At 49.2% G+C, this 71,739-nt stretch overlaps 2 protein-coding genes, 1 long non-coding RNA gene and 1 pseudogene across 4 annotated transcripts in view; 2 read left to right on the forward strand and 2 right to left on the reverse strand.

Moving 5' to 3' along the window:
- Positions 1-19,139: 19,139 nt before the first annotated feature.
- LOC120702165 lies at positions 19,140-21,652 on the reverse strand (annotated as a pseudogene).
- A 3,770-nt stretch (positions 21,653-25,422) lies between these two features.
- LOC120704876 lies at positions 25,423-27,266 on the forward strand. The gene is made up of 2 exons (XR_005687719.1): positions 25,423-25,667; positions 26,568-27,266. It is a non-coding gene; the product is annotated as an uncharacterized LOC120704876 (long non-coding RNA).
- A 381-nt stretch (positions 27,267-27,647) lies between these two features.
- On the reverse strand, positions 27,648-52,158 carry LOC120702166 (protein TRACHEARY ELEMENT DIFFERENTIATION-RELATED 7A-like). The gene is made up of 4 exons (XM_039985914.1): positions 52,063-52,158; positions 49,231-49,537; positions 48,338-48,417; positions 27,648-27,935 (listed from the first exon to the last, which is right to left on the reverse strand). Exons 1-4 carry the CDS (start codon positions 52,156-52,158, stop codon positions 27,912-27,914), a joined length of 507 nt encoding a protein of 168 aa, XP_039841848.1. The 3' UTR covers positions 27,648-27,911.
- A 17,219-nt stretch (positions 52,159-69,377) lies between these two features.
- Positions 69,378-71,739, forward strand: part of LOC120704877 (serine/threonine protein phosphatase 2A 55 kDa regulatory subunit B alpha isoform) — a 7,533-nt gene continuing 5,171 nt past the window's right edge. Inside the window, exons 1-4 of one of the 2 annotated variants that reach the window (XM_039989414.1) lie at positions 69,378-69,704; positions 71,060-71,163; positions 71,231-71,329; positions 71,596-71,715. In XM_039989414.1, coding sequence (XP_039845348.1) covers positions 69,587-69,704; positions 71,060-71,163; positions 71,231-71,329; positions 71,596-71,715 — 441 coding nt within the window. In that variant the 5' untranslated portion in view covers positions 69,378-69,586. The remainder of the gene's footprint in view (positions 69,705-71,059; positions 71,164-71,230; positions 71,330-71,595; positions 71,716-71,739) is intronic. The other variant, XM_039989415.1, reaches the window with a different exon arrangement.

The raw sequence follows: 71,739 nt of genomic DNA on the forward strand, positions 1-71,739 counted from the left end.
CAGCGGGACGCTCTCCTCGCAAGCCTTCTTCTAGCGTCTCCTCCACCGAAGACCACGCAGGGGGTTAAGCTGGCGGACAGCGCCCTCCGCACCGTCTCCCCGAGAGCAACCTTGTCGCCGGGGGGGGGGGGGGGACGATGCGAGAAACAGCCGCCGGACCCGGCGCTAGCGCCACGGTCAGGCGTCACCATCCCCCTTCAGGCTAGGGGACATCGCAGGAGCAGGACCCCAAGGGCCCAATGCTCTTCTGCTGATCCCACTGAAGCTGAGGGATGGTGCGCACGCTCACTCCAGTCTTCCTCCACCGCTCGCAAGCTTTCTTCTAGCGCCAAAAGCTTGAAAAAAGCCAGGCCACCCCATCCGGGGGCCGGCCACAAAAGGGCAGAGAAAACATTACAAAATTAGGGCGATACTGGAAGAAAGAGCTGAGAGGTTGGAGAAGAAAGGGAACCCCACGACCCCTATTTATAGCTGCGCCGGGCACAAAGCTTCAAGCTTATCAAGGAGCGGAGGCTTGTATCACCCGTGACGAAGCGGCGCTCCACGAGCAAAGGACATCCTCGGTCCCCGCGCCGAGACACGACCAAACGAAATAAAGCGGAGCTGAGCCCCTGGATGCTAAGCGGGGCGGTGTTGGCTCTGGCCGGCTGCCCTCGAACGGCGCGCCGCAAAGCAACCAGGAACGTCGAGGCCAAGGCTCTACGTGCGTGACAGTGCGATGGGAGCACCAGCTGCCGAGCAGCGGGCGCCACCGTCGCCCTGGCCCCCCTTAGCGTGCGGACACGTCTTGTCCTTCAAACAAATAAAGAGGCGCGCGCCTCGAAGTACTCCCCCCGCGGGCGTACTACCCCGACCGGCGTGTTGTCACGTCCGCCGGAATGGCGCTCAGGCGCGTCTGGCGGATGCGCAGCATTGACTGATCACGTCAAAGGGGAAATCGCCGAATCACCCTTTGGTCGAATCCATTGACTCGACCAAAGCCTCGGGGGCTACTGTCGGGTACCACGATTAGGGGCACCCTAATCGGGGTACTAAGATCGCTTTAAAAACACAAGCACCTGTTAAGGCAACTGGGCCCACGAAGGCCCACGGCCTGCTTCCCATCCGGAAGAAAGGAAAGGACTCAAAGAAGCCCAGCATGCGGCCCATTCGCATCTCCCTCGAACCCGTGAAAACGATCTCCGCCGCGCTCGAGGGTCCCTCTCGGGCCCGCCGGACAATCTCCGCCTCGCTTGAGGGTAGCGAATCTACCCTCGAGCGGGTGACTCATTTTCCGCCTCGCTCGAGGGCCCCCCTCGGGACCCTCGACCGCGCAACACACCTCCGCCTCGCTCGAGGGTAGCGGATCTACCCTCGAGCGGGTGACTCATCTCCGCCTCGCTCGAGGCCATCTCTCGGCACAAGGGACAAACAACCCCGCCGCCCAACCGCTCGCCGTACGAAAGCATTGAAGGCCAGCCACTCCGCCACGGCACCAAGGGCGGGCGGCGTCATACTGCCACTTCCACAGTGGATGTGACCGGCGTCCCATCCGCTGACTCCGGTCACCATTCCGCCATCCCAGTTGCTATAGCAACACTGTGGGACCAGTGATACGGGACAAGACAGGCCCGGCACTGCTCCCGTACCATTCTGCTGACACCGACCACCCGGACTCACCTCCCCGCTGGGGAAGGGGTCCGGCGATGTCACGTGTCCTTCTGAGAGGGGCGCTCAGCACGCACGGGCGGGGCCCCGGACCCCCCCCTGTGGAATCCGGGACCTCCGCGCGTCCCCCGGACCTCCTAGTGTGCACGCCCGCACACCGACCAGGGGGGTCTAGGGCCGCCGCGCCCCCCGCTACCACTACCACTACCACTACCACTGGTGCATGCAGGACCCTAATCCGTAGGGCCCACCAAATGCCACCGCGCCGTATATCGGAGACCATACATCAGCGACGACCACGCCGCCTACAGGGACACTGCAGGACAACCGGCGCGTTCCTCGCAGAACTAAGGACGAAATCCAGGACGACAGCGCCGCGCGCCGCCTTCCTACAGTGTACTTCCTACAGTATCCAATCACTGTACCCCGCGATTCAGGGGAAAACGACAACTTCTATGCCCCCAGTCATGTACCCCGCCCCTCCTTGTGACTATAAAAGGAGGGGGCGGGCTTCCTTTAGCCAGGGGCGGCTGGCTGGTTAGTCTCTCTCTCTGGCTTCTCTTTTCCAAGAGGACGTTCAGGGACTACTGAGCACTCATCTGAGCCGACTCCACTTCTAGCAGAGACTTGGGGGCTTCCCTCCCTCTCTCGCCTTGTTTGTACCCCCTGCTACAAGCACTCCGGGTGCAAGATAATACAGTGCCCTCGCACACCCCCTTTGCTGGACGTACGGCCCCGCGGCCGGAACTAGGATAAACCGCGCGTTACTGTGTTGCCTCTTGCATCATCATCTGGGACGAGGAAGCACGCCGCATTTACTAGTTGGGATCCGGGCCCCCTGGTCGGGACACCGACACTGCCGTCCAAAAATATAAAAGCATCTCTAGCCGATTATCCATACCTTGTATTAAAAAATTGCTCCACATTTTGTGTTTCCGGCAATAGTTTTGGTAGCAGACTACCAAAATCCAATCACTAAGAATAGGGTAGAAGGATGAATCCCCTTTTATTTAGGTGAGATGGCGGTGTGTTTTGGTGATTATAAAAAACATTAGGTAATATGGATTGGATTATTAATCTGTTGGAGGCCTTTCAATTACTAAAATATCTAGTTTTTTAGTGTTGGGGAGAGGATGGAGTATTTTATTGAAGATGTTAACCAAGTACTGAAGTGCACGACGAAATTATTAATCTTTGATGATTGATTGTTAGTACTTAGGTAACATCTCTATATTTTTTTTGCGGGTAGGTAACATCTCTGTTACTAGCAAGCCCTACCGAGATACCTGCATCTTCCCTTTTCGTATCATTGACATACAACATAGTCATCATGGCACTATTGTCTTGTCAATATAGAAAATATATAGTCTTTGATTCATGGCATAGGCGCCACAAGCTTGGTTTTCAAACTGTTTTAGTTTGATATTGGATATCTAGATGGTTTTTTTGCAAGCTGAGAAGATTTGAAATTCCAAGATGAAAAAGTTGAAAATATAAGTCTGAAGTCTTGTTTCGTCAAGTTGAAGTGTGGTTATATGTCGAGAGCTCAAAACTACTAAAGATAGAAGACGAAAATCATGCTTCAAAGGATACCAAAACTTGTGCGTTACTTCTTGTAATAAAGAAAATTTGAAACTATTGTTCTTTTGAAGCGTACGTAATCTGTAATATTTAGAAATAACAAAAAAAATCATATTTATTCTGTAATAAGGAGTCATCAAAGTGTTTATTTCTCTTTTCTTTTTAACTTTTGTTTCTTTACATTTGGCTAGGCAATGTATGGTGCCCGCTTGCTGTTTCAATCAAGCTTTGTTCAAAGGGAAAAGATAGGAGAGCCAAACATTGCTTTCATGCCTTTTTGTCTTGTGTATTGTGCGTCAAGGATAAAGTGGTGATTGGATACACAAGCGAACTAATGCATTGCTTAAATGATCAAATATGGTTGCAAGAAAAGGTCACCCCTTCTCTGCACTTCCAGATGAGTTGACTGAGCATCTTTTTCTATACTTCTATTTTCTAAAAAAATGGAAGTTTTTTTGTGTGGTGGAGTTTTACCGTCTGATATTTTCAATGATGTGCTTTGATTCTGTCATAACGCATGGGCTAAATTTAGGTCCATGGAAATAAAATTAAATTAAATGCGAGAGATCATACTTTGATTATTATGACAATAATTTCATCGGCTCATTCTTGCTCAAGAAAAAAAGAGGCAGCTCATGGCTGACATATCAACTGTACACGCATGTTTGTGGACGTATTTTCAATCAGAATATTACAATTCAGATCAAGCAAATCTAATTAAAAACGATGAATATGTATAACTTGAATTTTAGGTTTCAAATAGTGACTTCAGAGGGATAAGCAATTGCTACAACTTTTTCTCGAAGACAAGTATTTCCCATAGTTTTGACTGAATAAACAACATTTGGCTAGCAACTTGGAGATAAGGAACATGAAACACGCATATGTCCCAGGCCACACAGTATTGTATTCTTCCTTTCCTTGAGGACGTCAGCAAGCTTCATGACGAGAATCACCGTCAACTCATTCTCGATTGGCATTTGACTCATCACTTGCATGATTATATTTATTTAATTTGTCACTTTATTAATCCAAACGCAGCTTTCTCATCATGAAGCTTACATCCAACAACGCTCTACCAAACTACCAGTACGCCCTAGAAATATTGGTTGCGTCTAGAAGAGTTTTGTCCTCTGTGGCGCTACATGTGCCGCCTGGTAACCCCGGCCGGTTGCTCAGGCGTCTCTATGCTGGTTGAATATTAGACTCGCAGGTTAACAGTTGACGTAGCTTTCATGCACCAGTGGCGTGTACATGGCGTCAGCGGAGAAGTTATTTTTCTGGTTTGGTGGCCTTTTGGCTCTTGATATTCAAATCTCTACAGCAAAAGGCCACTGGCCAGCAGATAGAATACTGTTCATTTATTATTATTTTTACAAAAAGTTAGAAAAAGATGAAGACAAATATTTAACTTTAGAGCTCTTTTACAATGATTGTAAAGTACCAAAGGGTAATTTAAGGTACTTATTCCCTTGAATTTTTCCTGACCGTTGATCTATGAAAATTAAATTAAATCAGTACTTAGTCCTACTATTTTTGGTACTTGGTTCCACATTTTGGAAGTACCAGGTACTTTACCCTAAGTACTTCTGGGTACTTCCTGCATTCACCACCGTAGGATTTTATCGGATGGACAGCTCCTATTTTTATAAACATTGTAAAATTTCTCTTAACTTTAAATAACGACTGCGAGGATAAATCATTTCCAACTTTTAGTAGCTTGTAGTACAGTATATACTAATCTTAGCTGTTATTTTTGCGATCTATACTACTCCTATTTGAAAATATGCATGCCGTTTTAGTTTTGTCTTAAACCAAACTCCTTTTAGCTCTGACAGAGTTTATAGAAGTCGTGATAGTGCATTTGTGTTTGGTAGTATATATGTTAGTATAAATTTGACAAAAATAGATAGATTTGACTTTAGGACAAAATTAAAATGGCTTACATTTTAAAACAGAGGTATTTCTAACAAATTAAGTAAAAAATATTAATTAGTCATTGATAAGTAGTGAGAGTTCAACCACACATGAATCATTAGCAATCGGGTGTGACAAATATAATGTGATCGAGCTACTGGATCGGAGTATACCAGTATATCTATATATAGCTCGCACTACTACAAAACACCATTTGGTCACGCTCATTTGTACCTGCTGCCATTGAATCCGGGACCGACGAAAGATTTAATTCAAGGTCCAACGGCTAACCTTGTGGGTGGAGGGTGCAAGTGCCTTTTGATCTCGGTTAGAGTCACCAACCCGAGACTAAAAGTCCCCCCTTTAGTCATGTCTTAACAGTCCGAATTGGGAAACCAGAACAATAGGTGTTTCCCAATCGAAACAAATCAAGGATTTTGCAGTATGTAGCGCTTGCCTCCACTATCGTTCTGGACAGAGGCATCCCTCTGATGAGGGATGAGAGAGGCATCCCCAAGGGATGGATGATATTCATTGGAATTCCTCCCTTAGTTTGGATACTTGAAAAATAATCTAGTGCCCAATCGATAGTGCCGCGCACATGCAGCCGCGATCGTGTGGCCAGCGGTGCCGGCCGCGATGTGTACATTCTGTTTCCTCATCAAATAATTAAAAGAACCTGCATGCGGCCCTCCTGCGCGCAGAGCACAGCCAGTTTCATTTATATTTTGTTCACTGTGCTGTGGCCGGTGACTAGTGCTGATTTGTTATGAAAGAAAAGTATTGCTAGCTGTCTGGTGGCTGGTGCTGATTTGGCGTGAGAGAAAAAAACTGTTGCCAGATTGCAGCCAGATCAGTTCGTGTCGTGTGGCGATCACCAGCGCGACGACGATGTGACTGCCGAATCCCGTGAGATCCACGCCGCAGATGCGTTTTGATTCTCATTACTGCCAGATCAAATAAAAAAGGATCATTTTGAGACCATGGATGACACACACGAGCATGCATGCATGTGACGCCCAGAGGCACGCACGGCGCGCACGCAGCGAGGGAGGACGAGAGGATGCGTATGGCGTTGCTTAGGCAAGGCACCGATGCAAGTTTTGTTTGGGGGCAACGAAAGGAATTCGATCGATCAGTTGGGAGGATCGGAATTGAAGGAAGGAAGGAAGGAAACCCTGCCCGGCCGGTGGTGCGTACGCGCATGCGCGCACCAGCTCGGCAAAAGACGACGTCCCCCGTTTCGTCGTCTACTCGTTTTGGTCCCGCTTGTTCGGAGGCGCTTTTCGTACGTGACGTAGCGTGGGTATGCTGCAGCGACGAGTGTGACATACTCTCCGTTCCAAATTATAGGCTGTTTATTTCAAATTTGATCACTTGTCTTGTTCAAAAATTTATATAAAATATCACTTTTTGCTATTTCTTGCTTTCTTACAAATTTTTCAAAAATAACTTAAATTTGACTATATCTACTACTACTTAAAAAGAACAAAGTGAGTCTACCTCTTCCGTGGTTTGTCTTCTCCGTGGTTCTGCCCACTGCTTAAAAAAAACGGCCTCCCCCGTCATCCTCCTTTCCTTGCTCCGTCCGCTACAGATCCGCTCGGCTCGGGACAGTTCCTCCCCACGCGCTCCTGCCGCTCGGCGTCCCCGCCCTGCCCAGGGGCGGCGCCAGGGGTATGCTCCTGTATGCCTAGGCATACCCAAAATTTAGAGAAAAATATTAACATGTATTCATATATGTATATACTCCATTGCACAAAAATTGTAGTTTTAGAAAATTTCAAACACATTACTCATTCAAAAAAATAACTTTGTTACCTATAATTACTTCTACCAATTGTGATTGAAAACTGTATTATTTATTTGGTTTTCTAGATCCTTAATGAATGCATACACATTGAAACTAGAAAAATAATATCTACTGAATATTTGGTTTGCTCTATATGTTCTTCTATGCAATGCTTTCTAGGTATAATTGGTATTGCTTTAATTAGATGAATCTCATTACAAGCTAAAACTACATTCTTTGTGGGATAAAATTTGGATGCCAAAAACTATACTTATTTTGACACGGAGAGAGTATCATATACAACTTATGGACCCAATTCAACAAAGCCTAGCAAGGAAGCCCCAAATGCAAAAGAATCATTCTCTCCGTCTCTGCTCACAGCTCGCCCTGAGCCCCCGTCCCCCCGGCTCCGCGTTCGCCCCAGTGCGCCTCCGGCCCTCGGCTTTGAGCCCTTCGCCTTCGGCCCTCGGCCCTCCGCCTATCCCATGGATCGGCGTTTGGTGGCACTCCAGCGACCGGCTCCGGCTCTCTCATCCTGATGACCTCCCCAACTCGGCAACGGCAACTCCGGCAGGGGCAGGCCGCAAACCCCTCGCCGTCCCAGTGCCAGCACCCCATCATCAGTACGAAGGAGGCCGCCACCGGTTATTATTCGCACCATTCAACAGCGCTTGGCTGTAGCTACCACGTGTTGAGGCAGCGCAAAATGGTGGTGGCAGCTGTAACAGCAGCCGAATGGTGCGATTATGGATTTGTTATGCAACTTATCGTCAACTATATTGCGTATTAGCTTCAATTTTTTTCTATATTCGGCATACCCAGCAGCAAATTTCTGGCTCCGCCACTGGCCCTGCCCCAGCCCGCCTCCTCTCCGTCGCGACACACCTGCCCTCTCGGCCGGGAGGCGGAGGTCCTCCGCGGCGAGCGCCTCGCCCCAGCCCGCATCCTCTCCGTCGCGACACACCTGCCCTCTCGGCCGGGAGGCGGAGGTCCTCCGCGGCGAGCGCCCCGCCCCAGCCCGCCTCCTCTCCGTCGCCTCACACCTGCCTCCCGGCCGGGAGGCGGAGGTCCTCCGCTGCGAGCGCCCCGCCCCAGTCCGCCTCCTCTCCGTCGCGACACACCTGCCCCGGTCATGTCGACTCGTGGCCGCGGTGGCTCCTGCACCCCTGGCCGGCGGCTCTCTTGCGCCTGCGCCCCTGGCCGGCGGCCCCCTAGCGCCTGCGCATCTATCGAGCCTGAGTGGGCCGCAACCACTTGCGTCAGATCTATCTCCTGATTCAAATCTCCTCCCTGTCAAGCTTCTTGTCCCGTGGTTTGAATCCATGTCTGCTTGTCCCTGCAGCACCATCTCGCCCTTTTCCCTGCAGCGAAGAGGAGGTTGGCCGCACTAGAGCAGATGACGTCATCTTCGACCTGAAGACTTCCCTGTTTACCAATAACTGATGTAGTGCAGAGGTGCCGCACAACATCTCTCCCTCCTCTCTGTATTCTGCTCCTTCTTTTCCCCTTAACGGAAGCTGAAGTTTGTATCAGGTATTCTTCCTCCTATCTGTATTGTTCATCTTGATCTTCTGTTGTTTAGTTGACCAATTATGCTCATTCACGTTATGGAGTACGATTTACCATTGCTCTGTAGTTTCTTACAATCCAAATAGTACATCATTCCAAGTAAAAAGTAAAAACTGATAAACATAAAAGGCCAAGCAAACCTACTGATTTTTAGTTTAAGCAAAGCTACTGGTGCTAGACAAATGAATTGAGTTTTGACTGGAGAATATACAATAGATTGTTTTTTTCCTAGCTGCTGAGCATACCGGTTTTAGATCGAGTTTGACTGCTAGATAAAGTTATACATAGAACATACCAGTTTCTTATTGAGTTTTAAGGCTTGTTAATATAACACTATCACTGATATATTTGTTAACATAGGTGACTTGTTTTAGTATGATCATGTACATATCTTTTCATGTGAGAGTTCCATACCTTAAACATTGTAGAGGTGTGCATTTATATGTGAGTTTGTTAATCTCTAAATATGTAAGTAAGTTGGATCTGTTCATGCCTGAATATACCATGTTGGTAACCTTTTTGCCTGAATTCTTGTCGTGATCCAGTCATATGCTTGCATGATGTCTAAATATTCGTGCTGCACATATAATACTTCAGGCAGTTGCACAATGGTATAGTTGCAAGAAAATTAATAAAGTTCAATTGTATCATGGTTTAATTAGTAAAAATAGAAAAACTTTCACTTTCCAGCTCAGCTGTAACTTCTTGCTGATTAAACTAATCGGGCCAACTATTGTTGTATGTCAGGATGGGATTCTGCATATGTTTTCTTATTGGTTCGTATCCCCTGGGTTATGCCATTTTGCCTGCAAAATGTTAGCTAAGTGCTTACATTTGCCTTGGGCAGACCTTTGGAAAATTGAGCTAAGTGCTTACATTTGCCTTGGGCAGACCTTTGGAAAATTGAAGAACCACTGAGCTCAGTAGGTGAGACAAATTCCCTCTCTTCATTTTTGTTTTGTCATATAAAACAATTTTTGTTTTGTCATATAAAACAATAGTCAGCTTCTCTGAGTTGTGACCTCATGCAGTGGAGGCTGCCATCGAGTTCTTGGAAAAGGCGGCCGATGCATACTACTCCAATCACAATATCTATTAATGATGGAACAAATCGCTCATGGTAGCGTGCAGGCAAGGTGCAATGCTGCTGAATGGTGGCGTGGACTCCTCTTGTGGACATGCGGCTAGAGCTTGGAGCTATGGAGAGGATAGAGAGAGAGGGTGTGCATGGAGAAGAAAAGAAATGGTAAATTACTTGTTAAGTGAGTCCTACATAATTTTCTATACCTGCATATGAGCTTTGATCTCCATGTCAGTCGGCCGTTGGACATGGTCTAACTGAAACTAGGATACATTCTCCAGCTCCTCTTTGACTGGCAACTATTAACTGAACCCAGGATGGAGCAGGGATAAATGGCCCTCATAGCAGAGCAGCCGACTGCTTCTCCAGTTCGTCACAGAGCCTCCAGATTGACTGGATTCCAGGCATGCCCTCCAGCCATTCGATGGAATACCTAATGATAATATTCAATTAGCATCTTTGCCCTGTAGGTGGTCTCCACACTGACGTTTTATTCAATAATGAATAATATTCAATTAACATCTTTGCCACAATATCGAGTGATGATTCAAGGTGGAGCTGATTTGGAAATAACAATGTTGTCGATGTTGTCACAGAGGTGGACCACAATTTAAAATCAGTTCAAATGTTGGTTGCAACTGAGGTCGAGCAACATACACGTAAGCACGCTGGCTTTCCCCATTTGAATTGAAAAAAATGTTTTACTAACATATACTTTTGCTTAATAGAGGGGGAACCAGGAAAGGCCGATGTTGGAGAGGCATTGCTCGATGCTGTCACAGCACCATCTCAATATGGACATTCAAATGGAAGGAAAATTTACTCTGTGGATGTGTTTGTGTAATCAATATAATAACTTTGTACTTTGTATGAAACATCTATTTTCAGTTTGGACTATGGATCATGTGTGTTTGGTGTACGTCTGAAATTTACCCGTGACGTTAGCACGGGCATCTTACACATTTCTACCTGAAATATATGGCTGCAATGAACGTTCATATCCCCGGGTGGAATGAAGATTATATACCAGTGGAAGTTCATGCATGAAAAGAATATTGTTCAAGATGACGAGCGAGGGTAATTTACTATAAAATACTAAATAATTTTTATTTACTCTATACAATATGATTGAATGGAATGTTGTCATAGGTATTCCACGGGTTATCTGGTTCTGCAGTATATGTCTGCATGGAAAAGTACGCTAAGTACGGTAATTTATAAGGTGCGTATACTACTTTGAGCAAAAAAATATTTCGTGATCTTTAATAATTATCTCTATCGATCACATATGAGGTTGTCTGCAGGATGCTCGCACCATGCGTTAGAACTTCATCATCGATCTGTTGACGTCGGACTTGAATTCTTACAAAAGTTTACTTCCTACGGACGTAAAAAATTATCTTAGCCACATCGTAGGAAGAGATATAAAATAGAATATAGTGTATATTTATTTGAATATTCAGTTGACCTTGGTGACAATAGTGAATATTTATTGGCATATTTGCATTTTTTTTATAATTGAATCTTTAGCTCAGACTGTTGGTATCCAGTTGGATGTTTGATTTGCCTTATAATTTGTTCTTGTATACTCTTTTCTGCGTTAAGAAAATCAACTCCCGTAGCAACGCACGGGCATTCAACTATCTACATAAATATTTTGAATAAGACAAGTGGTCAAATTTAATGTTAAAAAATCAAACAATCTGTAATTTGTAACGGAAAGAGTAGTACTTGCCGAAAAACGACCTACGGCACCCGGGCACGGATCTATACTTAAGCTTGTTGGGCGTCCCTTTGGGATAGGAGTGTGCGTTCCCCTCTACAGTACTCTATGAGACAACTAAAAGTTATTTGTATTTCCAACTTGATGTTTAGATAAATCAATGCAAGCTTCTATTTATGAGTCCAAAACGAAAATAATTGCAATAAATCTTGTATTGCTCGAAAATAGCTAAACTTTTGCATGACTTAATTTAATAAGTCAATGACCACATATAAAAAAACTAAGCTCATTTGGATAAGATTGGGCATACATGTTTACCAATTTGACATACCTCTTATGGAGTTTCATAAAACTCAATGCAAATTTTGAAATTTACACTCAATCTAACGTCTTATAAGTGATATGTACTTCCACCTTTTTTTAGGGCCACTTCCACCTATTTTTAACAAGTAATATAATCTCTATATGTCTTGTATTTGGAGATTCAATAATCTTTAAAGTTATTTACTATTTTCTAGTGATTAATGTATTTTCTATCGTGATTCTAAAAATATTTGTGCTCGAGACTTCCTGAAATAAAGTTTGAAGATTCGTAGAAGTCAGTCGATTAGTTTATATTGAAGTGTATTGCTATGGTATTAATAAAGAAATTTATAATACAATTATTTTTAAATAATTTTACTTTAAACACATGCCATAGTCACGTGCCTCCCCACTCGTACTAACAAACATAGATATTTTTTTAGATAAAAGAAAGAAACATAGATATTCTATGTGTTTGATAAAAAAAACCCTATCATTCTTGTGAACATATCAGGTGCAAACCAACCTCTCCGTGCAAATTATAAAAACTTCAATCTGGGTCATCGGGTCAACATCCATGGGGAGGGGCGTGTTGGAGTAATGGGCTTGGCCCATTTATTCTAAAGCATTAAAAGAATTTAAAGCCCACTATTAATGCTAGGGAATCAATGTTTAATTCCGTACCGGAAATTGAGGAGGATCTCAACCGACTTAAAAGGTGGACTTCTTGTACACCACTTGTGAAGCCGGTAAGAGGAGGACGGTGAACCACACGCGCGCGGCCGTGGCCGTGGCCGTGGCCGTGGCCGAGGCCGAGGCGCGGCGCGGCCGGCCGGACGTGCGGTGCGGTGCGGCGCGGTGCGATGTGATGGCTATTTTGCCGTTGACAGCAATTAATCATGCGATTAAACGTGCAATTAAATCTGTAATTAATGGCCATAACCGCATCACCTAAATGACTCTGATGGTGTCCAGGTTCAACGATCCTGAGCACCTGAGTCACTATATAAGGAGTGCCATTCCCCTCATCCATCCTGCACCAGAGCACTGAGGCAACTCGGCTCCTCTCTTCTCCCTCTCCAGTTGCAACAACTGAGTTCCCCAACGCTAATTTCTGCGCGCACAGAATTAGCGTGAGCAGGCCTCCGAAACCTTGCTCGCCTTGAGATCCTGCACGGGATAGGCGGGCAATCAGGTTTTTGGGTAACGCTTTAGCGTGACTGCTCAAAAATACTAAGGCTTTGCCCGATTGTACGACTACTTCCTGGTGGACGAGCCGAACGACTACGTCGACTACATTCTGGTGGCCGAACGACTACGTCGACTACATCTTGGTGACCGTTCGTGGGACTGCACTGCGAACTTCTTCCTGCACCGATTTAGTTCGACTACTTCGACTGAGGCCAACCGAGTAGATGTCTACTCCAGTCGGTAACAGCGCAGCCAATGCCTCCGGCAACGGCCCCGCTTTAGGGTGCTCCCTGAAACTTTGGTTATTTATATTGTTTATGCTTATATGTGTGATAAGTATAAACATGTTCACATGTTTTATTTTATCCTTAAAGTCATAGAAATATTGCTAGTTTATACATTTAATTTTGGAATTAAAATATACCGAAAATTGCATAGATTTCTAACAATCCAAAAACCTGAATATGTTAATAGGCTTTCGGTATCTAGCTTTGCTGCATCAATCAAACCATCACCTTTTGATGGTTCAAATTACAAACGTTGGCAAGAGCGGCTTATACTGTGGTTAACACTATCGAGAGTGATCCATGTGAAAGAGGGTAAGCCTGAACAATTCTCTCCAGAGGAAGGGAGTGCGTTCGATGAGGTTGATATCCTCTTTCGAGGCTTGATCATTAGTGTTCTCGGTGATAATCTGGTGGATTCTTATATCCGGCTGCCAACTGGCAAAGCTTTGTGGGATGCTCTTGAGGCTCAATATGGAGTATCTGACGCCGGGAGTGAGTTGTATATCATGGAGCAGTTCCTTGAGTACAGGATGGTCGAAGACCGTTCTGTAGTGGAACAGGCTCATGAAATACATACTCTGGCAAAAGATCTCAAAAATTGCAGCAAAGAGTCCCCATGTGTGTTACCCAATAAGTTTGTGGCTGGAGGTATAATCTCTAAGCTGCCACCTTCTTGGAGGGACTTTGCTACTTCTCTAAAACACAAGAGACAGGAGTTCACAATAGATGGACTCATAGGGACTCTTGATGTTGAGGAGAAGGCGAGAGCAAAGGACATACGTGGGAAAGGAGTTGTTGGTGCTTCAAGTGCCAATCTTGTTCAGAAGAACAACTCCCATAAGAACAAGAAAAAGCCACCGCAGAACCAACCAAAGACTAAGAAGACAACCACTTTTAAGAAGAAGAAGAAGACGGGAGCTTGCTATGTGTGTGCCAGTACGAATCACTTTGCTGCAAAGTGTCCGAACCGCAAAGGCAACGACTCCGCCAACATGGTTATTAGCGAGCCTGGAGGAACTTCGGGGTACGGTAATTTATTACCTACTGTTCTTTCAGTCTTTGGTTCACCCGAGTGGTGGGTTGACACTGGTGCTAATATTCATGTTTGTGCTGATGCTTCTTTGTTCTCTTCTTACCAGACCGGCGGGACTTCCTCCTTGCTGATGGGGAACGGATCACATGCGCGTGTTCTTGGTGTTGGTACGGTAAATCTGAAGTTTACTTCGGGGAAGACCGTGCAGCTGAAGAACGTGCAGCATGTCCCCACCATCAAGAAGAATTTAGTCAGCGGCTCTCTACTGTGTAGAGATGGTTTCAAATTAGTCTTTGAGTCCAATAAATGTATCTTGTCTAAGTTTGGTACTTTTGTTGGAAAAGGTTATGAAAGCGGAGGTTTGTTCCGTCTTTCTTTGTCAGATGTTTGTAATAAAATTGCATACAATGTTATTAACGTTGATGAAACAAATGTTTGGCATTCGAGGCTTTGTCACGTTAATTTTGGTTGTATGATGCGCTTAGCTAATTTGAGCTTAATTCCAAAGTTCACTTTTGTCAAAAATTCTAAGTGTCATGTATGTGTTGAATCAAAACAAACTCGTAAGCCTCATAAGACCGCGGAGGCAAGGAGCTTGGCACCCTTAGAATTAATTCATTCCGATTTGTGCGAAATGAATGGAGTATTGACAAAAGGTGGTAAAAAATATTTCATGACTTTGATTGATGATAGTACTAGATTTTGTTACATCTATTTGTTGAAGTCAAAAGATGAAGCTTTACACTACTTTAAAATCTATAAAGCTGAAGTAGAAAACCAACTTGAGAGAAAGATCAAAAGAGTTAGGTCAGATCATGGTGGCGAGTATTTCTCAAATTTATTTACTTTATTCTGCGAGGAACATGGTATTATTCATGAGAGGACGCCTCCCTATTCACCTCAGTCAAATGGGGTTGCCGAAAGAAAGAACCGCACTCTAACGAATTTGGTTAACGCCATGTTAGATACAGCGGTACTTTCCAAGGAATGGTGGGGTGAGGCTATATTGACTGCATGTCATGTCCTAAACCGTGTTCCTACAAAGAATAAAGAGATAACTCCTTTCGAGGAATGGGAGAAGAAAAGGCCAACACTGTCATACTTACGTACATGGGGTTGTTTGGCAAAAGTGAGTGTGCCAATAACCAAGAAACGTAAGCTTGGACCTAAAACTGTGGATTGTATCTTTCTAGGTTATGCTATTCACAGCGTTGGATATAGATTTTTAATAGTGAAATCTGGAGTACCTGACATGCATGTTGGTACTATAATGGAGTCCAGAGATGCTACATTTTTTGAAAACATTTTTCCCATGAGAGATGAAACAAGTTCATCTAGGCAAGAGTTCATCAAGGATGATAGCTCTGCTGAGCCGATAGAACACAATGAACATACACTTGTAGAAAATCCTGAGGAGGATAACAATGATGCTCCGAGAAAGAGCAAGAGACAAAGGACTGTAAAGTCTTTTGGTGATGATTTCATTGTATACCTCATAGATGATACACCCAGAACCATTGAAGAGGCATATTCATCTCCTGATGCTGACTATTGGAAGGAAGCAGTAAGGAGTGAGATGGATTCTATTATGTCTAATGGAACCTGGGAGGTCGTTGAACGTCCTTATGGATGTAAACCGGTTGGATGCAAGTGGGTGTTCAAGAAAAAGCTTAGGCCAGATGGTACTATTGAAAAGTACAAGGCTAGGCTTGTGGCCAAGGGTTATACACAAAAAGAAGGAGAAGATTTCTTTGACACTTATTCACCAGTTGCCCGATTGACCACAATTCGAGTGTTACTTTCCTTGGCAGCCTCTTATGGTCTTCTCGTTTATCAGATGGACGTTAAGACGGCTTTCCTCAATGGAGAGTTAGAAGAGGAGATCTATATGGATCAGCCGGATGTGTTTGTATCAAAGGGTCAAGAAGGAATGGTTTGTAAGTTGTTAAAATCTTTATATGGTCTCAAGCAAGCGCCTAAGCAGTGGCATGAAAAGTTTGATAGAACTTTGACCTCTGCCGGCTTTGTTGTGAACGAAGCTGACAGATGTGTGTACTATCGCTATGGTGGGGCTGAAGGAGTGATTTTGTGCTTGTATGTGGATGACATACTGATCTTTGGCACTAGCCTTAATGTGATTAAGGAAGTCAAAGAGTTTTTATCTCAAAATTTTGAGATGAAGGATCTGGGAGAAGCTGATGTTATCCTTAATATAAAGCTGGTAAAAGAGATCAATGGTGGGGTGATTCTTACACAGTCTCACTATGTGGAGAAGGTGTTAAGTCGCTTTGGTTATAGCGACTATAAACCTGTCTCAACACCATATGATGCCAGTTTAATTCTTAGAAAGAACAAAATGATAATGCGAGATCAGCTGAGATATTCTCAGATCATTGGTTCATTAATGTATTTAGCGAGCGCTACAAGACCTGACATCTCGTTTGCTGTAAGCAAACTGAGCCGGTTTGTTTCAAACCCGGGAGATGATCATTGGAAGGGTCTTGAAAGAGTAATGCGCTATCTGAAGGGGACAATGAACTATGGAATTCACTACACCGGGTACCCAAGGGTACTAGAAGGATATAGTGATTCAAATTGGATTTCTGATGCTGATGAGATAAAGGCCACAAGTGGATATGTGTTTACACTTGGTGGTGGAGCTGTTTCCTGGAAGTCTTGCAAGCAGACTATCTTAACGAGGTCAACTATGGAAGCAGAACTCACAGCATTAGATACCGCCACTGTTGAGGCTGAGTGGCTTCGTGAGCTCCTTATGGACTTGCCGATAGTTGAAAAACCGTTACCGGCAATCCTAATGAACTGTGACAATCAAACGGTAATTGTCAAGGTGAATAGTTCAAAGGATAACATGAAGTCATCTAGACATGTGAAAAGGCGGTTGAAATCTGTCAGAAAATTGAGAAACTCCGGAGTTATAGCCCTGGACTATGTTCAGACGGCTAAAAATCTGGCAGATCAGTTTACAAAGGGTCTTTCACGAAATGTGATAGACAATGCATCTATGGAATTGGGCTTGAGACCCACGTGAGTCATTCTATAGTGGAAACCTGTCCTATGTGATCGGAGATCCCGTGAATTAGGATGGTGAAACAAACTAAAGTCTGACTGTGAGAAGAGAACCTTTGTGAAAAGGGCTCATTCCGTGTATAAGGTGCATTTCTCTTCTAATCTGTATGGCAGGTTGGTCTATACCTTAATGTGTGCCAGGTGGTTTCTTTTAAACAAATGAGTTGTTTTCTTGAAACAAAGATGTTGTCCTACAGAACATCTGAAAGGAACACACCTATATGAGTTTGACCACTGGTCATGGTCTATGAGAATTGGGTATTCTCTAGAAACTCATGAAGGGCCTGGAGTATGACTTATAAGCTCCAAACCGCGGGGATGCTTTTGCAGCCTAGTACCAGTGTAGGGCTCTGGTCAAACTTGTTTGCACAAAACTGGCAATTCAAGGCATAGTCCATTGCACAGTTGTGAATAAGTGTAGCCTTTGTCCTAGATGGAAGTTCAACTTAACAGTCTCTGTCGAATACTGGTATATCAATGAGAGAATGAGGGTATTTCTAGTGTGGCTTGAATTTCTTGGTGGGGATTGTTGGAGTAATGGGCTTGGCCCATTTATTCTAAAGCATTAAAAGAATTTAAAGCCCACTATTAATGCTAGGGAATCAATGTTTAATTCCGTACCGGGAATTGAGGAGGATCTCAACCGACTTAAAAGGTGGACTTCTTGTACACCACTTGTGAAGCCGGTAAGAGGAGGACGGTGAACCACACGCGCGCGGCCGTGGCCGTGGCCGTGGCCGTGGCCGTGGCCGAGGCCGAGGCCGAGGCGAGGCGCGGCGCGGCGCGGCGCGGCGCGGCCGGCCGGACGTGCGGTGCGGTGCGGTGCGGCGTGGCGCGGTGCGATGTGATGGCTATTTTGCCGTTGACAGCAATTAATCGTGCGATTAAACGTGCAATTAAATCTGTAATTAATGGCCATAACCGCATCACCTAAATGACTCTGATGGTGTCCAGGTTCAACGATCCTGAGCACCTGAGTCACTATATAAGGAGTGCCATTCCCCTCATCCATCCTGCACCAGAGCACTGAGGCAACTCGGCTCCTCTCTTCTCCCTCTCCAGTTGCAACAACTGAGTTCCCCAACGCTAATTTCTGCGCGCACAGAATTAGCATGAGCAGGCCTCCGAAACCTTGCTCGCCTTGAGATCCTGCACGGGATAGGCGGGCAATCAGGTTTTTGGGTAACGCTTTAGCGTGACTGCTCAAAAATACTAAGGCTTTGCCCGATTGTACGACTACTTCCTGGTGGACGAGCCGAACGACTACGTCGACTACATTCTGGTGGCCGAACGACTACGTCGACTACATCTTGGTGACCGTTCGTGGCACTGCACTGCGAACTTCTTCCTGCACCGATTTAGTTCGACTACTTCGACTGAGGCCAACCGAGTAGATGTCTACTCCAGTCGGTAACAGCGCAGCCAATGCCTCCGGCAACGGCCCCGCTTTAGGGTACTCCCTGAAACTTTGGTTATTTATATTGTTTATGCTTATATGTGTGATAAGTATAAACATGTTCACATGTTTTATTTTACTCCTTAAAGTCATAGAAATATTGCTAGTTTATACATTTAATTTTGGAATTAAAATATACCGAAAATTGCCTAGATTTCTAATAGGGCGCAGGGGGTGGGAGGGGGGATTTGCAAAAGTGTGATTACCCAGTCAAAGGGCGGGTCCAGACTGTAAAATTACTCAATCCCTCGTGCCCCTTGGATGTTAATCCGATGACCCAGATTGAAGTTTTCATAGTTTGCACGGAGAGATTGGTTTGCACCTCCCGTCATTCTCTATTTATCGAACAAATATAAGTGGCGGCACAGAAAGATGATATTGCTCCAACACTGAATTGTTAGACGCTAATTAAGGAACATCCAGTAACAGTCAGATATATATACCGCTGGGCGTGCCATGTGGTAAAGCTCGATCAGTGATGAGCAGAGGAGTGTTCACTCACGAGAACAGACGGCACTGCTATATACATCTGGTTTGGAAGGACCGGCAAGTCCGCTTCCCTGGACTGGAGGACACGCATGGCTTCTCTGATGGATGGCCGCTGGCTCCAGTCCGGATGCGCGCACCACAGCCCGACGGTCAGCACGCGCACCATCTGGTGCTCGCTGAGCTCGTCACCACCGCTCACCCTCAGCCGCTCGTCCACCGAATCCAGGATGGCGTTCCGCCCGTACAGGCTCCAGACCCACCTGAGCAGCATGAAGGCTTCTCCTGGTTCTTGTCCGAGGACAACCGGCGGGCGGCCGGAGGCGATCTCCAGGAGGACGACGCCGAAGCTGTAGACGTCCGACTCCGGGCTCCGCCGCCGCGTGTTGACGAACTCCGGGTCGATGTATCCGGCGGTGCCGAGCACGGCCTTGGTGGTCTGCCATCCCTCGCCATTGTCGACGACACGGGCCAGCCGAAGTCCCCTAGTTTGGCGTTGTACGACGAGTCTAGCATTATGTTGCTTGGTTTGATGTCACCGTGCACGACGAGTGCACGACGCATTGCCCCCACTCTTTGTGGAGATAGACGAGAGCTGAACCGAGACCAACGATGATGTTGTACCTACACATTGATTAATTATTAGTAGCAGTAGAATCATATCGATCGGTCTAAGTACTAACTAGTACTACCCCCATCTTAAAATATTGCAACTTTTAAATTTGATCAAAGTTAAATATTTTCATCTTTAATTAATAATATCTTAAAAATTAATAACTTTTAGATAAAAAATTTTTTTTTCGTGCTGTCAATGTTATGATTTTGTTACAATTTCTAGTGAAAGTTTAAAAAGTTTAACTTAAAGAGCTATATTATTTTGGATTAGATGGGGTGGCTGCCAATGCATGCTGATTTCAAGGTTGGGCGGAAGAGCTAGCAAACTTCAAAATAAAATCGTTGCAAGATTAAGGCAAATACTATTCTACACCATAGGCACCTTCTATTACTAGCAAAAATAATCGTGAAAATATTAAACTAAATTTATCAAATTATTTAACAATATTCAGTAATAGTTCGCCGATTGCTGAACTACTAAAAAATTAATATATGATTACCATACCGCTCCGGCCAAGTTAATAGCCTGTCGTTGCCATAGATATGCTTATCCAGGCTACCTTCGGGTACGAGCTCGTAGACAAGCAGAAGCCCCCTGCAACTGTCACACCAACCCAGCAGCTGCACAAGGTTCCGGTGCCTCAAGCGGCTTATGGTCCTCACCTCATTCTCAAACTCCTTCCTCCCTTGCGCCGACGACTCCGGCGAGAACACCTTCACGGCAACCGGGAGATCTTGGTCGCTCAAGTGGCCGCGATAGACGGTACCGAATCCCCCCCTCCCGAGCCTCTCCTCCTCCGCGAAGTTCTTGGTCGCGCGTGCTAGATGCGCGTAGCCATATCGCTTGGCCACCCCTCTCTCGTACTCGTGGCAACCTTGCCCGGTTTCGCCTTCAAATTCACTGTCAGCTGGTAGCTCCTTGCCTTTCCGGCAGCAGCGTGTAATAGTAGTAGTAGTAGCACTACGCCGCTGCCATAGAAGAAGGCCCAGGACAGCACAAAGAAGCAAGAGCAAGACCGGTGCGTCGACCAGCAACCAATCCCTGGAGCTCGTGGCTGCAGGCGCAGCGGAATTCAGAGTGGAGGCAAATGACCAGGACAGCAACTGATGCACCTCGACTGATCCACCTGTAGCTGCGCAGAAGCCAACTGCCACCTCCTCCGGCAAGGAATTCCTCATGTCAACGCTGCTGTTCAGCCTGTAGGAGGAGGTCCCGTTGATCTGCAGAACAACGACCAGCATTCCTGTGATGCTGTCGTAGCTGATCTCCGCGCTCATCGTGGCTCCCGACGCCATGTCCTCTCCGGGCGTGGTTGCCGCCACCGAGACGACGGAGTTGATGTCTATGCCGATGTGGTTGCTGCTGCTGTCGTGGTGCTCCGGGTTGAGGAAAGTGTCGAACTCGACGGCTACAATCCTGTCGCCGCCGGTTGCCCGCGCGTTGTTGAGGCTGTCGTTGACGATGCCGAGGCTCCCGCCCCTGCTCACGGGAGGCATGACTGACGGGTAGCTCCCGAGGAAGAAAGCCATTCCGTCTCCTCTCGAGCTCAAAGCTTGCTGAACAGCGGGGTCGTCGTCGTCTGGCTTGGTGGGCACAATGGCAAATGAGAAGTTGGTGACGAAGCTGGCCACCTCGCCTGTGGTCCCCCAGAGGGGCACCGGGTGCGCGTACGACACACGTCCGCTGCTGAAGCTGATCCCCTTAGTTCGATCGTTCATTGTCAGTTCGATCCTATCATTATGAAAAGATGCGTCTTTCTGGTACTGAAGGTGAGCACTGAAGGGATCTTTGGAACTCAAGAAATCAAAGCTGAAAGAAACGGAGGTAGCAAGAGGGAGATGGGTAGCAAGCATGGAGCAGCAGTAGTAGAGCCAAAGCAACATATGGAGAGACAAGCTAGGAGAGCGCGGCCGATGATGTTAGTGCAGCAAATTATTTTTGGATTACAAATGGAGGCAGTCTGCCGTCTAATGCATGATGCTTTGGACCTTGGAAGAATCAATGCGTGCGTGGGACGGTGGGAGGGAGAGGGACGGAGAGCCGGAGTTGAGAGATGTAAAGGGAAGCACTCGCTCTTGTGGGCGGGTTGTGCAGGCTTCGGTCATCACTGTAATTGGTCAGCGCGATACGGATCGGAGAACCAATTCAGTTTGACATATATAATGATGATCCTGCAAGAAAAAAATTAAAAAGGCATTATATTACCGGCTTTTTACAGTTAGTTCTTGAGAAGGTGCTACTTCTAGCCAAATTAAAATTATAACTTATTAGGAGCTACTTATTTGGTAGCTAGTGATCACTTTAGCTGACCTTTGAGCTACAAACCAATTGGAAGATGAAGTCCCATATAACGGTTTTGCTAGATGATGCCCGGCCAATTTTTCCCTTTCGGCACCCTATTTTTTCCTCTGCTTTCTTCGTCTTGAGGAGCATGCATAATAGGGGTGGTAAAGGGTCCAAAAGATTTCAAAAAATATATTTTAAACCCAGTCATATGTCAGGATCTCTTGTCTTACGTGTAGTTTTTTTTTACCATCTCATCTGCACAACCTTGTGTGAGAAATTCTTTAGTAGTTATTACCAACTGGTATTAATGGTCTCCGGCACTAAACTCTCATAAAGCATTAGTACCGAGGGGTACGAACCGGTGCTAAAGGCCTTTGGATCTTCCGTCCACTAAAAAATACCAATGAGGACTGTATTTTTATTAAATGAAAGACGTTTTTTATGCTTATCCTTGTTATCCAAACGACTGCTAAGGCCGTGTCCAACGGTCGACGATGTCACCGCCTTCCGCTGAGACGGCAGAGAGAGAAATGGTAAAAATCATCTTGTCAGCGACAATTTCATTGCTAGCTCATGGCACTCTCCCGAATAGCTGTGTGAGCCGGCTGGGGCGACTCCATTGTATTTAGACCAAGTAGTTCATATAGATAGGGCCACACAAAGTGGTCTTTTTTAGTTATTTCTATGTGCACAGTGTTGACAGTATAAGCAGGTAGTATGTTGATCCCTATGAGGCTATGACTGAGTTAAAGTTAACCATTGAGAGAGTAGTGAATGAGGAGAGGGAGACTAATATTTGCCTATCTCTTATGGGCTGCCCGTATCCGTATGCATATGAGTACTCCCTCCGTTCCAAATTATAGGTCGTTTGACTTTTTTGCCACCAAATTTGACCACTCGTCTTATTAAAATTTTTTATGAAAATATAGTCAAATTTAACTCATTCTTGAGGAACTTGTATTGATGAAGTAAGCCACAACAAAAGAATTGATATTTTGCATAAATTTTTTAATAAGACGAATGGTCAAATTTGGAGTGAAAAAAGTCAAACGACCTATAATTTGGAACGGAGGGAGTATCTTTTATTATGTATTGCTTTACGGCTTGGTTGCCTAATGTATAAAAGTAGTTGAATGAATTGTTTATTCGTTATGGAGTGCTTTTCTTCTTCATTGTGCGCGTCCATGACCGAGAGAGGATGAAAACTCGTCTTCAGTGTTTTTTTTCTTACTGTTTCTCGGTTCCACGTCGGCGCCCAGCCTAAAGAATTTGAATGGACCAGCGAGGAACCGGGAAACACTACGCGCACTAGGATGAACCAGTAATGTTAGAATAAGAATTAGTGTACCCATAGCAGCGAGACAGTGCACCAAAACATTTACGGAGCAACATGTTTGACTGATCATCTAAGGTGGCGAGGACCAAAAAATGAATAATCAATCACGACATCAGGCGAGAGCCAATTAACAGGAAAGGTCGGGAAGGATCGGACTTACTGCTAAAAAACATGTGGAGATGGGAGAAGCAAAGTAGCCCTGGACGAAGAGCCAAGCAACCGGCAGACATAGATCGGCGCGGCGGAAGAATAATGCAACGAAGGGCGTGGATGTATAAGTAGCAGATCAGCAGTGAAGAGATAAACCCGCAGAAAAGAAGCAGCAGTGAACAGATAAGCAAACAGCCTCGCGCTGCGAGGGATCCGAGGTGTGCCAGAGGTACCATCCAAGATAACCAGGAGCTGGAAGCAGCAGATCGACGCCACCAACCCCGGTCCGCAGGGCGGCGAGACCAAGGGAGCTGAGACACCACACCCTCGCACTCTACGCCCACCGCACCCTCACCTTGGAGCTGCTCCACCCTGACGGCCGGCGCGCTTGGGCCTCGCCTCGCCTCGCCGGAGCTGCTTGCCCCCAGGGCGCATTAAACAGTGAACTTGTAAAATTGTAGAAAAATCGGAAAATACAAGCTCAACTGTCTGGATTCTATGAAAAAATATCTACAATTTTTGTTACATAAAGTTTTTCATTTGATCAATGTATCTAAATCAAGAAAAATAGTTTTGTACCTAGAAAATCTGATATAATTCATTTGGTCTAGTTGTGCTTATCTAAAATTTACCAAATTTTTTTTATAGATCTTAGAAAATAAAATAATGGTACTGTAAAAGTTATGGCTTCTAATACTCAGTATAGAAGCACGGATAAATAACCCATTTAAACTAGACATATTGCAAGATCTAATTTAAAAACTTATTCTAGAAATGTTTTCTGGGCCTACCAATTTTGTACAAGCCTATGCTCACCATATGCAACACTCTAGCCAAAAGGACATGCATCCAAAGGATGAATCTTAGGATTTAAATAAAGTGCATTAAACTGTTATTTAAATAGAGCAATATACATTGATCAATGAATTAGCGCTGCTCCTTCCGGGTCACAAGCCTCGCCGGCCGATCTTCCTGCTGGGCCTCGCACGGGACTTGGCCCAGGAAGCCCGAACCTCGTTACGCCTCAGAAACTTTTAAGCACTAGATCGGTGTCCGTGCGTTGCTACGGACAGCAAATAAATTATAGCAATACATAAAGTATGGACGATAGTACATAATATTTTGAAATTTAATGATATCCATAAACAGACTTTTACATAATTCTTTAAATATTAATCAAACGAAGATATGATATCAGATCCAAACAACTCGCTTTCAACTTGGTCTAAGATGCGGTTAAGATATTGTTTTTACATATCATATGCAATAAGATGTGCCCTGAGACCATAACATAAACATCAAGCAACTGTATCAAATTGTAACACACCAAGGATCATCCTATGCATATTAACAGATGTTAGTACGAGCATAAAAGTTCAAAGTACAAGCAGTCAACCATGAGTTGCTTTCTGATCTATTTATATTAATCTCTACTACTATCTCGCGCCACCATGAACCAAATTAGAAGCATGTATCTGTAACAATTTGATGATCACAAGCATGCCTGATTATGCAGAAAACTAACAACATATAGAGCAAGCTACTTCTGTTCATGCTCTATCTCTCAGCAAGGCATTGTAAGCAGAAATTGAAGGACATATGTATTTGGTTGAGGTATAATAATCACATATATTGGATCATACAAATGCATCTCAACCATTGTAAGCAGAAATTCAAGTACACATGTATTTTATAAGAGCCCTTTTACAATGCTTGGAAATACTTTCCAATGTCTTCCGATACCTCCCTTTTGTATTGGTTTTAATTGATTTTAATTGATGAAGGGTAGAATAGTAATTGACCCCCCCCAAAATCAACCCCCCCAACCCCCACGGCCCCACCCCACCCACCGCCTCCTTCCGTAGCGCAGTCGGTCTCGGCCGCATCCGCGTTCCCTGCCGCGTCGCCCTTGCCCTCTCCCCGACGCCGCCTCCGCCGTGCCGCGCCGCCATCGCCCGCGTCGCTGCCTCCCGCCGCGCTGCTGTCGCCCGCGTCGCTGCCTGCCGTCGCTGCATCCCGCCGCGCTGCTCTCGCCCGAGTCGCGGTCTCGCCCTCTCTTCCCCTTTACCGTTTGTGCCTCCGCCGTCGCGAAGCCCGCGCCGCCTCCAACGTCTCCCGCCGCACCGGTAAATCAACGTCGTTCCATGGTCCCTTGCTTCATTCATCTGCACTAGTCCGAATCATTCGCACTGAAACTGAAAAACTGATGATGTCTGTGGCATGCACAGCCCATGTGATTCATTCGTATGTACTAGTCTGAAATTTGAATCCTTCGCACTGATTAACAGTCCACCCATCATATTTTTATGATTGCACATGCATCCTCTGGTTTCTTTTGTGTGTGTGGGTAATTGGTTTCATTGCTCACTGACCCGATCAGGAAAGGGATCCTGAACTCAATGTAATGTGTGTGCTGTTTCGGCTCATTGCCTTCGGCTTAGCATGTTTCATAGAATTTTCAGTAATGCCGAGCTAAATTGTCTTCCTGGATAGTATCACTTATTACTAATTGTAACTGCACACCATGTATTGCATAGAGCTAGAAGCAGTCTGAAGATGACAACTGAACAGGTAGCCTATTGCAAGACCTGGTCTCTGAAGTTGCATTGCTGGTGTCTTGGCATTGGAAATATTTATTATTTCTTAACAACATGTTAATTTTTTTCTTGATATTATGATTTCTTATTAAATAAAGGGTGATATGACTGGCATGGATATGTGAATACTAGATATGTGTTGTAATACCTTGCATGAGGGAGCACGACCTTTAGCACACAATCAGAATTGTTATGCTTGCTTGCTTACCTTTATTTGCTATATCCTTTATAGCTGATCTCAGTTCATTACATGATTACTGTAATTCTATCTGAATAAGGTCTCCCATTCCTTTCTACAGCATTGTATCTACCGTAGCTTTTGCATGCTCTCATTAGTCTAACTTTGGCGTGTTGTCTTTAGTGCTCAGAGAAGGATAATCAATGCTGTTTCATTTCCGATCAGTTCCAACTGCACTTTGTTTATTCCAGTTGATCTCTGCACTTTGGCAGAAGGCATGAGGGGCCATAGGCCATAGTGGCAGCCTTGGAAGCTTTAATGCTGTTGCAGTTGGGAGGGCAGTTGTAGCTGGAGTATTTGTCTTTAATAAAAGAGATGAATTTTGTGTAAATAAATCATTTTTTTAGTTCCACCTTGCTTTGTTATGTTTATTTTTATTTTTCTTTATGAATAGGATATTTGAATCATGAACAAATGGTTGCTATTTTACTCCTAAAATGACTTCTGATCCATTTTTGGCGATTAAATTGGTGGTTGTCAATACTCACATAGTCTCATCCATGTCCTGCATGTGTTATCTGGTAGGCAATACCAATATACATGGTTCTTGATCAGTTGCTCTAGACAGCAGCAAAAATAGAGGCTAAATTTTTTGATGATATGTTGTTCTGTTTAGCATCGGAAATTGAGCCTACAATCACTATGCTTGCCTGCTTGATCATTATTTGCTAGCTAATAGGTGTACAAACCTGCTCTGTCATCAATCCAGTATAGATTGGTCAGCGGTGGTGGTTCACCAGCACATTCATCTATGCTTAGTGGGGCACGATCACTTGATTTTGTGTCTGAATGATTCAGTCTGAATCAATCTATGCTTAGTGGGGCACGATCTTTAATTGAGCACCGCAAGCTATGTTGAAATAGAAAAATAACTTGTCATGTTATGAGTACATGGATTTTGTTTTACCCTTAGCAACGCACGGGCATTTGCGGTGGTTTCCTTGTGACGCAAGTCTTCATTCAAAAATGCAAATTGAGAACCTACACTATTCCACCAGAAAGCCACTTGTGAGTCGGTGAGATCAAAGACGAAGCCTGCAACATCTATATTTTGTTGGTATGGACCATGCGTATGAAACCTTTGCAGGTACGAGCTACGAAACACATCATGCCAACAACTTGCATAGTTGCATGCATATACAGATGTAGTGCACATAGATTCTTCTTTTCTATAGATGCAAAGTTAATACTGCGCACGCTAAAAGGAATCAAATACCGTAACCAAACTCAACCAAAAGTCAACACATGTATAAAGCTTCGTCAGAGACATGTACCAAAATTAAACCAGCATAGATTTAACCATCTCTATAGAGACGCTTGAAACAAAGCAAAACCAGTATACTTCCAGTTTTCAATAATAGTGCTAGCTGAAGATTGCAACTCCCAAAATTAAATAGCATATCCCAAAATTACAACTAAAGATTGCAACTGACATAGCTAGAATTCATTACAGTTTAGAAAGCAAATTAAAAATAAAGTTGTTCTTGACGCAGAGGGCCAGAAGTAAAGGCATCTGCATTGCTCTTGGACGTCCTTCACAATTGTGATGTATCAGTCACCTGCAAAGCATTTAGATGTAAATATCAGCCAGCGTCTACATGCCGACACTCTTTGAGCCAAAACATCTATGCAATATAAACTAAGATATGACATCTAAACAACTCACACTTGCAACTACAGAATTCAAATCGGCTTATCAATGAAACTAACTTATCAGATCAGATAAAAAAAATTGCTTGTATGTGTCGGGTACCATGATTAGAGGCACCCTAACCAGGAGACTAAAATTTCCATAAAAATGCAAACACATGTTAGGCAACCGGGCCCACGAAGGCCTACAGTCTCCTTCCAATCTAGAAGAAAGGAAAGGACTCAAAAGAAGCCCAATACGCGGTCCACATACACAGTGCGGCCCATCTGCACCCCCTCGAACCCGCGGGGCAATCTCCGCCTCGCTCGAGGACTCCCCGTCGAGGCCCTCGACCGCGCCCCGCGTCTCCCCCTCGCTCGAGGGTAGGGAGCCTACCCTCGGGGGGGGGGGGTCGACTCCGCCTCGCTCGAGGCCACCCCTCGACAGGAAGGACAAACGACCCTTCCGCTCACCCGCCCACCGTACGGAGGCATTCAATGCCAACCACTCCTCCACAGCGCCCGGGTCAGATGGCGTCAGGCCGCCATTCCCCACAGTGGCTGTGACTGGAGTCCAGTCCGCCAACTCCGGTCACTGCTCCGCCATTCCGGACGCTGTGGTGACACTGTGAGAACCTGCAACGCAGTGCGAGACGTGCTCGGCACTGCTCCGGCCACTGTACTGCCAACTCCCCATACCTCCTTCATACTTTCCCCTCCGTGGAACCCTCGAATGGCATGGGCACGACCCTCGGAAGCGGATCTGGCCATGACCAGGACGAGACCCTGGCCTGCAGGACCCTCGGAACATCGCCACGCCACGCCTGGAGGACGGTACCCCCTACAGCAACGACCACGCCGCCCGCTGGAGCTACAAGGATGCCGGCGTAATCTCCGCAAGGCCAAGGACGACGCCCAGGACGACTGCCACGCCGGGCGCCATACCCCACAGTGTACTTTCCACAGTGCTCGACCACTGCACCCCCGTGATTCGGGGAGAAGACGATGACTTCCACAACCTCCTGTGCATGTACACCGCCCCTCCTTGTGTCTATAAAAGGAGGAGGCAGGCTTTATCTTGGGAGGTCGATCGATCCGGTAGCACACTACACTCAGCACTGCTCACAGAGCCCAAACGCTCTTCTGAGCCCCGATATTGGCACTCGCCTCAATCAACTCTCCATTAGCAGAGACCTGGGAGCTTTCCTCCCTCTCTCGCCTCGCTTGTACCCCCTACAACAGGCACCCCCAGTGCAGGACAGTACAGTGCTCTCGCACACCCCTTTGCTGGACGTACGCCCCCCGGCTGGAACCAGGATAAACCCGTGTGTGACTGTGTTGCCTCTTACATCAACATCTGGGACGAGGAACATGCAGCATCATCACTAGTTGGGTCCGGACTGTCGGGTCAGGACACTGACAGTTGGCGCGCTAGGTAGGGGGGCTCGTTGCGTGACATTTCTCTTTTGTTCCCATTTGATCTCCAGGGATGGCGAGCAGATCCAACCCATTTCCCATGGGCGCCTCGGATCCGCTCCCAGCGGGATACGAGATTCGGTTCGGGAGTCTTGAGTTCAAGGCAACCGACAACGGTTAGCTCATGGAGCTCCTCTCGCCCAGACACAACCCCGACGCTCTGACTTCACCAGCCCGACACAACAGGCGCTCGGGCCAGCGCTCGCGACAAGCGCGCATGGAGCGGCGCAGGGCGGCACGCCTCAGCTCCCCCACGTGGGTTGAGGTTGGCATGTCGCAGCTCAGCGTCGCGGCCGACGGAGCCACAACTTCGTCATCACGTGCCCCGGCGCCATCTGCGCCGGCACCATCATCGACTGCAGCCCCAGTGCCTCCCAGGGAGGGCGCGACTGCGCCGTCGCCCTTTCCCTTCGGGATGCGCAATGCTGTCACTTATGCTTCTTCGTCCAGCACCAACTTCACCGAGTATGAGGATCTGCCGGGTCATCACCTCCTCTCGATCCGCAACCTCATCACGTCATCTCCTAATGACTCCTACCCCGAGATGGCGGGTTCGATCGCCGACGACATCAGCTTCTTCATGGACAACTTCATGGCCGAGGAGGCCGAGGACTACTCCGGGTTCCGCGACCCCGACGCTTTCCGCTCGTTCCAGCTCGCAGCGGCTTACTACCTCTCCTGCTCCAAGGACTCCAGCGAGGGGGATTACGATCCCACTCGGGAGTGCTTCATGGTCTAGCTCGTGGACGGGCAAAATGACGGCGCTCCGGGCAATGACGGGAATGGTGGGCAGACGCGCAGGCAAACCAAGCAGTGGTGCCTGTCGCGACCCCTTCTTCTTCGTCAAGATCGGTGGCGCGGCAGGCACAGCTGGCACAACTTAAGGAGCTTCAAGCCAGGCACGACGAGCAGCACCGGCAGACGCAGGAGTTGCGCACTGTGCTCGAACAGCAGCGCACCGCGCGTGGCGCGCAGGCCTAGGCGGCGGCACGCGTTGCCCGGGAGCGGATCCTAGCCGACGACAACGTCGACAGACCACCGGAACTGAAAACGACCGGCGAAAAACTCGTCGCTGTGGCCTACCTACTCGAAGCAATGCCCGAGCCATCTACGACTTCGGGTCGCAACCTGCGCCATGAGGCACAGGTGCTCATTGAGCAGGCTGCTATGCAGCAGGCCGAGAGCTCTGCGTCTCGCATGCGCTCGACAGTCCCGAAAGCCGGAGGTGCAGCACACCAGGGCCGCGAGGCCACGACGCACTCTCCCCCGGAAGGAAAGGGCAAGACAGCCACAGCAGATGGTGCGAAGGCTCCCTCGGTGCACGACCGCATCAGAAGGACTCCCGCAAGGGAGCAACTCCACGACACGCGCGGACACGCCGGCGACGGCGACGCCCGCAACATCATCAACAACAGGAAGTACACCCCTCAACGGGGTGGTCGCTTCGACCCGAGCACGACAGGGGCGAGTCACTGGAGCCCCCGGGCACCCATGTGTTCAGCCGGGAGATTCGTACCGCTCCCTTTCCCCCGCGCTTTCGACAGCCCACCACCCTCGTGAAGTATTCGGGCGAGACCGATCCCGCAGTCTGGCTCAACGACTACCGCCTAGCATGCCAGCTGGGTGGTGCGACGTATGACACGGTCATCATCCGCAACCTCCCCCTTCACCTCGCTGACATCACGTGAACGTGGCTCGAGCACTTGCCCGCGGACCAGATCCACGACTGGGCCGACCTAGTCAAGATCTTCGTGGGCAACTTCCAGGGCACTTACGTGCGCCCTGGGAACTCCTGGGACCTCAAAGGGTGTCGGCAGAAGCCCAAGGAGTCCCTACGCGACTACTTGCGGCGCTTCTCCAAGCAATGCACCGAGCTCCCCAGCGTCAATCACGTCGAGGTCATCAACGCTTTCATCGAAGGCACGACGTGCAGGAACCTGGTGCACGAGCTTGCGCGAAGCCGTCCCGCCAGTACCAACGAGCTATTCGATGCTGCCACCAACTACACCGTCGGCGAGGAGGCAGTTGGTGCCATCTTTGACGACAAGGCGAACAAGCGCAAGTAAGATGCGCCCGTAGAGGGCGGCAGCGCAAAGACCAACGCCCCCGCCAAGAAGCAAAAGCGGGGGAAGAAGGGAAAGAAGCTGGCCCCACCGAACCAGCATGGACCTGGACAGGCGGAGGACTCCGACGAAGCCTTCGTCGCTGCCCCAGACCGCAAAGGACCTCGAGGCCCCCCTCGTGGCGGTGGCGTCCTGTTCGATGACACGCTCAAGAAGTCGTGCCCTTACCACAAGGGCTCGGTCAACCACACCCTCGAGCAGTGCGAGATGCTCCGGAAGTACTACAACCACGTCGCGCATCGCGACGAGGACAAGAAGAAGGATGCTGGCGACAAAGGTGGAGACAACAAGTTCCCCCCAGTGGAGAATGCCTTCTTCATCTTCGGAGGGCCGACGACAAACATGACCTCTCGGCACCGCAAGCGTGAGCGCCGGGAAGTCTTCTCCATCACCAAGGCCACGCCATCCTACCTCGACTGGTCGGAGGACACCATTTCCTTTGGCCGCGAGGACCAACCCGACTACGTCCCACACCCGGGACGATACCCGCTTGTTGTCGACCCCATCATCGGCAGCACCCGCTTCTCCAAGGTGCTCATGGACGGAGACAACAGCCTCAACATCATGTATGCCCACACCTTGGAGCTCATGGGGATCGGATTGAACAAGCTCCGCCCCAGCAAGTCGCCATTCCATGGCGTTGCGCCGGGGAAGCGAGTCCAACCCCTCGGCCAGATCGACCTACCCGTCTGCTTCGGCACGGTAGCCAACTTCCGCAAGGAAGTGCTCACCTTCGAGGTGGTGGGGTTTCGGGGAGCCTACCATGCCATTCTTGGTCGTCCCTGCTACGCCAAGTTCATGGCCATCCCCAACTACACCTACCTCAAGCTGAAGATGCCGGGTCCAAAGGGTGTCATCATCGTCGGCTCCTTGTTCGAGCACGCCTACGAGTGCGACATCGAGTGCGTCGAGCACGCGGAGGCTCAAGTGGAGGACGAGGCCCTCGCAGCCACCCTCGACAAGATGGCAAGCGAGGCCTTGGATTCCATGCACCGGCACGCGGGTAGCTTCGAACCCGCCGAAGGTATCAAGAAGGTGCCCCTCTACCCGGATCACCCCGACGACAAGGCGTTGCAGGTCAGCGCCACCCTCGACAACAAATAGGAAGTGGTGCTCGTCGACTTTCTCCGCACCAACGCAGACATCTTTGCGTGGAGCCCCTCGGACATGCCAGGCATACCGAGGGAGGTCGCCGAGCACTCCCTTGACATCCGACCCAACTCCAAGCCGGTGAAGCAGCGCCTGCGACGCTTTGACGAGCTCAAGCGCCAGGTGATCGGCGAGGAGTTGTAGAAACTTCTGGCAGCCGGATTCATCAAGGAAGTATTGCATCCCGAGTGGCTAGCTAATCCTGTATTAGTAAAGAAAAAGAATGGAAATTAGAGGATGTGCGTAGACTACACTAGTTTAAATAAAACATGTCCGAAGGTTCCCTTTCCCTTGCCGCGTATTGATCAAATCGTTGATTCAACGGCGGGATGCGAACTTTTATCATTTCTTGATGCTTATTCCGGTTACCACCAAATCAAGATTAAAGAGTCCGACCACCTCGCGATCTCTTTCATCACACCTTTCGGCATGTACTGCTATGTCACGATGCCTTTTGGCCTCAGAAACACCGTAGCTACATATGAGCGGTGTATGCTCCACATATTCGGGGACCATCTCGGGCGGAACGTAGAAGCATATGTCGATGACATCATTGTAAAATCCAGGAAGGTGGATGACCTGGTAGCCGATCTCAGGATCGCGTTCGATTGCCTAAGGGCTAAGGGGGTAAAACTCAACCTCCGAGAAGTGCGTGTTCAGAGTCCCTCGAGGCATGCTCTTGGGCTTCATTGTCTCCCAACGGGGCATTGAACCCAACCCTGAGAAAGTCTCGGCCATCACTCGGATGGGACCGATCCGGGGCCTAAAGGGGGTACAGAGGGTCATGGGATGCCTAGCGTACCTTAGCCGATTCATCTCGCGCCTCGGCGAGAAAGGCTTGCCTTTGTATCGGCTCCTAAGGAAGTCCGAATGCTTCTCGTGGACCCCCGAGGCTCAAGAAGCCCTCGACAGGCTGAAGGCATCACTCCCTCATGCCCCCATTCTCACACCGCCCATAGACGGCGAGCCCCTCTACCTGTACGTAGCTGCGACGACCCAAGTGGTCAGCGCAGTGATCGTTGTCGAAAGACAAGAGGAGGGCCATGCTCTGCCTGTCCAACGGTCGGTGTACTACATCAGCGAACTGTTGTCTAAAACCAAGACACGCTATCCGCAGATCCAGAAGCTGCTATACGCGGTGGTCTTGGCTCGGCGCAAGCTGCGCCACTACTTCGAGGCTCATCCCGTCACCGTGGTCTCATCTTTCCCTCTGGGAGAGATAGTCCGCAATAGGGAAGCCGAGGGTAGAATTTCCAAGTGGTCTGTGGAGCTGATGGGAGAAACTCTCACCTACGCCCCTCGCAAGGCGATCAAGTCCCAAATATTGGCCGACTTCGTCGCTGAGTGGACGGACACTCAGCTGCCCCCGCCACAAATCCAAGCTGAATGCTGGACCATGTACTTCGACGGGTCGGTGATGAAAACCGGCGCTGGCGCCGGTCTCCTCTTCATCTCACCCCTCGGAGAGCACATGCGCTACGTAATTCGCCTACACTTCCCCGCATCCAATAACATGGCGGAGTACGAGGCCCTCCTCAGTGGCCTCCGCATCGCCATCGAGCTCGGCGTCAAGCACCTCGACGTACGCGGTGATTCTCAGCTCGTCATCGACCAAGTGATGGAGTCTAGCTATAACGACCCAAAGATGGAGGCATACTGCGACACAGTATGCCGTCTCGAAGACAAGTTCGACGGCCTATAACTCAACCTCGTCCCGCGCAAGTACAATGAGGATGCCGACGAATTAGCCAAGATCGCGTCAGGGTGGACCACCGTCCGCCCGAACATCTTTGGTCGCGACATCGCCAAGCCCTCCATCGACTTCAAGGATCCGACGGAACCGGGCCCCTGGAATGCCGAGCCCCCAGGCGGGAACCCCTCGGCGGACGAGGCCGAGCCCATGGACACTTGCTTCGAGACCTCCTCCATGGACGAGGCCGAAGCAATGGAGATCAACGAGGCTCCACTTTCGCAAGACTGGCGTGACCAGTACCTCGACTGGATTAACCGAGGAGTGCTACCCTCTGACCGCGCACAGGCGCGATGCGTCGCTAGACGAGCCAAGTCTTTCGTCGTGATCATACAGAGAGCTGTACAAGCGCAGTCCCTCTGTGGCAGCCCCGCCTAAATTAATCCGGCTTAAGTGCGCTAACCATCATCAAAACGACAATCAGGGTTAACACGCACTTAAAACAGAGTAATCCGGCAGTGCTGTCGGGTAAAACCCCGATTAAACCACTTGAACATGATCGACAAAGCAGTCCAGAGAATGCAATATTCCACAAATTTTACAGCACAGAGTATGAAACTGAATTATTATTATAAACCAAGTTTGAATTTATAAAAGTACAACAGAGTTTAAGTTTGATGGAAAACGAACGATAATCTAGCGACGAAACATGACGTCATGATGAAGCCCGTACATGACGTCGGCCACACCCTCAGACGTACCACCTGAAAAACAAAGACACAAGCAAGGTTGAGTATACTAATACTCAGCAAGGCTTACCCGTCTAAGGGTATACTTAGCCCTTTATTTAGGCATGCAAGGCTTTTGGCTTGAGGGGTTTGTTTGCCAAAAAGCAGTAAAGAGTAGATCCTTAACTTCATATTTTAGCTTTCAGGTTCTAGTTCAATTAACCATTCTAGGTGAGCATCTATCCAATAGCATACATGGTGGGAAACAATTATCTTTCATCATCCAACCAACCATATTCATCATCATCATCTTTCACTTCTTACTCTATGTGGCAAAAGGGTTAAGCAGTCCCAAACCGTGAGAAGTGGACGATTCGAATCGAATTTGTTAACCTGGCCAGGTAGACCTAACACACACGCATGGGGATCGACATCTCGCTTCGCCCACGCGACTTTTCCCTTCAATTCCCGCTGCACGGAACAGGCCCACCGCCCTCGACTACAAGAATCCACGCCACGGTACGGCGCCGGGTCGTGAGCCTTCTTGCACCCGCATGTGGCCGCATGAGAACAATGTTCAAAGACGGTGGAAAGGTATGTTCCGGCCTCGGTGCAAGCCAGTACTTAAGCTTACCGATTACCATATTTCTCGGCATGTGGTTAGTACGTTCAAAAGCTTAACCACCACTACCACACACTGCGGCCTTATCCATTTTCACTAAACAGACGGGGCATCACAAGTAATACAGCCCCGCCCGTGAGCCTTATAGTTGCAGTATATAGTAAACATCCAACTCCTATAATTCTCGCGAGTGACATGAAATCACTCGACTTCTACAGAACCATTAGCCTAGCCATCTAGCGACCTACACATACTAGTGTTCAAGCATAGGTAACTAAGATTATGCAGCTAAGGTTCCAAGCAACTCCTGTAAACTTAAATGCGCAAGTAGATAGAAACAATAATAAGTTGCATAAATTTAAAATAGATAGGATATGCTCCGGGGCTTGCCTGAAATTAACACTAGGTCAGTGTTAGTTAGAGGCTTCTGGAGTTGGGATCAGATTCTCAACGGCGTATGTGAAATTCACTTGAGCTTCTCCGAGATCTGTTTCGGCTTCAACATCACATCCTTCACGTGGTACATCTATCGTACCTAAATGAAATGCAACAATGCATATGTATGAATGCAAAGTTTCGAGTTGTTTCGCAATTTAGGTTTTATTATTTTTCCTTCACGATAAAGTTGTCGTCCAACATGAGGTGAGTTTGGATGTGAAACTTCTTAATTAATATTTCCTGGGTAGTCATTTATAGAGTAGTTATTTAACACAACTTAGTTCATAAAATCAAAGTGGGGTTTTCATTATATACCAAAACATACAAAAGTTATTTCTTCTAACAAAACTAAAGATAACATGCTTTGTCCAAAACTATAATTACCCATAGCTCATGGGGTTGAAATTTTGATGCAAGGAGAAAAACTGAAGTACCAACTTACAATAAAATTTTCAACTATTTTCATGAAGCAGATTAAACATGAATAATAAGTTAAACAACTTTTGCTGGGATAAAGATCTATTTTTACAGGACAAAGTAGGAAGTTATTGATTCTCAAACTTGGCATGCAGGTTCATCTACTCAAACTCAAGCCCTAGTAAAACTATGAGATTTTTCTAATGAAGGAAACTAGGGTTTTTTATTTACAAAGTTTATTCATGATTAAATCGAAAGGACTAGTTATACATTACGAAAAATTCCCAAAAACAATTTTATAGCATCTAGAAACAAAGGTAAGGCTGTTGTAAAAATTTCAGCTCAAGAAAACTAGTATAGAACCATGTGGATTTAATTCTATTTAACCTAGGCATAAATCAAGATCTAATGAAACCTATAGCTAGAGTTGTCAAAATGTCCTCAAATTTTTATAGTAAGATATTCATCTAGGGTGTAGCACTCTGTCCAAAAACTAGCCTTAGTTCATGACTACAACAGGAGATACATTTGTGTGCTATTTAATCTAATCTTTATCCTTGATTAAAATAGAAGCATAATATGAACATGTGATTGTAATAAAAGTTGTAGGTTTTGATCTAAGGATTCCAAAACATTTTAGTTTGCATTTTTATGATTTTTATACGATTTTATATGGAATTTACAAATTTGCTATTTTTGAAACAAAAGAAAAATAAAACGAACTCTTGCATTTAGGCCCCTGGAAGTTTGTTTCTTCTCAGGGAAGGTCCCTGGCGGACGGAACAGAACAGGGGAGGGGCGGTGCTTGGTTTTCCGGTGATTCCCTTTGCCGGCGGAGAGGGCTAGGGGGTGGAGGAGCTAGAGGGGCTCGAGTCGCACCTATGGGTGGTCTTGGGGAGCGGGGAGGTGCTCGGAAGCGGCAGCTCGACGGAGCAGGGCGGCTGGCGGTGGTGGAGCTCCGCGGCGGCGCCGGTCCGGTGAAGGAGGGGCGGCGAGGAATGGTTGGAGAGCTTCGGGGTGGGGTGGGGAACCGATTCCGAGGGCTATCTCGGGCGGAGGAGGGTTGGGGAGTGGAGCTCCGCGGCGAGCCGCTCGCGGTGGCCCTAATGGCGGGCGGCTGCGGCTCTGGACGCCGGGGGAAGCACGGCCAGGCGCTCGGAGTAGGAAGGAGAGTGGAGGGGGAGGTAGAGAGCTTGCTTGCGAAGCAAATGGAAGGGTGGAGAGCAGGGCAGAGGATGAGGCGCGGGTAGGCCGGCTCGGCACGTCGTCGTCGTGGCGGTTCGGCGTCCATTCTCGGCGTGCGTGCAGGGAACGGCGACGCGTGGCGAGGTCAAGAGGCTTCGGGAGAAACCAGGGATGGGGAAAGGGCTGGGGGCGCGACGAGGGTGCGGCACGCGGCCGGCGGCCTCGGCGTTTGGCGTCGACGGCGTCACGGGGAAAAACAGAGAAGGAGATGGAGTCAGGGCAAACTCGTAAATAACTCGAAATTCCAAAACTTCATTTTGTAAACTCAATTTTTCTCCATTTTCTTGACCTCAAAAGAAAAACTCTTGAATACCAAAGTTGTTCAAAATTTTGAGATCTACAACTTTCTTTTTAGGCAAAAGTTCATTTGAAGCTTCGTTTGAAAGTTAAAAATTGAAACTTGAGTGCATTTGAAAAGGTACTATATACTTCGAAATTCAAAATTTTCTCCCATTTTTGTGTGATAACTCGAAAAACTTTGAACACAAAAGTTATTCGTCTTTTGAAAACCTACAACTTTGGTTTTGGACAAAAATTCATTTGAGCTGTATTTTAGAAATTATTTTCAAAGCATATTTGTTTAAAATTTGAAAGATTGTTTAAAACCTCGAATACTATGGTTCATTTGACTTGTCATTTTATGTGCAAAATTTTATATACACATAAACACACATACACATAAACATTCATGCATACACATGCATTAATTCAAGGTTTCCTATTTAATGATGCATGATTTGGTTCTAATTACCCTAAATTGGCTATTTAAAAACCTGGGCCGTCACACCCTCGGACGTCTTGCAACGCTACATCCCGATCCCCGAGGGCAAGAAGCTGATCCGGGACATCCACGCTGGCATCTGCGGTCACCACGCCGCGCCACGCACCCTCGTGGGTAACGCGTTTCGTCAAGGCTTTTACTGGCCCATTGCGGTCGCCGACGCCACCGACGTCGTGCAGACCTGTGAAGGTTGCCAGTTCTACGCTCGAAAGACGCACATCTTGGCCGTTTGCAGTGTGGGGATTAGACCTTGTTGGCCCGCTGCAGAAGGCGCCCGGGGGCTTCACCCACTTGTTGGTGGCAATCGACAAATTCTCCAAGTGGATCGAGGCTCGACCCATCGGCAAGATCAGATCCGAGCAAGCTGTTCTGTTCTTTATTGACATTGTCTTCAGGTTTGGGGTCCCGAACTCGATCATCACCGACAACGGCACCCAGTTCACGTGCAAGAAATTCTTGGCGTTCTGCGACAGCTACCACATACGCGTGGACTGGTCGGCTGTGGCGCACCCACAGATGAATGGGCAAGTGGAGCGTGTCAATGGCATGATCCTCAAAGGCCTTAAGCCAAGGATTTTCAACAAACTGAACAAGTTTGGCCGGAGGTGGCTCACAGAGCTACCCTCGGTTGTCTGGAGCCTGCGGACGACCCCAAGCAGAGCCACGGGCTTTACCCTGTTCTTCCTCGTCTATGGCGCCGATGCCATGCTCCCCACGGACCTGGAGTACGGATCACCGAGGCTCAAGGCCTATCAAGAGCAGCAGAACCAGCAAGCCCACGAAGACTCGCTGGATCAAGTGGACAAGGCTCGAGACGTGGCGCTCCTACATTCTGCGCATTATCAGCAGTCCCTGCGAAGATATCAAGCGCAGAGAGTTCGACGCCGAGACCTCAACAAGGGTGACCTGGTGCTGAGGCTTCGAAAGGACAACAGGGACCGCCACAAACTCTCACCACCATGGGAAGGCCCATACATCATCGCTGAGGTGCTCAAGCCCGGCACGTACAAGCTGGCGAACGAAAATGGTGAAGTCTTCACCATTGCTTGGAACATACAGCAGCTACGTCGCTTCTATCCTAAGAGATCCAAGCTATTTGTACATCATTTGTACTCGTATCTACGATTTCCCGAAACAATAAAGGAGTATACTTTACTTATTTATTTTTTGGGAACCTTCCGGACCCTCGGGGACTCGGATGCGCACGAACACTGAGGTACGCCTGGCTTTACCCTCGGCAAAGCCAAACCTCCCTCGGGGGCTACTATGGGGGGAACGCCCGAACGTCTCCAAAAAATCGCCAATGTTTTTTTTTGAAAGATTCCTGTTTCTAAGTTTCTCGTATACTTGGGAAAAACGGATGCGACGCATAAGCAACTACGGTATGGGGCCGGCCGAGTCGCGGGACCGCCTACTCCTCCGGGATACGGCACCCCCTCACCACCCCACGCCTAAGTCGCTTATGAACGCGAAATTCCTCGCAGAAGTTTACCTAAATCGCGTACGAGAACACGGAAATAGTGTAAAGAAAACGAGGGCTTGAACGCACAAGGCCTCGACGGGCCACACCGTCGATTTACAGTAACGAATTACTTGATCCAGAAGTACTATTACAACAAGTACTAACTTATTACATGGGCTCCGAGCCCAAACTTCCTACAGATTATCATCCCCCCTTACGGGTCTTCAACGACATTGAATTCAGCTATGGGGGGATGTCAACTTCAAGCTTCGCGGCCAGGACGGTGGCAAATCCCTCGACGGTGGCGTCGGCGTCGTTCATGATGGCCGATGCGGTGTCCGGGCTAGCGTCGTTTGGGACCACGTACCCCGACGATACCCTCTGGAGGTCCATAATATAGTGCGATGAAGGCCACGGCGAGGGCTCGCAGAACACCGAGGCAGAAGGCGTTCTTGGCGTGCTCGGCGATCCGGCCACCTAGCGCTCGCAGGTGGCTGATCACCAAGCTACCAGACACGGCGCCGTCCCCCGCGAACCCCTGTCATAGGCTCACAGCAGTCCGCTCTAGTTCAGCGTATTTAGCCTGCGCCGCCATGAACGCGGTGTTGACAGCTTCCTTCGCCGCAGTCTCGTTCGCCACTTCCTGCCTCAGCTCTGATCAGAGGAACCAAGATAAGCTGCGATAAATTAGAATCAAACGACAGCGAAATCTCGAGTACTTACCCCCGATTAACCTTTGCGCCTCTTCCTGCTGGATCCGTGCAGCTTCTTGGTGCGCGAACAGGGAGTCCTCCTTGAGGGCGGTCTCGGCGTTACGCGCTGCCGTTTCCTTCTCCTCGAGGGCTTTGCTCTTCTCCTCGAGGGTCCTGGTCAGCGTAGCGATGGTTTCCTTCTCGTGCTGGAGCTCGGCCTCCTTCTGTTGGAGCGCCGTCCTAGCTCGCTGCAGCTCGTCAGTCTGCGCCTCAGCTTCTTGGGCCTTTTGCTCCACCACAGCCCTCTGGGCGTCGCGCTCACTGACGGTCCGCGCCAGCTCCTCCTCTAGCACGTGCTGGCGCGCTCCCAGACTGGTCAACTGGGTGTTGGCGTCGATATTCCGAAGCACCAAATCGGCGTTGTACTGCTCAAGCCAGCGTATTTGGGAGTACAACCGGGTCAGCTCAGCGCTCTTTCTGCACAAAATGTTCCTCAGCTGCTGCAAGTGGAAGAGCGTGAGTAAAGTGTACGAAAACAAAACCGAACACGAGCAATTCCCAGGGGAAAGGCGCTTACGTTGCTGATATGGAAATCCGTTGTTCCATGGAGCCCCAAGGCGCGGTCGAGGTGGCCCTGAATCTGGGAGCCGACCTCGAACTACGCCTTCCAGACGACTTCCCCCTCCTGCTCGTTGCGAAGAAACTCCAAGGGGACCCCGGACTGGATAATCGACCCATGACGGGGCCCCTCGGACGTCCCCGTGCCAAGTACCTCCTCGGAGGCCGACGCGAACTCGGCAATCCGGTCGGCGGCGTTGGCCGCAGCAGCGGGGTCGATGTCCCTCGAATCCCCGAACTCGTCGCTGCTCTCCGGCAGCTGCACCACCAGCTCCACGTTCTTCGACGCCGTTTGCGCCGTCACCGCTACAACAACACCCTCGTCCCCGGCCCTCGCAGGCTCCGGGACGCAGATTTCCTCCGCTGCCGGCGCCCTTGGCGCGCCGACTCCTCCTCCGTGACACTCTCGACCCCAGCCCTCGGGGGCTCGAGGACGAGGGTCTCCACCTCTATTTGGCTGGTGGGCCACTCTGGTACGACCCCACCAGCTCCTTCTCCTGCGACCGGCTGGGCGGCGCTATCCGCGTCGCCCCGACCGGCCTCGATTTCGATGTCTGGCCGGGTGGTGTCATTCGTGCCGCCTCGGCCGACCTCCCCCTCGACGTCAGCCTGAGCGGCTGTTAAAACGCCGCTCTGGCCGGTGTCGCCCCTACTCTTCGACGCTCGAGCCTATTGGGCCATCTGGGCCCCTCGAGCCATCGCCTCCTAGAGCTTCGCGGCCTCCGCCACTGTGTCCACTACGGGCAGGGGCTGCGGCGCCGTGTGCGGCGTTGCGCGCGCCCCAGTCTTGAGGGCCTTGGTTGGCACAAACTAGGCCGCATCCCTAGCAATGGCACCGGAACTGGGTGATCGGGGAAGAAATGCTGAAGTCAGCAGGATTGGGGGGTCGATTAAATGAATACGAATGATAAAATCAAGATCGCTTACGCTGACCGGGCGCTTATGCTGCGCTTCCCTGAGCCGCTCCTCTGGGCCCGCGGCACGCTGACGCCTCTCGATGACTGGCCCGAGGGCGCCACCCTCGGGTCAGCCTGGCGCCTCGATGCTGTCTGCGCGGGCATCTCTGCACTCGCCGCAGACCCTCCGCCGCCCGTTGATGCCATGAGCACGGGTGTCCTCTCGCTCATTGCTAGCGTGGGCGATCTGTTCCTCGCCCCCGGCGTGGCCGACCTCTGCCCCGTCGTGGGCGCGGACGACCACCCGCCCGCCGTCGACGTCGGCGACCTCCGCCCCGCCCCTGCGGGGGGCAGATCCACCAACCACCCTAATGTGAGCCTCGCCTCACCCAGCGTCACTGGCACATCCCCGTGGCTAGCCCCTCGATAGACCGGCGGGGAACCCGCGCCAGTCGCCGGCTCGTCGTCGTCCGAGAAGTTGAGCTCGGCGTCCGAGGAGTCATCCTCCTCCTCGGTGGACTCGGGCGTGGCGGGCCGCGGTTTTCCCTCCGCGCGTGCAATCTTGAAATCCTTCTCGTGCTGTTCCTTCCTCTTCCTCTTCCTCTTCCTCTTCCTAGCGGCAGCCTTCTCCGCCGTATCCTTCTGCTTTTTCATCGCCACTCCGTGCAGGCGGTTGACTTCGTGTTCCTCCGGGACCGGAGGCTTCGAGGTGTAGCCCTTGCGGCTCACCCCTGCAAACGCAACCAAGTCAGGATCAAGGAGTGGGGAGAGGAGTAGCACAAATCGACAACGAATTGAAGAATGAACTCACCACATAAAGATACCTCGTCTTGGGGTGCATCTTGATCCCCCAGAGATCGTTTGGGTTGTCGGGGAACTCCGCCACCGCATTGTTCGCTCTTCGGGCAGCGACGTCATGGGGGAGCAGCACGTACGACGTCCTCGAGCCCGCGCTCGGGGCCTCGGGGGTGAGGTCGAAAATCGGCAGACTCCTCTCCGTCAGAGGAATCACCCTCTGCCAATGAAAGTTTACGAGGACGGCCGCCGCCGTCAACCCCTTCCTCGCCAGATGCCGCAACGCGTTGGTGAGCACCTCGAGCTTGGCCTGATGCGGTGGGGGTGATACCCCCCCAGTCCCACTTCTCCGGCCTCTCCCGGAGCACCTTGTTGGTGAACGACGGGAGCCGGTTGCCGAAGTTGCGCAGGTAAAACCACCCTCGGGTCCACCCGGTGTTGTTCGTCGTCATCCTGTTGGGGATGTACAAATTCTTCCGGGATGGGCGCAAGTGGAGCATCAGACCGCCGGTGCAGGCGAACCTCTTCGGCTGGCCCCGCATGTTCTCGATGTAGAGCTCGCCGCGGAACAAATGGATCCACAGATCCCAGTGCACCTCGATTCCCAAATACCCCTCGCAGACGGCGACTAAGACCGACGTCTGCGAGATGGAATTGGGGCTGAAGTTGTGCAGCTCCACTTCGTAGTATTCGCACAGCGCCCGCATGAATCTGCCGACGGGGACGCCGAATCCCCGCTCGTGGAGCCGCACGAGGCTCACGACGTAGCCGTCGGGGGGATTCGGTACGGTCTCCTCCGGTCGCTTGGGAATCGACGTCGGACGCTCCGAGTTGATGTTCACCGGAAGCAGCCTGTCGGTGACCAGCAGCTCCAAGACCACCACGGTGGCGGTGGACCTCCCCCACAACAATGGCTCCTGGACATCCGACATCGCTTCAAACTGCCGGGAAACACGAGGAAGCAAGCTCTACGCTGGCTAAGGTGCGCTCTCGCTCTCCTTCTTCCTCCTCTCGCTCTCGGCTTTGGGCTTAGGATGCAGGGGAGGCGGAGAAGGCAGGGGAGACAAAGGCGAAGTGGCCAGGTGAGCCCAAACAATCTCCCCTTTCCCGCTTTTATCCATCAAGACGGGCGGATTTGCCGCCGCAGCCCGAATCCACCGCATTGAATGCTGTTGATTTTGCTGTCACCAACAACTGGGCTCCATGACCGCGGAGTCTCCCACGCACGCACTCGGCGATAATTAAGGCGGGGTAACCGACGGGCGAGGCGTGACTGTAGCACTATTCCATCCGTCAGCCGCCGCCCACGCCCCTTCGCCTACCCGAGGCAGCCGCCTGAAAAGGTGCGCCCCGCACCGCGCAACGCGTACTGGGCCACGTAGCCCATGACTAGTGGGAGACTGGCGCACGCAACCGGCGACTCCATGCCGTTTGGACGAACTGTTACGGAATATTCCCCTCGGGGATTCCTTACCGTCAAAGGAAATCAATTTTGAGGCCTTACTAATCAGGGGTTCGAAGCCTGGCCCGTCGAGGGTTCGACAGACGCCCCAGATTGCCAGAGTCAGGGATTGCATGGATGTGCCATACAAGCTACCCTCGAACGCGGAGTTCGAGACATCCTACGCAGTGTTCAAGGCCAGTTGAGGGTGCCTAGCAGGGGGATCCCATCGAGGGAGAGCATCGAGCCCTCGGACCCTATCGAATAGGTCCAAGCCCCGCCTAGTGAACCTTTGCGAGCGCTTTATGTGACGCCACGGACCACAAGCCGACCCTTATCGAACGGGGCACGGACGTCCACTTGAACTACCCGATAACAGCTCACTGAAGCAGCCATAGCTCGCGGCCCGGGCATGGGTAGCATGGTGCGCTTCACCCCTCCTCCCTGCGGAAGGGCGACGAGGGTTGTAATAAAAGTCGAGCGACCCCTGAACGCCTTCACGCAGGCCAGAGCTCGGGGGCTACTCGCACACCACAGCTCAGGCCGCACCCTCGAGTGGATCGACAAACGTCGATAGTGAAGTTCCACGTGTTAGGCCAAAACCACCACTTTTAACGCGCGCCTGCCAAATGGTTCGACGGGACCCCGAGTCGCTACACTAGCATGAAAAATGCCAAGGCCGGCTGAAAGGAACGCCGATGCCGGCTGGAAAGGAAGCTGAGCAGCCTCCCCAGTAAAGCAACCACGCGGGGCGACGTCTATAGCCCTTGGACGAGTGCAAACACTTCTCCAAGGCCTCGGGGGCTACACCCACAGGTGCGCTGACGCGCCCCCACGGAGGAAACTTCACACATTCGAGGATCAAAGTCCTCTACAGGCCTGCTCGAACGCCCTTAGCAGCACGACGACGACATGCCCAGTGGTGGCACCATAGTGCTCGAGGCGACTATGATCTGCATAGGTAACTCGGAGTGGCCACCTCACTACTTCTCCAACGACGAACCCCGATCCCAGATTAGACTCCTCTAACAATGCTCCCCGGAGCACCGTTGCACCCCCACCGGGCAAACCAAGGCCACTGCGGTCAGTACCCGAGTCACACCCTCGAAGGGTTAAGCCTCTACTGGGCCGATGCTCACCTTTACACCCTCGGTCATCCTCTCCGCGAAGAAGAAGGAGACTTCATTGCTCTTTGCAAATAAAGATTACAAAGGGTTACCGGCTCGAAGCCGTCAAAAAGTACAAACGCATTGCCACCTGCGTGGCAATTTTCCCTGTCTTGGGGAGGAGCGAGCGCCAATGAAGAGCACCGAGTCCTTGGCCGACATTATGACCAGGCTGCTCGAGATTGTGAGAAGCAGCCCCCAGACTGCATGGGTCCGAAGGGATGCCCTTCTCGCAAGCTTTCTTCTAGCGTCTCCTCCACCGAAGACCTTGCGGGGGGTCAAGCTGGCGGACAACACTCTCTGCACCGTCTCCCCGAGGGCGACATTGTCGCCAAAAGGGACGATGCGAAGAACGGCCACCAAACCTGGCACCGACGCCATGGTCAGGCGTCTCAACGACCCTTCAGGCTGAGGGACATCGCAGAGGCAGGGCCCCACAGGCCCAATGTTCTTCTGCTAATCCCACTGAAGCCGAGGGACGGTGAGCACGCCCTCTCCAGCTTTCCCCCGCCGCTCGCAAGCATTCTTCTAGCATCGAAGCCAAAAGAAGCCAGACCACCCCGTCCGGGGGACGGCCGTGAAAGGCAAAGGGACACATTACAAGACTTAGGTGAAGCTAGAAATAAGAGCAGGGAAGTTGGAGAGGAAAAGGAGTCCCACGACCCATATTTATAGCTGTGTCAGGCGCCAAGCCTTAAGCCTGTTGCAGGGGGGAGGCTTGGACCGCCCGTGACGGTGCGGCACCCCACGAGCGAAAGATGCCCTCAGTTACCGTGCCGAGATGTGACCAGACAGGGCAAAGCCGAGCCCCTGGACGCTGAGCAGCGCAGCATCGGTGCTGGCCGACTGCCCTCGAACGGCGCGTCACAAGGCAACCAGGGAAAGCAGGGCTGAGACCCTGAACGCAAGACTGCGCGGGCACGCTGACGCGTCTCGTCACCCAAAACAAGACAAGAAGAGGCGCGCGCCTCGGAGTACTTTTTCTGCAGGCGCACTACCCCAACCGACGAGTTGTCATGTCCACCAGGCAAGCGACCGGACGCACCCGGCGGGAACACGACAAGGCGAAAATCGCCAAATACCCTTTGGCCGAATCCTCTAACTCGACCAAAGGCTCGGGGGCTACTGTCGGGTACCATGATTAGGGGCACCCTAACCAGGGGACTAAAATTACCCTAAAACACAAACACATGTTAGGCAACCGGGCCCACGAAGGCCTACAGCCTCCTTCCAATCTGGAAGAAAGGAAAGGACTCAAAAGAAGCCCAATACGCGGCCCACATACACAGTGCAGCCCATCTGCACCCCCTCGAACCCGCGGGGCAATCTCCGCCTCGCTCGAGGACTCCCCGTCATGGCCCTCGACCGCGCCCCGCGTCTCCGCCTCACTCGAGGTAGCGAGCCTACCCTCGGGGGAGCGAAGCGTCTCCGCCTCGCTCGAGGGTAGGGAGCCTACCCTCGGGGGGGGGATCGACTCTGCCTCGCTCGAGGCCACCCCTCGACAGAAAGGACAAACGGCCCTTTCGCTCACCCGCCTGCCGTACGGAGGCATTCAATGCCAACCACTCCTCCACAGCGCCCGGGTCAGACGGCGTAAGGCCGCCATTCCCCACAGTGGCTGTGACCGGTGTCCCGTCCGCCAACTCCGGTCACTACTCCGCCATTCCGGACGTTGTGGGAACCTGCAACGCAGTGCGAGACGTGCACGGCACTGCTCCGGCCACTGTACTGCCAACTCCCCATACCTCATTCATACTTTCCCCTCCGCGGAACCCTCGAACGGCATGGGCACGAACCTCGGAAGTGGCTCTGGTCTTGACCAGGATGAGACCCTGGCCTACAAGACCCTCGGAACATCGCCACGCCACGCCTGGAGGACGGTACCCCCTACAGCAACGACCACGCCGCCCGCTGGAGCTACAAGGACGCCAGCGTGATCTCCGTAAGGCCAAGGACGACGCCCAGGACGACTGCCACGCCGGGTGCCATACCCCACAGTGTATTTTCCACAGTGCTCGACCACTGCACCCCCGCGATTCGGGGAGAAGACGACGACTTCCACGGCCTCCTGTGCATGTACACCACCCTCCTTGTGTCTATAAAAGGAGGAGGCGGGCTTTATCTTGGGAGGTCGATCGATCCGGTAGCTTACTACACTCAGCACTGCTCACAGAGCCCAAACGCTCTTCTGAGCCCCGATATTGGCACTCGCCTCAATCAACTCCTCCTCTAGCAGAGACCTGTGAGTTTCCCTCCCTCTCTTGCCTCGCTTGTACCCCCTACTACAGGCACCCCCGGTGCAGGACAGTACAGTGCTCTCGCGCACCCCTTTGCTGGACGTACGGCCCCCCGGCTGGAACCAGGATAAACCCGTGCGTGACTGTGTTGCCTCTTGCATCAACATCTGGGACGAGGAACACGCAGCATCATCACTAGTTGGGTCCGGACCGCTGGGTCAGGACACCGATAGTATGAAACTAAATTGGCACATAAAAATGATTACTACACACAGGCTGATATGCATACACATGGTTGTATGAATACAGGTCGTAAAACCGAACATATTAATACTGAGCATTTCGTGGTGGTTTGCCTTCTGTTTGCTAACCAGCTCTTCCACCTCTTTTAGGGATCTCCAAACTTGTTGCATGTCGTTGCTACGATACATGACACCTATGGATTAACAAACCATAATAAGATCAATAAGCATCTTATTTTCGAAGTCTCCAAGGTCAAACTGAATATTCTTATTCCCTTTCTTCGTATTCACCAGATGTTCAAGGTCTTTTATTTTATAAGTAACCATTCATTTATCTAGTACTACTTGTTGATCTGCACATTTATATAAATGTTGCCTGATCTTCTAGATATACTAGATGATTCACTTAATATTAATTCTAGGAAGATGCCATTATAGCATATACAAAAGAACTTGACTTTGCTTGAAGGCAGTTCAAATTGCCCTTATCCAGCAGTATGTATTCAGGTTCTAAAAAAAGATTCCCTACTTTTGAATCAGGCAACTACTAACCAAACAATTCTGAATCCATATATGGCAGCAACCATAAAATTACATTATTTGACTGTTCACACAATCTGTGTTAAAGTGTAGTTAATTGTCTATCGTGAGCTTAATGCCTTAAACTGAAAGTTAATGGGATATCAACTAATTCACTAGATAAAATGATTCAGTATAGCCTATGGGTATGTAGCACTTTCAGTATTTCAGACTGAATCAGTTTAAGTCTATGGGCATGTAGGCATCAGAGGCCTCATGTGCAAGTCACTGTCCGTGCCATGTGAAATTTCAGGTGGCATTTAGAACTTTCAGATGGCCATAAACCTTATTATGACAAATTAAAATAGCCATTTTGATTATGTGCTCATCTCCTCCCTAACGCAAGATGCTATTGGTGAATAAATCCATATATTAATCATGCTCTAATCCGGTTCAGGGAAGTAAGGTAAGCGGGAACTTGCAGTTACCTTGACCTTGGCCGCAGCGCACGGGATCTTGCACGTTGAGGGCCAATGCGAAATGGGCGAGGAGGCGCGGCGGGGACGCCGGAGTCCGGCGTGACGGCGGGGAGAGGTCGTGAGCGCGCGGTGGATGTGGGGGCGCAGGAGGTCGCCGCCAAATCGCTGGTGGAGGAGGCGCAGGAGGTCGCCGCGGGGGGATTGGTGGATGTGGGGCGCAAAAGGTCGCCGCCAAATCGCCGGTGAGGAAGAACCGGCTCGGTGGATGTGGAGGGAGGCGCAGGAGGTCGCCCCAAATCGCCCGTGAGGAAGAACCCTAATGCGAATAATCATACTCCCTTATTATCATCTCAAATCATTATTTTTGGTAATTGTGAATGTACCCTTTTTTACCCTTGATTGAAAAAGAAAACTAAAAAAACGAATCGCCATGAATTTTTAATCCTTTAAATTTTAGAGGTATCCGGAGGTATTGAGAGACGTTACGGGGACTATGGGCTCACCGATCATAGACACAACAAATGCCTCCCGCCGCCTCATCATTGACGCCTCCCAATACTTTTTGTCATATGAGCTCACAAATCATAGACACAAAAAATAACTCCCAACGCCTCTCCAAGTATTATAAAATTCTTCATTTTATAAACATCTTCTGAAAAATGAAAAAGGATGCCTATTTATCTCACGCACCTGTGTAACGAACATGGCACCATTTATGCCATTTCGAGTGATTTTGGTGATCGAATGACAACACAACACTTGGACTAATATGATTGTTAAAATGATCATTCTCAGGCTTTTAGGTTCAAGTGATGACAAAGAGAAAGAGAAAATAGGCGTAGCAAGGCCCGAAGGGCAGCCCCTACCGGTGCATCCGACGCTTGTCGGAAGAACCGACGCTACGATGTTTGGTGCAGGAGGAAATCGAAGCCAAGTCAGCCTATAGGCACCGGTTAAACCGACGGTCCAAAAAAGGGCATCGGTGCATTGGCCGTCCTATATTCCAGAGACGATGTCAAGAACCCAGAAGAAGTTTCTTCAGCGCCGGTTCAACCGACGGGGCATCGGTGCATACCATCGGTGTAATGACGTCAGCTGTCAGAAAAAAGATCCTTCAGCACCGGTTGAACCGGTGAGGCATCGGTGCAAAGCATCGGTTCAACCGGTGGTCTCTGCGTCAGCCGTCAGGAGTCCAACGGCTACTTCGTGTTATGAGTGACCGGATGAACCGACGCTACCCCGCCAAGAGGCATCGGTTCTTCCGGTGATACGCAGATTTTCAGCTAACCGTTGGAGCAACGGCTACAAGACTTGGTGGCCTATATATACGCCTCACCCCGGCCATTTGAAGATGGCTGGAGTCCCAAGACACCTCATACACATCCAAGAACATCTCCAAGCCATACAAGAGCTCATAGATCATATTCTTAGCTTATAGCACTAGCTTTGTAAAATGTGAGTGCTAGATTAGCTCTTAGTGAGTGTGATTGTAAGGCCTTAAGCCTTTGTGCTGTGGTTCTTTAGCGAACCAAAACAAGAGCTTGGTGCGCCGGCACCTTGGAGCGTGAAGCTCGCCGGCAACGTCATCGACCCTCCGACTTGGTGTGGAGCGGCGACGACACCTTTGTGCGGGGGACGTGGAGACCCCCATCCTTTGTGGAGAAGCTCCTTAGTGGAACCCGGGGCCAAGGTGACCGTGATTGTGTTCACGGAAGAGACTTGGTGGCCGAGTAGCAATACTCTTAGTGAGTGCTACAACAACGTGGATGTAGGTGTGCCTTTGTGGCTAACCGAACCATGGGATAAACACCCGCGTCAAGAGTTTGCTATCTCCTATCCCGCTCTTTAAGCTTCCGCATTTCATTCTAGTAATTTGTATGTCTTTATTTTCATAGAATAGTTTCTTGATAGGAAAGGCTATAGGTTGCTAAACTCTTTTGGGATAGGGGTTTTACACTAGAACAACCTAGTTGCACATATTGATAGCATGTTTTAGTTTAAGTTTTGTACAAACTAGTTGGAGCCATAGGTCTAAGTTTTTATTAGAGCCTAATTCACCCCCTCCCCCTCTTAGACTAGAGCACCCGATCACTTTCAACCTGCGACAGCCATTGGATCTCCATCAGATGGCTCTTGTCTCATCTTTAACCTCTGGCATTACAATCGACATGACACATGTGACAGGGAGCTCACCCATTTTGAAGCTAGAAAACAGGATTTAATCTCCAAGGGGATCAAATCAAAAGGATGAGGCTGTGGGTATTTGCCATCCTACTAACCTCTTGCATATTTGATACTTCAATTTGAGCTAGGCATACATCTTGCAAAAAATTAAAAAAAATAATTGCTCTATCTTGCCTCTCTATTGGAGGACAAAAATGACAAGAAAGAGGATAGCTCACATGTTCAGGACTGTCTATCGGAGTAGAGGTCACCTGTGCTATATTGGCGGCCATGGAAGAAGGGCAATGAATCAGCAGGAGGGAGGGGCGTTGTCATCAACTCGACCCCACATGGACTCCATCGTCGATGCGCTGAACCATGAGAGGAGCCATGAGGATGAGGACTGCAGTCTGCAGAGGCGGCAGAGGAATCGACGAGCAGCTTCTCGACGATGCCGGCAGCCCGATCAGGGACTACAGATCCATCCTCTGCTCAGCAACGCCCGCTGCTGCGAATGCGGTGTGATGAGCCATCTTAGTGGATCTGTCCTCTCCTCGATGTCGCTAGTAGTGGTTGGAGCGAAGACGACGAAGATGGGTCGTGCGGTGGAGGCAGCTACCAACGTGGATACCTCAGAGATGCTCGCGCTTTGAAGGGGAGCTTGCAGGTGGAGGAAACCGGATCGCAGGTGATGCGGCGTGCTAGCGCCGCCTGGAGTGCTGGGGCGCAGAAGTTGAAGACATGGTCACTGGGGCGCGGAACGGTGACGGCCATAGGCGAATCCGCGGCGGACGGTGGCCCTCCAATCCCCACGACTGGAGATCAACGATTCCACGATTCCAGGTTCACGGGGCGGCGTCGTTGGGCCGCGCCTCCCTCCGGACGCGGGTAGGATGGGGGCCTCAACCTGAGGCAGGCCGCCATCGATCCGAACGTTGCTAGGACGGCGGCATCGACCCGAGGCCGTGCGGCGGTGATCTGGACGTGGCGGGGATAGCGGCATGGACTGGAGGAGGCAAAACGGCGATTCGGGCGCCCAACGAGGACGGTGACGTGGAGGAGGCAGCTGAGCGGTGGGGTTCTGTGCGTGGAGGAGAATGCGGGGGCGCTGAGGAAACGAAGAAGGTATTCGGCGGTAGTTTCGGCAGGGCCGCGCGATGCACACGGCAGGGCCGCGGGCACCCGAGCGGGGCGGCGACGTACGACGGGGGTGACGTAATAGTGCCGAGCGACGGACGATACGAAGGGGGAGGACGAACCAAAAAAAGTCTTACTTACTCCCTTTTTAGTAGTATATAGAGAATAGAGATCGTATCAACTATACCTACTAGCTAAAGACCATGTAGTATAGTGATTATAAGTGCCTCAGTAGCACCTGAGGTTCTGGGTTCGACTCCTCATGGGAGCAAATATTCTAGGAAGCCTGAACCTCATTACTCGGGCCCAGAGTGGGTGTCGTCTGAGAATCTTTTAAGCATTGTATCAACTATACCTACTATGTTAATCTAAAAAAAAACTATACCTACTATGAACTAATCATATACCTACTATGTTAATCTAAAAAAACTATACCTACTATGAACTAATCATTCCTCGGATCGCCAATCTTGCTAGCCTATCCCCAATTCCTTGTTCTCTACCTTGAGTTCTATCTAACCGCCAACAATCTGGTATCAGAGACACCCCGGATCCTAGATCTCAATCTCCCTCACGATCATTTCGCTTATTTCCCGCGGCAGCTCGGTATGATAAACCAAGATTCGAAGAGAGTGCTCCAGGTGAGTTTACCGACCAGAACAATCAGCTGGATCAGTGCTTCTCCAAATTTGCTTGGAAGTGGTAGCAGCGCTTCACCGACTTCGAGATGGCGGCAGACGCGTACTAGATGTGGCGGTCCGAGATCGAGAGCTCTGTCGACAATGTCAAGCTCGAGATCCTCAATCTTTCCAAGCAACTGAAACGTCCATGCTGGAGCGCCTGATTGAGGAGCCCAGCCTCTTTGGGACTTCCAAGTTGGTGCCGGAGCGCCTATCTGCTTTCGGAACCGCTACAGCAGCCGCCACCGCCACCCTGCCCTCTTGTCGCTGCCCCCTTGGTCCCCCCTCCTCTATCCTCTGGTGGCCGGCGGGGACCCATCCTCTCCTCTGCATAGGTCAAATCTTTTAGTTTTTTTCAAGGTTTGGTTCTCCTGTGACATCCGCGAGGTGGTGGTGACGATGACCTAGGTCTCTCTGGCTTTTCCCTACCACCACAATATCCGTTCCGGCGCCAACGAAGGCCGTGTGAGAGTTGATTCTGCCAGATCAGGTTCTCTCCAGATCTTTGCAATTTTGTGTCAATCGAGAGATGCGATTGGTTGTCTTTTGGCGACTTCAACCTCTTCTTTCGATTTGTTCTGCAACAAGATCAGGTTTCTTCAACCCTCTGTTTTGGTGGTGCAGGATTGCAAGCCTGCATTTGTTGGGGTGTTCCCCCAGCCGATGTTCTTTCAGCGGTTGCTAGATCTCATTGTAAGCAACGAATGGTTTTTGCGGTCTTCAAAGCCTAGTGTGAAGATGATGTTTGCAGGTGTTCCTTCCCTTATTGCCTTTCCAGTGCATTCTTCAAGCTGCAGTGGACGACGAACAATCGACTGAAGAAGACGACAGAGAACTCTTCAATGTAATTTTATCTTTTTTATGTTGTTTTGTGTCAAGTTGTCCTTTTATATCACCAATTATTTTTCTTGATATGTATCAAATATGAGACACCTTTCTGGTGTCTTCCTCAAAAAAAAAATCTAATATCAAATAATCATTCATTGGATTTGCTAGCCTTTCCCAATTCCTTGTTCTCTACCATGAATTCCATCTACCCACTAACAATTTGGTATCAGAGACACCGAATCTTGGATCTCAATCTCCCCCACGATCATTTCACTCATTTCTAGTGGTGGCTCGGTATGATAAACCTAGATTCGAATATGGTGCTTGAGGAGATCCAGAAGATATTCACTGACCAGAACAATCGGCTGGATCAACGCTTCTCCTAGTCTAATTCAAAGTGGGAGCAGCATTTCACTGACTTCGAGATGGCAGCGGCCGCGTACGAGACATGGTAGTTCGAGATCGAGAGCTCCGTCGACAATGCCAAGCTCGAGATCCCCTTTATTATACCGTGCATTTTGTTGATGGATTGTGTGAGGATGCCCGTCTAAGCTTGATGCTGCTTGTACTTTCGCATTGTTGCATGAAGAGGTGGCCAAACATGAAGTGGCGTGAATTCTGCAAACCTAATGCTGATTATCTGTTGAAATCGCTGCCCAAGGGTCCCCTTCTGCTTGCTCCTTCTATTCCTCGCGGCCTGACAAAGCTCCTTCGCTAATTACATCTGAAGGAAAGAAGCTGACCGAAGCCGCCAAGTCTCCTGCTGAAAAATGGGCCATGCTGAAGGCTTATTGGCATGCAGGCCGCCTCTGTGAAAAGTGTGCTGAGAGATGGTCTAGAGATCGTCGTTGTGTTGAACAAGTGCACCTCCATGTGGTCTAGTGGCGGAGCTCGCATGAAAATTTAGGTGGGCCACATCGCAAACACAATTTTAATTTTAATGACATTGCAAGGACCAATTTTAATTTTTAATGACATCGCAAGGATGCACATCAATAGCTAATCTATGGCAAATTTAAACATTGATGGATGATCGTACCTCTCATTTGAAGATAATTGCCCATTAATTCAACAAAGATCAACCAAACAAGAAAGTGTCCAATTTAAAGACCAAATCCAACATTCCAATGTTAGAATTGTTGGATCAACTAGGAGTAGATCTGTGGGATTTCTTTGAACTTATCTTTTACAAGTTACAAGAGAGTCCTAGATCTAGGAACAAGAACTAAGAGAACATAGAGAGAGAAGTGAGAGGACCCTCGCCGCCGGCAGAACTTGAGGTGACGGCCATCACTGGTTCCTTGGTGACGATCCGCTCTAGGGTGACGACAGTTGGAGAAGAGGTGTCTCGGTGGCATACTAGGTGGTGACACCAGCGATGCGTCACTAGCGGGGGCCCACCAACCATGGGTTGGGTTGGTGCCCCCAATCAGGGCATGGGTCAAGGGCCCAATGGGCCGGCAAGCCCATTGGTGAGATCAACCGTTAATCCAAGAGCTAAGAAACCTGTAAATCTAAAGAACAAATCAGTTCGTGACTTGGCGTGTAGTATATGAATGATAATGTAATAAAACGGTCATGATGGGACATACCACTACACCACTAGCCTACTATTGAAGAACTAATCGTGTCTAAGTCTTCTTGCCTTCTTGGTGGCCTAGGCAAGTCACTAGCCTCGACCTCAGCGTACTCCTCTGTCTTGCTGTCCTTTAGACTGTGGCCAGCGCCTATCGTCGGCTCGCCGGCGTTGCAACGACCAACCTCCCCCACCAATTCCTCCACCATTAGAGCAGCCGCCCGCCGGCGCTTGGGCCGGTGCCGCGCAGCTCGGGGCCTGTCGGCTGGGGGCGCCTCTGGCCGGGGCAGCTGCAGGCCCGCAGCTCCACGCGATGACGCTCCAGCGGAGGCGGCGGGCAGCGCGGTAGCACATTACGGAGGCTAGAGGCGCGGATGTGAGCGGGAGGTCAGGAGAAGGTCCGGAATTAGGTGTTTGGGGGAGCTAGTTCCACTTGGACCGGCTCATTGGGCTTATTGGGCCTTTTCTTCTCTCCCCATTTTCCACTTGCCTGCTCTCTCACGGAGAGTCAGAGCCGACGGACGCCGCTGCGGCGCCACTCCATTGCTCGCTAGCTCGCCGAAATGGAGGAAGACGGGGGTCTTAGTGGTGCTACTGTAGTAGGTGTAGGGGTGGTAATGGGCTATGGCCCTAGTGGCATCTTCACAGCCCAACAAAAATCCTTAATTTTTTTAGCTCAAAATTGCATAAGATTAGAGCCCGACCCTTTTAGGGTCCGGCCTTTAAATTTTCTAGATTAAAATGTTGGGCTCTTTACCACCCCTAACGCCCTGTTCGGCTGAGCTGAATACCAGCCGTGGCTGGTTGGCTGGCTGGAGCCTGTGAGGGCGCGGCACTGTAGCATACGAGACGAATTACTGTAGCCCAGCCGCTACTGTGAATCAGCCCTGGCTGATTAGTGCAGCCGCCCCACTATGCGGGGAGCTCCGCCTCTTTCATCCAATAGCTGTTGGAGCTGTTAACTTGAAGTTTGATCAAGTCGAGTTATCTAACTCTATTTCTGAGAAACTCTTCCTTGCTTTGTCTGTGCATGCTGTTTCTGGTACTGAAGGCCCTAGAACAATGCAACTCAAGGGCAAAATTCAGGGTCATGATGTGGCTACGTTAGTGGACTCTAGCAGCTCCAATACTTTTATCAGTCAGTCCATTGCTAGCTCTCTGTCTAGTGTGGTTTCTGATAGTAAAACTCTGGCTTCCATTGCCGATGAAGACCATGGATATTGCGCTTTAAATTTTCCTGATCTTTGAGGCGGGGGACCTGCCCACGGCCATGCTAGAGTTTATGCTAGTCAGCGTCCGGCCATGGTCACGCTAGAGTGTGTTTGTCAGCGTGTTGAGAAGATACTACTACCGTCTCCCTCGTAGGAAGGGCCAATATTGATGGATGAGTTTTTATCTTATTATATTTGTGCTTGTTCTCTTAAATGATTATTCTCATTAACCTTTTCTCTCTGCTGTAACTATTTTTTCTTTCTTCTTCAACTTTTAAGATACAACAACATATGTACTGGTTTGGCCTATGCTTTTCTTATGTGTCGCTAAGCCGCGGCGAGGCAACTTTACTCCCCCAAGCTTATAGACCTAGATCGGGTTTTGTGGGCAGCGGGAACAGCAGCGCGAGCGACGGTTACGGCAAGTGGCACCGTGACGACTCCCGGTGGTGGTGGTGGTTGGTCGGGAGGGGGAGGGGGGAGGGTCTGGCGGCCTGAAGCGGCCCCTCATGGTAGCGGGGCTTGCCAACCCCTCGTGGTGGGCTCAGCAGCCGGCAGCCTGCGGCGCGGTACATCGAGGCCGTAGAGGTCTAGTGGCGGTAGGTGTAACACCAGGCCTCGCGGACAGTCCGCTTAAGGACGGCGGACAGTCCGCGATGGCTCTGTTTCACCTGTTCCGTGACCGAGGATCGTCGGTCGCCGCCACGTGCCGACCGTCGAGTTCTCTCGGACCTCCCCGTACGCCGCATTGAAGTCGCGCACCGCCCTCCACCCACCCCGCGCCCACTCCCTCACTCTCTCTCTCTCTCTCTCTCTCGGTTCACTCTCCCTCTCCCTCCCGACGCCATGGGCGATGCTTGAGCGCCCTCCCCTTCACCGGCCAAATCCGTGCGTTCCCTCCATGGATTTCAAATCCACCGCAACCAGAGCTCAACCACCTCCCTAGCTTCCTCCTCAACCCCTCAAACCACGGCCACAACCTCCACCTCACCGAGAATCCCGAATTCCCCGGTTGTCAGTTCGAGTTTCACCCAAACTCGACCTCACCGTGGAACTCCATCGTCCGGGCACCGTTTCTCTCGCTCAAGGGCTCAAATCGACTGTAAGTGAGCCACTCGTGCTCGTGCTCCCCTCATTCCTCCACGTTCTTGTTGTTTCCACGCACGTTCACGATGATGTCGTTTTGACCGCCACGGGCCGCACGTCGCTGACTAGGTTAGGCTTGATTTCTTCGCGTGCATCACTCATACCCGTGTGCACCTATTCTAGTAGATGGTGTAGTACTAGCCTCACCATCGGTCAGGCCACTGTCGGCGGGAACGGCGCGCCGTGGCGCCGCGCTGGCCTCACTGGTGGCGGCGCGCGGTGTCAAGAGATATGAATCGCGGACGGTCCGCCTAGTAGGGCCAGACAGTCCGCCGCTCAAGTTAGAATTTGTCCAGAGACGATGTTGTCTCTGGTGGTTTTGTAGAATTGAGTTGCGGACGGTCCGCTATTGGAGAGCGGACAGTCCGCCGTTGAGTTCGAAATTTGTCCAGAGACGATGTTGTCTCTGGTGGGGTCCGCAGGGTTGAATTGCGGACGGTCCGCTAATGGAGAGCGGACAGTCCGCCGTAGAATCTGTAATTTTGTCTAGAGGCGTTGTCGTCTCTGTTGGATTGGCAGAGTTGAACTGCGGATGGTTCGCTAATGGGGAGCAGACAGTCCGTAGTATAGATTTAAAATTTGTCCAGAGAAGTAGTTGGTTCTGGTGGGAGTGCAGAAGTGTGTTGCGGACAGTCCTCTACTGAGACGCGGACAGTCCGCGGTACATTTCATTTCGAAGAATACTAGTTATATAGTTTGAGTTGCACTCAATCATTTCATATGCATTCGTGTAGCATCCGCAGCTGAGGGCGCCGTATATGAGGTGATTGCGGCACCGCAGGAGCAGCCGGAGCAAGCCCAGGAGGAGAGGCGTGAGAACCCGGCCCAAGGCCTGTCTGACCCTAACTCCGAGCAACAGCCCGAAGGCAAGCCCCGGTGCACAACCTATTAATTTAAATTATGACACACATATATATCTATTACTTGAGCATTACGTACAGAAATTGGTTGAAACCCTAGTTGCATGATCCCTAGGTTTCCTTGAGTATATACTAATATGTTAGGACGATAGAAATGCTATGCTTAAGAGTTCTCGGTAGAAGTCGAGTGACTTCTTGTCACTCGCGAGATATAGGATGTTTAAAAGTCGAGTAATTTCCGGTTACTCGCGAGATATGAGATTTATTTATATTTTGACACATGAGTTGTTGAATGGATATAAAATGCATAGAAATTTGAGACCGGATGGGAATTAATGAGTATGTATAGGTATGGCAGCAGGACAGGGTTCCTGTGTGTCTTATTCCCGTCTGAGTCGGTTAAGGACCGTACCGTTGTTGGCCCTGCTGATCATGTTTTAACTGTACTAACCGCATGCCGGGAGTAGGAGGTAGTCGAAACTGGTAAGCCTAGTACTGTCTCGCTTCGAAAGTACAGGAACTTGCACCCAACTCCTGGGGTAGTCGAGTAGTCGCGGAGAAATGGGGATGCATTGTTACTTTTGGTGGTCTCAGGTTGAGCTCGGCTGACCATATGTCGTTGGGCTGGTTCTTATAGTTCGAGGCGGGGAGGGGAATAGTTGGCATGTATAGTCCGACGGGGCAAATACGTACCGTATTTGTTAGGTCCACCTTGCAAGGTTAAATCGGATCGATTCGCCGTCAGTCGCTCTTGGATATGAGCACCTTGGTCACTGCGTCGCATCGTAGTGTTGTGATGGAAAAATGGTTATACCTATGATGATGAACACAATGAATTATTATTTATTGCTCCACTATGTTTGCTCTAGATTTGGTTATGCAAATATTAGGCTATGAATAATTTATATAGAACTTGGGCTAAAATAAGGAAAGTAAGGAATTACTTAGTCGCTTTTCTGCAAAATAACCATCAGCCCAAAAGTCTTGCATGTCTAGGTATGTGGGCTAAGTTATATCCATTGGTCGGGTAAGTCTTACTGAGTATTAGTTGCTCAGGGCTTTTGTTGAAACATTATTTCAGGGCACTCAGACGTAGACTTCTGTCCCTGCTGCGTTAAGTTCATCCACCGGGACGCAGAGAGATGGGAGGTTGTGGAGCCAGACGCTTAGTTAGGGATCTCCCTAGGGTACACTTTTGGTAGTTCTAGGTCCTTTCCTCTATTCGAACCCTAATATCGGTATTTTAAAGTTTATAAACTTTGTATGTATTCAAACTTGGTTGTTAAAAACTCAAGGTAGAGTTTTATATATATTGTTGGATTTTCAAATGTATGTCGTGCTTGTACCATCTGCGCTCACCTTCGCGTGAGACTATTGCTGTTGTTTCGATCGGGACGTGGGCTGAGAAAGGACTGTCAAATTAAACCATTAAGCTAATGTGCCCGATGTGTTCAAATGACGGCCATTATGCTTAATTGAGAGTTTTAATTTGGCGGTTCCGTCACAGCTGTTATCAGAGCCGAAACGCATCGATGTTGGTACGGGCATGACTAATTTCAAAGTTTTTCAAAAGTATAAAAAAATTTATTGGAAAGAGCATAGGGCGAGCATGCATCTCATTTTGTAGTGTTTTTGGGATTTTTCCATAGGAGTTGATGGGGGTGTGAGTTTAAGGTCTTAAGGACCTTTGTAAATGACGTTCAGGTCGTAAGATTTTGTAGGTGGGGCGTGAAGTGTTGCAGAAGTGTCGTCGGCCGGACCAGGGACACTGTCTGGTATTTTAAAACGTGTTCTGCGGACAGTCCGGTAAGGACACGCGGACGGTCCGCCGGTCGTTGAGGAAAAATACACAGAACCATCTGAAACTGAGTTGGGTTGGCATTTTGTAAAGCGGACGGTCCGCAGAAGCTCAGCGGACGGTCCGGTAAGTTGGATTCTTGTAAAGTGGACGGTACGCCCTTGTACCGCGGACGGTCTGCCATACATTTTTCGGCTGGACCAGGACAACCTGGTCAGACCGATTGAACTGAGCCGGTCGGATCGTCTGGCCCCGCCTGCAAGCGTTGCACATAATTGTTTTGAAGCTCTATATTCTGCAATGTGCTATGTATAAAGAGATTGGTTACTATCGGGATTGTTTTAATTAATCTGGATGATGGAACTAATCTTGTCATGGTTAAATGTAGAATGACAGTACCCCCGAACCCTCCTGATTTGGCCCAGGCCATTGCGGCCATAGTTACTAGGCGTGATGAGCAGACGACGCTCCTCCGTCAGCTTGTGGAACAGGGGGCAGGACCACGGCCGGGACACCACCCGCCACCTGTTCCTGGGTACCAGGAGTTTCTGGGGACCCAGTCACCGCTGTTTCACAAGGCAGACGAGCCGTTGGAGGCCGACAGCTGGCTTAAGACCATAGAGTCCAAGTTCACTCTATACCCATACAATGAGGGGGACAAGGCAGGATTTGCAGCTCAGCAGCTCAGGGGTCCTGCACGTACGTGGTGGGACAACAACGTGGCTATGTTTCCTGCTGGCACTCGATTCACTTGGGCGGAGTTCAAAGAAGCTTTCAAGGCACATCATGTCCTTGCAGGGGTGATCAGAAGGAAGCTTACGGAGTTCTTGGCTCTGAAGCAGGGCAACAGTAATGTGATGCAATATGCTCAGACTTTCAACACACTCTCACAATACGCTGGGTACCACATGGACACGGATGAGAAGAAGCAGGCGTGTTTCAGGCAGGGGCTTAGCAGTAAGCTCCAAGATCGCCAAGCGATGTTCAAGTTCAATACTTTCAGCAAGCTTGTCAATGGGGCTATCGTGCAGGAGGATGCCCACCTGGCTCATAAGGCAGAGAAAAAGAGAAAAGCACCGGCAGCAGGATTTTCGAGCAGCGCCCCCACAGCGGTTTCGCCTTGTCCAGTCAGGCCCACAAACAGCCCCCTTTCAGCACCAGCCACAGCAGCAGTGGGGGTATCGGCCACCCCAATACACACAGCCTCAGGGGACGGTCAGGCCTCCTGTTCCTCAGCAGAACGAGTAGAAGGTCTGGGTGCAGCAACCGGGGGTACGCCCCAATTTGTTTCCGTGTTACAACTGTGGGCAGCAAGGGCACTTTGCACGGAACTGCCCGGTGCCACCAAAGCAGGGCCAGCAGCCCGGTCAGCAGAGCCAGAAGCAGCACGTGGCTCATTTCAAGCTGGGGCAAGTGCACTACACCACCTTCGAGAGTATTCCTGAGGGAGCTCCAGTGATGGCGGGTACGTTCTCAGCAAACGATCAAACCGTCAAAGTATTATTTGATTCAAGGGCATCCCATACTTTTATTAGCGAGGAATGTGCGGTTAGATTGGGGCTGAAGATAGAGAGCATACCCAAGCCGTATCATATTCACTCACCTGGGGGAAAGTTGATCACTAATCAGTTTGTCAAGCAAGTACCCCTGCATTTGCATGGAAATTTTTTTCCTACAGACCTGATAATGTTACCAACACAAAGGATAGATACTATATTGGGCATGAATTGTATGGAGGGTCAGAGAGTTATTTTGGACACGACCTCACAATCTGTGCACGTCAAATCTTCTATTCATAGTAGTATGACCTTGAACTTGAGGGATCACATATCAGTGACTCCTACGGTGAATCAGGTTGAGGGCAAGACCTTGGCTGACATCCCAGTGGTATGGGAATACCCGGTTGTTTTTCCGGATGATTTGCCTGGCATGCCACCGGATCGAAATGTGGAGTTTGCCATTGAATTGCAACCGGGAACGGCACCGATCTCCAGAAGACCTTATCGGATGTCACCAAATGAGTTAGCTGAGCTAAAGAAGCAGTTGTAGGAATTACTTGATAAGGGGTATATCCGTCCTAGCAGTTCACCTTGGGGCTGTCCAGCACTCTTTGTTAAAAAAATGATTAAAGCCTCAGTTTATGTGTGGACTACAGACTTTTGAATGCCGTCACAATCAAGAATAAATATCCACTTCTCCAGATTGATATTTTGTTAGATTAGCTATTCGGGGCCAAAGTATTTTCCAAGATTGATCTCCGCTCGGGTTATCATCAGATCAAAATCCAAGCCGAAGATATTCCTAAGACGGATTTCTCTACTAGATATGGACTTTATGAATATCTGGTGATGTCCTTCGGGTTAACAAATGCTCCGGCACATTTCATGTATCTCATGAACGCAGTACTTATGCCCGAGCTGGATAAGTTTGTCGTGGTTTTCATCGACGACATTCTTATATTTTCTAAGAATGAAGAAGAGCATGAAGATCATCTTCGCATTGTCCTTCAGCGTCTCAGGGAGCACAAGTTATACGCCAAATTCAGCAAGTGTGAATTTTGGCTCACAAAGGTGCAATTTCTAGGCCTTGTCATCTCAGAGGACGGTATTTCTGTCGACCCCAGCAAAATTCGAGATGTGCTAGATTGGAAGACCCCTGAGACAGTTCCGGAAATTCGAAGTTTTCTTGGGCTAGCAGGATATTATCGCCGGTTTGTACCGGACTTCTCCAAAATTGCTACGCCCATGACAGAATTGCTTAAGAAAGGGGTGAAATTTATTTGGGACAACAAATGTGATCAGGCTTTCCAGACTTTGAGAAAGCTTTTAATGTCGGCCCCTGTTCTGGCACAGCCAGATATCACTCGACCCTTCGATGTTTATTGTGATGCATCAGGTACGAGTCTTGGCCGCATTCTCATTACTGCCTTTGGCTTAGCCAGGTATTACTCTGGCCTTGACGTTTGTGTGTAATGCATTAGGTACGGGTCTCGGCTGCGTCCTTATGCAAGATCAACTGGTGATTGCTTATGCTTCCAGAGCTCTCAAGCGGCATGAGGAGGATTATGCTACTCATGACTTAGAGCTAGTTGCAGTGGTCCATGCACTAAAATTCTGGCAATATTATCTTCTGGGTAGTCTGGTTCATATATATTCAGACCACAAGAGTCTCAAATATATTTTCACCCAGAGCGAGCTGAATTTGCGCCAGAGACGGTGGTTAGAGTTAATTAAAGATTATGACCTGGAGATTCATTATCACCCGGGCAAGGCAAATGTTGTTGCCGATGCATTGAGTCGCAAGGCAAGTTGCAATTGCGTCTTAGCTACAGTTTTGCATGAAACTTTGTGTCAAGAAATGGAGAAGATGAACATGACTATTGTAGCTGAGGGACTCTAGCTAACATTGTTCTCACTCCAACCCTCCGAGATCAAGTTATTGCGGCTCAGAAAAACAATAGTGGCATGGAAAAGATTCGGCAAAGGCTTAAGGAAAATGACCATCGAGTGGCATGCTTTCATCTAGATGGCGAAGGTGTTTTATGGTTCAAGAACCGGCTGGTGGTACCTAAGGAGTTAGGACTCCGGAAACAAATTCTTGATGAGGCTCACCTCTCTAGGTATTCCATTCACCCGGGCAGTAACAAGATGTATCGAGATCTCGGGCAGCGATTTTGGTGGACAAGAATGAAACGGGAGGTCGCCAAATATGTGTCTGAGTGCGATATCTGTCGAAGGGTCAAAGCGAGTCATCTCAAACCTGCTGGCATGCTACAACCGTTGGATATTCCTTCGTGGAAGTGGGAGGATATTAGTATGGATTTCATTGTTGGTTTGCCTCCCACGTCAAAGGGGTATGATTCTATTTGGGGTTATCATTGACCGCCTCACCAAATCCGCTCATTTTCTTCCAGTGAAGACCCGTTATTCATCTCATCAATATGCTGAGATATATATGGCCCGCATTGTGAGTCTTCATGGTGTACCCAAGACCATCATTTCAGACAGAGGCTCACAATTCATTGCACGTTTCTGGGAACAATTGCAGGCATCTCTGGGCACTCAGCTTATTCGCAGCTCAGCTTATCACCCTCATAGCGATGGTCAAATTGAGCGAATCAATTAAATTCTGGAGGATATGCTTAGAGCCTGTGTGCTCTCTTATAGCAAGAAATGGGATGAATGCCTACCTCTAGTGAAATTCTCTTATAACAACAGTTATCAGGAAAGTATCAAAATGGCTCCTTTTGAGGCACTATATGGGCGGAGGTGTAGAACTCCAGTGAATTGGTCAGAAGCCGGGGAAAGGAATGTGTTCGGCCCTGATATAGTCAGTGAGGCAGAAGAACAAGTCCGGTTTATACAAGAGAATTTGAAAATAGCACAATCCCGGCAGAAAAGCTATGCGGACAAGAAACGACAATCAGTTTCGTTCCAAGTGGGAGACCATGTTTATTTGCGGGTATCGCCAATGAAAGGAGTCCAGCGATTCGGGGTGAAAGGAAAGCTCACCCCTCGCTATATTGGCCCTTTTCCTCTCATTGAGCGGTGTGGGCCGGTAGCATATTGCCTGGAACTTCCTGCTCAATTATCTGTGGTTCATAATATTTTCCATGTCTCTCAGCTCCGGAAATGCCTCCGTGTCCCAGAAAAAGTGATTGACATAGAGAAGTTGCAACTAGAGCCTGATCTTATTTATTCCGAGTATCCAATCAAAATTTTTGATCACAAGACCAGGGTCACTCGGAATCAAACCACTGATTTCTATAAAGTACAATGGAGCGATCACTCTGAGCGGGAAGCTACTTGGGAGACGAAGGAATTCGTTCAATCCAAGTGTCCTGAGTTACTACAAGCCTATCGAGGTACCCAACGTTTCGCTCTCTTTTCAATTTTTGCACCACCATCTAATTCTCGGGACGAGATTTTTTTTAGGGGGAAGGATTGTAACGCCCGGCCTCGCGGATAGTCCGCTAAAGGACGGCGGACAGTCTGCGATGGCTCTGTTTCACCTACTCCTTGACCGAGGATCATCGGTCGCCGCCACGTGCCGACCGTCGAGTTCTCTCGGGCCTCCCCGTACGCCGCATTGAAGTCGCGCACCGCCCTCCACCCACCCCGCGCCCACTCCCTCACTCTCTCTCTCGGTTCACTCTCCCTCTCCCTCCCGACGCCATGGGTGACGCTTGAGCGCCCTCCCCTTCACCGGCCAAATCCGTGCGTTCCCTCCATGGATTTCAAATCCACCGCACCCAGAGCTCAACCACCTCCCTAGCTTCCTCCTCAACCCCTCAAACCACGGCCATGACCTCCACCTCGCCGGGAATCCCGAATTCTCCGGCCGTTAGTTTGAGTTTCACCCAAACTCGACCTCACCGTGGAACTCCATCGTCCGGGCACCGTTTCTGTCGTCCAAGGGCTCAAATCGACTGTAAGTGAGCCACTCGTGCTCGTGCTCCCCTCGTTCCTCCACGTTCTTGTTGTTTCCACGCACGTTCACGACGATGTCATTTTGACCACCACGGGCCGCACGTCGCCGACTAGGTTAGGCTTGATTTCTTCGCGTGCATCACTCATACCCGTGTGCGCCTCTTCTAGTAGATGGTGTAGTACTAGCCTCGCCATCGGTCAGGCCACCGTCGGTTAGGACGATCCCTAGTTGCATGATCCCTAGGTTTCCTTGAGTTTATACTAGTATGTTAGGACGATAGTAATGCTGTGCTTAAGAGTTCTCGGTAGAAGCCGAGTGACTTTTTGTCACTCGCGAGATATAGGATGTTTAAAAGTCGAGTAATTTCCGGTTACTCGCGAGTAATTTCCGGTTTCTCACATGAAAATTTGAGACCGGACGGGAATTGATGAGGATGTATAGGTATGGCAGCAGGACAGGGTTCCTGGGTGTCTTAGTCCCGTCTGAGTCGGTTAAGGACCGTACCATTGTTGGCCCTGCTGATCATGTTTGAACTGTACTAACCGCATGCCGGGAGTAGGAGGTAGTCGAAACCGGTAAGCCTAGTACTGCCTCACTTCGAAAGTACAGGAACCCGCACCCAACTCCTGGGGTAGTCGAGTAGTCGCGGAGAAATGGGGATGCATTGTTACTTTTGGTGGTCTCATGTTGAGCTCGGCTGACCATATGTCGTTGGGCTGGTTCGAGGCGGGGAGGGGAATGGTTGGCATGTATAGTCCGAGGCGGGCAAATACGTGCCGTGTTGGTTAGGTCCACCTTGCAAGGTTAAATCGGATCGATTCGCCGTCAGTCGCTCTCGGATATGAGCACCTTGGTCACTGCGTCGCATCGTAGTGTTGTGATGGAAAAATGGTTATACCTATGATGATGAACACAATGAATTATTATTTATTGCTCCACTATGTTTGCTCTAGATTTGGTTATGCAAATATTAGGCTATGAATAATTTATATAGAACTTGGGCTAAAATAAGGAAAGTAAGGAATTACTTAGTCGCTTTTCTGCAAAATAACCATCAGCCCAAAAGCCTTGCATGTCTAGGTATGTGGGCTAAGTTATATCCATCGGTCGGGTAAGTTTTGCTGAGTATTAGTTGCTCAGGGCTTTTGTTGAAATATTATTTCATCCGTTGCGTTAAGTTCATCCGCCAGGACGCAGAGGGATGGGAGGTTGTGGAGCCAGACGCTTAGTTAGAGACCTCCCTAGGGTACACTTTTGGTAGTTGTATGTCCTTTTCTCTATTCGAACCCTAATATCGGTATTGTAAAGTTTATAAACTATGTATGTATTCAAACTTGGTTGGTAAAAACTCAAGGTAGAGTTTTATGTATATTGTTGGATTTTCAAATGTATGTCGTGCTTGTACCATCTGCGTTCACCTTCGCGTGAGACTATCGGTGTTATTTCGATCGGGACGTGGGCTGAGAAAGGACTGTCAAATTAAACCATTAAGCTAATGCGCCTGATGTGTTCAAATAATGGCCATTAATCTTAATTGAGAGTTTTAATTTGGCGGTTCCGTCACAGTAGCCAGGGTCCTACCCCATCACCGGTGAGCGTTTTTCGGCCTCGCCACCATGGCTGCGACGACGATGCTGGCGCACATGATGACGGTGCCCCGTGGCTCTAGCGGCTCTTGACAGTGTCGGCGTGAGCGGAACCAACCTCTATTGGGATGAGCTCCAAGTGGAGGACGGCTTTCGCCGGCCGTAGCCACCGCCATGGGAGGCTTGCATCCGAATGCCGCCCTACCATGTGGGATCTGCTGGGAGCCCTATAGGCATTGCGATCGTAGTGTATTTGCATTGCTTCTTGATATGCATGTTCTCAGGCAAAAGCTTAGCTTGGTCCTCGACCGCCGATGATGACAGTGCCATGGGTATCTATTTCCTTCTTCTTGAAGGCGTTATCATGAGAATCTCAACCTATGCAGGGATGGATCTAGGCGAAAAACAAAGAACTGACGCACCAGTTCAGGCGGCGGCAACATCTTGATGTTGTTCTCCTCTTAAGTTCAGGCGGCGGCAACATCTTGATGTTGTTCTCCTCTTAAGTCGTCGTCTTGTCAAAAAATTGACGGTCTCATGTAGATCTGGGTAAAATTTATATTATTCGTACCAAAACACGAGCACTATGCTAGTCTATGTAGATTTTTGGTACAAGGGAAGAAGTGGTGAATTGTCATTTTAACTTGTTTGCGTGTTTTTTCTCTCTTGAAAGGTGTTTTGAGTGTTTTCACATGCATTAATTTTTTGATTATTCTAGACACACCATGTCTCATTATTTAAATTGTTGCCCGCAAATTTTTGAATGATTAAAAGGTCGTGTCCATTGTTATATGAAAATGGTAAGATTCCTCCCTCTCCTTGTCCTGATATGCTTCGAAAAATTTATAACAGTTTGTATTCTTTATGCTTCTAGACTATAAGACCGTAAAATGCCGTTGCGGATCAGGTGACACGAGCAAATCACACGACGGAGACGGAGAAGATAAGAGTTGATCGCCTGGAAAGCATGCCTTCTTTATGTAACAGAAAATTTCGTTGTTTCGTAGGGGGGCAGTCGCAAAAGCCCCACCATGGAAGAAAGAGAAATATGAGCTCGCTCGCACAAACAAGTACAGGAGGAGAGAGACGCACACAGAGACAGAGGAGACCTCGACCTCGACCTCCCCCACACAGGGTTTTTAATCCCAACCGGAAACCGGTAACCGCCGCCCTCCGGTACCGGTTTACCGGACCGGTTAGGCCGGTAACCGGTGGAAACCGGTTGAATTCAAATCCAAATTCAAATAATTTCAAATTTTTCCGTGCAACCGGTTCCGACCGGTTTACCGGCCGGTTTTACCGGTTTACCGGTCGGTTTGACCGGTTTGAAATTCAAAAGCTCCCGTGCAACCGGTTTACCGGCCGGTTTTACCGGTTTACCGACCGGTTTGACCGGTTTACCGGCCGGTTTGACCGGTTTGATCGGTGGGCCTTCATGGGCCGGCCCATTTTTTTTCTTTTTCTTTTTTGATTTAACTTTAAATTCCCACAAACTATACTAAATGAATGAATTTTTGAGAAAATTTGACACCATTAGATTCATCACACCTTAAAGTATTTTTAGGAATTTTTTGGGAATTTTTCATTTTTTGAATTCAAATTTAAAATTTGAATTTTGACCGGTTGGGTACCGGCCGGAACCGGAATCGGACCGGACCGGTTTGACCGGTAACCGGTCAAACCGGACCGGTTCCCACCGGTTAGGTTAACCTTGCCCCCACATCACTTCGCCTCCTCCCCCCTCCCTCCCTCCCTCGTCGCATCCCACCCCACCCCACCCCTCCCTCTCCTCGGCTCGATCTCCCTCGTCTCCGCCGCCGCCGCGACACCGACGCCCCATTATTCCAGAACCATCTCCTCCGCGGGAGCCTTCCTGCCCCCCTCCCCGATCCGCGGCGCCCCCGATGCGGTGCCCGCGCCGCGCGATCGCGTGACGGACGGACGGGCGCCATGGATCCCCCAGGCCCCGGCGACCAGGGCGAGGCGTCGCAGCCGCAGCCCCAGCCGCTGGAGTGGCGGTTCGCGCAGGTCTTCGGCGAGCGCGCCGCCGGCGAGGACGTCCAGGAAGGTACGTACGTGCGCGCGCGCGCGGGGGGGCTCGAGATCCGCGCGATTTGTGGGGTGCTCTGGGGGCGGGCCGTGCCGGTGGGACGCCCTGGTGCGGTGGGGATCGGGTGGGGGCTAGGTGGTGGGACTGGAGTTGTGCGGTCTCGTGAGATTTGGTCTCGTAGAAAATGCGCGCCCTTGATTCGCCCGCGCTGGTGGCGCGACCCCTCAATGTTATCTCGCACAAAAGGCGTAGCTTTGGATTAAGATGGAGTATGACCATCGCGTTGCATGTAGAATCAAGTCAGATGGTTAGTTTGCTGCTCTATTATCAAAGCGCTTCTCGTCCGAAGGCCTTGGGACCATGGATCGCAATTTCTTCCTGTTGGGAGCTGATTTGATCACTAATGGGATTTGTTTTAACTTTTGGCTGGATTGATTGCCTGTACACCAGGCTCTTACTTGAGTTCGAGGAATGTGGTTATAAATAGGTGTTTCAATTTTGTGTCTTAAGGAATGAAGAAAAACGGTAAATATGATGTGGAGCTTGTGAACTCTTCTGGTTCCAAGTTTTTGGGGGGTACGTTGCATAACCATTTTCCTGGGGCATTTGATGGCGCGTAATACAAATTTGAACTGAACGTCACAGATAATTGCTCTCATGAAATAAAAAGTCAGAAGAGTTTAGGTTTGTCGCCTTGTACGTGCTGTTGGTTTGTCCCCTCGTCGGTAATTTGTACTCTTAACGTTTTGCGACTTGGATAATTGGCATCGGCGCTCCGTGCATTTGCTCTTGTGTTTGTTTTGGACGTATGTTGTCTGAACAGTTGTCGGCATGTGGGACACTAGATGGTCTATCTGTGACATTCTATTATGACCGCGCCACATTATTCTAGTTGTGTGTATTTGGTCATCCACCTAGACAAAGTAAAGCCCGATGGACCAGAAGCTTCTTAGTATGGAAGCTTGTACTTTCAGAATAGGCTGCTGTGAGGATAGGTTCATGATACCAATGGTGGATGTCTTTGCTTCTTATTTTTGTCTGATTTCCTTCTTTATTTTATTTTATTGTTGAATGGCATGCTATATGTAATTAAACATCTTCCATGCCCTCAAATTAGTTTTATTGAAGGCATATCACATTCAGATTTTGTTGTATCCAGAGGAGTTGCGTAATGAATCGAGCTTATTGCCTATTTAATAAATAGCCTTTTGTTTCTCTGGGACTTAAAAAGGATATCTACTATATACCATACACTGATATTATCATCTAAATAAAATTTTCCAATCTACTCTGTTCTTAAATAGGCGATAATTTATTATTTTTTGTGAGTTACGAATGCCTTGTATGTTAAATTGTATGCTGCTTTATTTCAGTTGACATTATCTCTGCAATCGAGTTTGATAAATCTGGTGATCATCTTGCCACTGGAGACAAAGGAGGCAGAGTCGTATTGTTTGAAAGGACAGATGTCCGGGATGTAAGCACCACATATTTGAACTTTGTTTTTATTTTAATATTTTTCCCTAATGAAGTTGCTCTATCAGCAGAATGCAAGCTGGAGAGAACTAGAGAGACAAGATGTTCCTGTTACTAGACACCCAGAATTCCGCTATAAAACTGAATTCCAGAGTCATGAACCTGAGGTATGCTACTAGGCAGAATATTTTTTTAAAAAAAGCTCTACTGCATAGTTGTATTGATACAAGAAACTGAAATAGGTGTTGACTGTTGACAATAACAGCTCTGAGAAAAAAAAAAACTTTAGGTTACGCCATGGCACCAAATTTCATCTCATATTGCAATACGCTCTCATGAGAATGCAGTGCTGTTCTTATTGTTTCCTTCTTATTTTTATCTTTAGATGTAATGTTATATAAGTGCTGCTCTTAGTTTCGTGTCATTTTTGTAGTTTGACTACCTAAAAAGTTTGGAAATAGAGGAAAAGATCAACAAGATCAAGTGGTGCCAGACATCCAACAATGCTCTCTCCCTTTTGTCTACAAATGATAAGACAATCAAATACTGGAAGGTATGGAGGAGAAATATGCTAGGA

Source organism: Panicum virgatum, chromosome 4K (genome assembly GCF_016808335.1).
Source record: "Panicum virgatum strain AP13 chromosome 4K, P.virgatum_v5, whole genome shotgun sequence".
Classification (NCBI taxonomy): domain Eukaryota; kingdom Viridiplantae; phylum Streptophyta; class Magnoliopsida; order Poales; family Poaceae; genus Panicum; species Panicum virgatum.

Coding starts and splice junctions, on each gene's coding strand:
- LOC120702166 (XM_039985914.1), bottom strand. CDS start 52,158: ATGGCCGTCACCGTTCCGCGCCCCAGTGACCATGTCTTCAACTTCTGC. Junction 48,418..49,230: donor GCGCTGCGGCCAAGGTCAAG/GTAACTGCAAGT, acceptor GTTAATCCATAG/GTGTCATGTATCGTAGCAAC. Junction 27,936..48,337: donor AGCTGGTTAGCAAACAGAAG/GCAAACCACCAC, acceptor AATGCTTTGCAG/GTGACTGATACATCACAATT.